General features: G+C 46.0%; 1 long non-coding RNA gene across 1 annotated transcript; it reads left to right on the top strand.

Moving 5' to 3' along the window:
• The first annotated feature begins 18,835 nt into the window (after positions 1 to 18,835).
• On the top strand, positions 18,836 to 52,348 carry LOC138569655 (uncharacterized). Its single transcript, XR_011303293.1, has 3 exons — positions 18,836 to 19,346; positions 27,060 to 27,146; positions 51,416 to 52,348. It is a non-coding gene; the product is annotated as an uncharacterized lncRNA (long non-coding RNA).
• Positions 52,349 to 72,089: the final 19,741 nt, after the last annotated feature.

Here is a 72,089-nt window from a genome sequence, read left to right as displayed (position 1 = left end):
GAAGTGTCGAGTACTATTTGTATTGCACTCTACCGGGCAAGCGAGGATGTTGCCAGGGAACGTTTTTACAGTAAACGAGTTGCTCTGTCAATGGCAGCCCCTAGATGGCAGCAGCGCGCCTCGCATTTCTTTTATTGATGTCAAGGGCAGATCCTTGCCCGACTATTAGTGAAGGCTGCAAAGTTTGGAGCAATCGAGCAACTCTGAAGCAAACGAAAGTGCTCCGTGCACTTATGATTGTCATGATCGCCAGAGCTGCCTGCCTGGAGTGCCTCCCTCGCAAGGAGGAAACTGACCATGGGAGGCAAATAGCAAGGGATGGTATAGTGACCTAGCCAGGCGAGACAGCGCGAGGAGCAATGGAGGTGAGGCAGCGTGAGCAGAAAGAGAGGCGAGCGTATTTATTGCCGCTGGAATCCGGCAGAGTTCAGCAATCACAGGTACAACTTCAACTTTCTTCATTTCTTTCAAAGGCTTATATAAGATTGTGGCGAATGTTGTAGGTTTTGGTAAAGAAACCTATCAATGAAGTTAAGCACACACATCAATGAGCATTCGCCATAAAGTGACATTTTTCAAAGTGAATAACGCCTGGAAGTTAAATTCTCAAGACGAGACGGGGCGGTGTGCGCCGCCAATATAAATCAGGTGGTCTCCCATCACGGCTGTTCCATATCTATTCCAGCACGATTCAGAACGAAGCTCCCAGCTGATTCAAAGGATCGGGGACACAACTGACAAGGATGCTACATCTTGCAGGGGAGCCTGCCAGAGAGGCCAGCAGGAGAGCTCTGTGGGCTTCTGTGCCTGCGGCAGGGATCTGTGCCCTACCAGAGTTTGCTGGTCGGAATCTAACACAAGACGTCTTGCTCCTGGGGGTGATAATACATGGAACCAGCCCTTCAGACAGAAGAAAAACACTTATTTGTAAGGTGCATGTTACTGAATTTGGGTTGGAAGATGGCCTTCTTTGCTTTGGACAGAGGGGAAGAACCTATTTTAAATGAACTGCAGCTTTCAGAGGGCAGGATCCAGTGCAATGCATACATACTTTGCCTGTCGCTAGGGATGGGAGTATTTATAGTACTCGTGCACAACACAGTGAACTTTTCATCAGCCCCACAGTTCGTCATGGTACTCGTGTATTGTATAGCTTGGACGGATGTGTGAGTTAATGTACCTTCTGCAGGATAAGCTGCACAACATAGATTTGAAATCCAGAATGCCTCAGCCTTTCACCTTCTGAGGTCAGTATTGAGTACGCTTGGGCAATACTGACACGCATTATTTGTAGAACTTTAAGCCTCAAAGGTGTATCCAAGAGTACTACATACACACCAAGTGCTATTATGCCATTATTTGTGTTCATGGCGGCAATTGCAGCCAGAGGGCAGTTTCAGAAATATTTTTAATTTGTAACTTTTTACACAATAAATAGATGGGGGGGGGTTGGTTAGGTTATAGAAAAGGCGGGGGACGATGGAGGGAAGGGGACGAGGGTCTCACCCACATTACAAAATAAAACAGTACAAAAACAAAATATTTTTTTCATTCAAACAAAAACAATTCGTAGTTTTGGTCCTCGTTTTTTTTCAGCATTTCAACGCAGAGCCCAGCGAGGTAAGTTGCTACAGCCTGCACTGACTCTCCCCCAGCCCTCCTGGATTGCAAGCAACTCTGACAAATAAACTCGGCCGCACTACCTCTGTGGGAGGCCATGCCTAATGCAGGAGATCTTCCTGCGAGGCGCTCGCTGTGGCGAAGGAGTGGCATCTACCGCCCCAGCCCTTCCAGACTCCATGCAGCTCGGGAACCACGCTGCAAGCCTGGTGGTGACCCCGCACCCAGCTCACTTCTCCAGCTCTTTGCTGCACCGCGGGGGCCAGCCACCATGAGCCAACTCTCTCAATAAGACACAGCAAGAATCTCTTTCAACGCCTGGGACATAGCAGTGGCCCCCAGAGAAGGGGATGGGCGCAAGCCCACCAAGCCCTATTCCTCACACCTCGCCCTGCTGAAAGGCGAGTGCACAAGCGTTTAGGTGTTCCAGAGGGGAATCCCAGGAGTAGTGCATCGGGCAAGGGGCGCACCAAGGAGGGCTTGCAGGACATGGAGTGCAAAATATAAGAGCGTTCTGGAGACTCCTACTAATGGCTTCCCACTAATGCGCCCTCCCCCCAGAACTGACCTCTTGCCTATATGTGCATTGTCCTCGGAGGGCGAGTGATTGATCTGTGTGTGTCGCATGATGGGAAGACAGCAGCAAGTGGCAGGAGTCGCAGTGGAGCCCAATCTATAGCGCCTGGTAAAGCGCAGGGAGCCGCAGTACCGGATTCCTCTGCCAAGCCTTCCTCTTCAGTGCACGCATTGGAGCCGCACCGCGATGGCAAACAATGGCTTTTCAAATACAATCCCACAGCAGTGAGCGGCCGAGGCTTCATGCGCCACCATTGAAGGCCTGCCAGTGACCAAAGGTCGTCATAAGAAAGGCAGGTCAATTAACCCGTACTTGCCTCGCAAAGGACCAGCTGGCCACAGGCGACTCTGTGCTCTACGCTGGCGAGGCCAATCCTGGCATTGGCCCTTGCCCATATGTTTGTGATTGTCAGCCCTGTATGTAAAATACCCACTGAGTAGTTTCATGCCCTGTAAAGTACTTCTTACATGTTTGCGGTCAGTCATCTGAACAGCAGCTCTTGGGAGGTCACTACATGTGACACCAGCTCTTCCTACCTCATTGTAGGGGGCACGCTATGCAGGCCCTTACCCCCCGCCCCCCAATTAGCTTTGAACATGACCCAACAGCTCTGGAAACGACTTGCCATGCAAGCTGCGATATACAATAGCCACGTCTGATAACCACCTGTGTATTTGTGCTACATATCTGCCCCATATCTGTTCTGAGCAGGGAAGGTTTCACATGTCACATGATGTCACACATCCCCAAGATATCACGACGGCTCCCAAGTTCAGTGGCCTCCTCCCACATGAGGCCAGAAAGAATTTCATCTTCAAATCTGCAGCCGGGCCAGCTCAGCTTTTCATCCTTCCGAGGTTGATAAACTGAGCTCTATTAAATGGGGTAATACTAGCAGCCATCGTTGCATTGCAAGCAGGACGAATCCTGTATGAAGTGCTGTGTAAGAAGGGCATTGCTATTAAGAGTAAATGACAGAGGTAAAACTATGAACTGTGTGTCGGCAGCTGGCGCAACATGTACTTTACAAATAAGTGCTGGTATCTTTTGCCTTTGTTCAATAGCTGTGGATTTTTACAAATATCAATTTCATGCTTCGCTATGTTTTTTAGTAAGAAAATAAAAGGTGCTTTCTGATATGTTCTGACTAGTTGTGATATGACAACATCTAAGGTGCATTCGTTCTTGCTGTTATAAAAATGCACATGGACAGTACTAGTAATGTTTCATCAGGTGGCAACATGTGTTTTAAGTACAAGTACAATTGCCATCCAGCTTGTGGGTCGAGTGCATTTCTCTATAGTCGAGTCAATAAAATGTGTTACCCGACCTGCAGGTCTAGCAGTTTTTCGAGGCCTGCCACCCATAGAACTACCAGTGTTCACCTTGAGCAATTCTCTGAAGTTAAAGCCAACGAAGGAGCAAAGATTCTGCAGCAGTGAGCAAGCCAATGCAGCCCAGCCTTTTAATGTTGAGGCAGGCCCACACAGGCCATCTGCAGGCTAATTATGACACACAGGTGGGAAGTGACAAACCCAACTATTCAGATAAGCAACCAAACTCTTCCCCAGATTCTACCGAAAGTCATCATTTGGAGCCAAAGTATAAAAGAATGTACCGAATGCAGTGTGGCACTTTTGCAAACATGAGCATGGGCGTGGCTTGCACTGAGAGCTGGAAGGGGGTTAAACACAGAAAATGGGGAAGAACATGTTAAAAAGTGTGCGTTACAAGCGACGGCCTGCAGGCATTCCCTCGCACGCCCACAATTGCACCAAATGACATGTATTCATGGAACCACCTACAGCCTCTTGGCATAGAAATGGTGATACAAATCCCTCCATCACTGCGCCAACTGAAGGCAGGCGTAAAGACACTTGCGCATAGGAATCGCAGGGCGGAGGTGGGTTTGCATGTCTGATTTAAGGGTGTGTGTACACAACTAGGTTTCCAATCTAACTTAGGGGTGCGCGTACGCAGTGTAGCAGGGTGCAGTAATGGTTTACGGGGTTCACACACAGCTTTTCCGAGTTTAATCCGAGTTACGAAGTATCATCTGAATGTTATCAGGGTGCCGGCAATAGTTACGGGGGACCTTGCGCAGGGTCCCCGAGATGAAGGCCTAATTTCGGGGGACCCGATGCACTGTTTGAAGGCTGCATGTATTCACGGCCAAGGGAGCACGCAAAGGTAGCTGTTCTGGCTGTTTATGTTTTGTGTGGTGGCGTTTTGGGGCATTCCAGGCACGACTTGCGAATACGGTTACTTTGCGCAGAAAGTTCCATGAATACATGGGGTATGCATTTTTTATTCTGCGTTTAGGCTTGCGCAGTGACGTTCTCGGCACGCTGCAACTGCCAGAGAAATGCGCATTTTTTCATGAATCAGGCCCTAAGTTCGTAATCATATATATATGGACAAAATAAAACCACATCTGACTCCACCCCTCTGTTTATGAGCAACACCCACCAAATATGTGATAGAAATGTTTCATTTCAGCTTCAACAATACCTGTACTAATTCCTCATGACAATGTATGGAGAAGCAAAGGCTGCAGACCTCTGCCTTATTGTATTTTCTATGTGAATCTGGGTTTTACTGGAGTTGCTCCTGGTCAAGTGTTCTCGCCAGCGGACGGATGTGCACACACATTGAATGATTGATTTGGTATTTATAATGTACCTATCTATCTATGTACGTTGAGCCAAGCAGGAGAATAAGGCAAGCTTTGGAGGATTTCTGAGCAGGCCTGGTGCAATTATAGTGGGTAGACAGAGACTTGCTACGGTTCAACTTCTCTGCAAGACGGCCACAGGTGCGATGAACATTAGGGCGCTTTGAATCGCAATGTTATTGATGTATAAGTGCCTTACAAATGCCCAATAAAATACAGAAATAAATACCAGCAAACCAGCTACCATTTTAATGGCAATACAGGATCCAAAAGAAAAAAAAACGTCAAATGCTCCACGGGGGGTTAATCTATAAATCTACAAAGAACAGATTACACATAATCAAGCCCAAATCATGCTTTAAATGGGCAGGGTTGGTGCCTGTTAGTAGGGCTGCTGGACTTTTAACTGTATGGGCACTTTTCAAAAGGGCTCAAATACTTTCAGTGGGACTTTACCCGCAGGCACGTTAGCATTTACATGAAAAAGTGCAAACTGGCACACACTCCACCTATAAAATCCATTTACAACACAACCACCTTGTTGCCCTACTTCCTTCTATTTGAACCACCCACATGGCACAGCACCCGCTGCCTTGCACCACAATATCACTGCAGCTCACAATGATAAACTCTTCTGTTCCGAGCAGCTCACATTATGTAACCCCTTTTTGACCCCCTCTTTTCAGCACCTTCAGTTTCCAACTTGTTAGTCTTTCAGCGCCCTGAAGTTACTTCTTTAGAATGTAGCACTTCAGAAATCACCAAACACCATGCCACATTTGTGACAGCGCTCCTTTACTTTTTAATGGGGCAGTTCTGGCCTTTGTAAGCAGGATCTCTATTGTTAAACGTTAGCCGGCAGTGGCCCATTGCAGTTTTTTTGAAGGATGAATTAAACCCCATGCACCCATTTCTTCCTATTTCAAGCAATGGGATGCAGGCAGACTCTGGTTGGACGAATGGGCAATAGGGCAATGTCCTGACTGAAAACCTAACAAGCTCGTGTGGTCCAGTTTCTTTGGCCAATGTGGGTTAGTTATTTGTCCAAAGTTTGCCAATTTGATCACTTAGTTCTGAACAAATATTTTTTAATGTGCAATTTGCTATATATGTTACCCCAAAAACTCCCCCTTGTGTGACTTTATAACTGTGACCCACTTTTTAATTGGTGCCAAGTCAATTTTATGCTCCATTGTATGTTATGTGATGTTAAAGGTTCTTATATCGTGCACTGTGGCCACATGTGTGATTTCTTGGCACTCTGGTGGATCTGTAAGGCAAGGGGGAAGGAGGTGGGAGAGGTTAGTAGGACCGAGCGGGAGAAAAGGGCAAGAGAGCTGTAATGTGCTGTTGGCAGCTTCAGTTCGGTTTACACCGTTCGCTGAGCGTATGTGCCTTTGTCGGTTGGTAGCCGCCATGTGCTGTTGGGTGAAGCTATGTGTGGTTTGTTTCATTATTGTGGTGTATGCTGAATTCTGACCCTGACAGCAGAAGTTTAAGAAATGGCACAGCCGTGGCAGGCGGTATAACGGGGCCATGGAATAACATGGTGGAGGAACAGGGTCTTATCAAGGTAGCCTGTACAGACTTGTTAGGGCCAGTCATGGTAAGAAAGTAGGGCTGGGGGAACCAAGGCACCAAAAGCCCTTAAAAGCCTCTGCACACATAGCCACCCTGATTGACCAGGATTCACAGAGGGGGGCGTGTTAGGGTCACAGTACATCTTATGGGCAAGAGGCTTTAAATAAGAAAGGTGCAGCAAGCCATTTCTGGATCCATTTTTATTCCTCCTGAATTTATGCTGCAGGCTCTGCGGGTGCGAACAGGGTCACCAAGGAATGCAAGCTGACCCACAGCAGGCCCAGCAATCAGGCCCGGCTCCAGGAATTTTCATTTGGGTGGGCCCTGTTTGTGATCAGGGGGGCCAATTTCCATTGGGTGTGGGTGTAGAAGCACCCTGAACACATTGAGACAGATTTCCCAGATCAGATCCATGAGCCAGCAAAAAAGTATTTCCTGGATCCGGAACAATCCATTTGCACCCTTCAATTGGTTTAGTCTATTCGACTGCTTTAAGCAGCCTGGAGTCAAACCAAGGTTGTTAGGAACAGATGCAAGAGGCTTACCGGTAAGAATACTTGAATGTCTGATCTGGATGCTTGTTAGGACTGCACGCAGTAGCAGCATTAAGGCAAGGGAAGTGATGGGCACGACTGACAGAAGGGCCTGGCTAGGTTGGATATGGGGGTAGAGCTTAGGGTGGGAGTAGTTAATGGCTGTCAATAGTGCGACAAATGCTCCATGCTTTCAACTACTTTTGCTGACAAAGTGATTTTCCCAGGATCACTCAATTTGTTGAAGTGGGAAGACTGCTCTCCCCCTCCATCTGTGCATACCTTCCAAAATCAAATGCTCTTTTGTACTCTTTCCAAAGTGTTTCGCTCCCCTCATCCATCCACTCCTTTGTTCCCTTCAATAAAGTCCCACAACACTGTGATTTTCCATTCGCCACTCGCGTCAGCTTCTCTCCATTCCCCCTTCTCCATAAGGAAAGCTATTGTCAAAGCATGAAAAATTAACATCTGTATATTGCAGACCCCTTAACAAGAGCCTGTGAGATGATTAACAATTAATCATGCCTTACGAACAAGTTATTTATCTTTTTTTTAAAAAATATTGTAAATGAGTTATAACAACAGTAGAGAGAAGGAGAAGCAAGCAAAATAGTGTGGCAACATCAAGTTGCCTATCCTTCCTTCCTTTTCCATCTGGTATTCAATTTCTATTGTATTCACTCCTCCTTCGCTATTTACCCTAAGTCACCTTCTATGAGCTCCCCCTGACCACCATTCCCAACTACCGCTACTACCATCTTCCCCAACCATGCCTTCTTGACTTGCCTCAGAGAATCGAGGATGATGCCTCTTCCTCCTCTGTGATGGCCGAGCAATGAAACCCCAGTACTTATTCAATCTCAGATGGTGTACACTCAACAATGCAACCCCGAACACTGTGGCTACTCCCAGCAGACCATGGAGGAGGTTCTTGTGGTTCTGCCATCTTTTTGTGAAACACAGAACCCCCTCTGGAATACTGAATCAAGGAATAGGACATTTAGCAGCACAAAATTACATTTTTTGTTGAATTTTTGCAGCACATTTTAATTGAGTTGAGGGTGTGAGGGAGTGCAAGCATGCAGGAGAGAAAGCCAGGGCAGAGGGTGCTGTATCAGTAGACAGATGGTGCAGGTTGAGGGGTGGCTGACCTCCTGGTATAGCTCCAGGGGTGGCGTGTCAGGGAGGAGGGAGTCAATATGTCATTGTCCGGTACATACTTTTTATAATACGCAATTGTCCATGATGACTTCTTGTTTGATGTGTTTTCTTTGATTTTCTGTTGAATGTCTCAATTTTGTTCAATAAATGCAGCCTTGTATTTTCCAAAGAATGATGTATGAGTGTGTCTTCTTGGCGGCCCCGACACATGCACTGCCGATTTATTAAACCATGAGTGAGGTTTTTAAGGAATAGATTTTACTGCAAACTGAATCACTTCTAGGTGCACATAATGTTGGCAGGTAAGGCACAGTGACATTGAATGATTTGTCCATGATCATATACTTTGGCTAAGCGGTAAAGCCAAACTTTGAGCATAACCTTTAATTTAGCTGCTTGACCAGCATCTTCCCAGCTCAAGTTGACACAAATATGTGTTGAAGTTTGGTTTTGAATACATAAAATAATACTCAATTTTATATTTATAACTTTAAAAATGTCCAAGTAACATGATAAATCAACCTGACAAGGTATACATCACTGTAGAAACGTGTTGATGAAAAAGATTAAGGGGGTAATTTTGTGGTTGGAAAAGGGCCCCTTCATGCAATTTTATTTGTTTACACCAATTAGTGGAAAGGTAAATAGTAAAACACAGGCAAATTCGCCTTTGCGCTTAATTTTTTCATTACATGTCTGGAAAAGTGCAAATTCCTCCCACAATTAATGATTGTGGAATCCATGTACAATGGATTTCTTTGGAAACTGCCTGCTTTTACCAGGTGTATAGGTTAGGTGGTTTTCATGGGAATCCTTTGGTTTTCCACCAGCATAAAAATACATGCTGGTGGAAAACTGATCAGATTTGGCAGAGGGAGCTGTAAGAGCAGGCAAACGTGTTAAGTCAGATCTCCTCTCCAAATTCGCCTGCCAAATCATACAAAATCCTGCACCACATGAAAAGTGTTGGTACTTCTTTTAGCATCACTTTTCCACTCTGCTTGAATTAGAAAATGACCCCTCATGGTTGTAGCTCTATTTTCACCATCCTGAATGGAAGCCTACACGTTCCAGCATGCAAGTTAATGTGAACCTACAAAAAATCTAATACAGACACAAACGTGAACTGAAATGCATGCCAAGGCCATTGTTTCACACAGCTTGTTCAGTACACCCATACTTTCTAATCACCCAACAATCACGCTTAAATTCTTGCATAATTTAAAGAAAAAAGTGCCACAACAATAGTAAATTACCTTTTCATATCTCAAATCACTTCTTGGTGTAAATGATCTGCTGCTAAAACACATTCAAGCGATAATACCTCACTGGGAGGGCCTGTGCAGATCTGGCTATTTATCTTTGAGGGTAGAGAGGCCCAGCAGTAGGGCCACAATGTGGCTTTGCCCCTTGCCCGACTGTTAAATCCACTTCTGACTGCACTCTGCAGGTAATATTTAAATGCTGATTTTTAGGTTCAAAAGATATGCCCATTTTATACTTTACCAGCAATATTATAGGAAACGCTCCTCTTCTGTGTTATTTGCCAGATATTCATGATTAATCTTCTGAAAGGCAAATGTTTATTGGGGGGTGGAAACAATCCTCCCATCTCGCTCCCTGCCCCTCTTATCAATGGTCGATCCCAGAGTAAATCATTGTCCTTTACAACACTGCCTAAAACCCCAGCTCCCTGCACATAATACATTCTAAACCCGATTGACAATGAATATGGTGTGATATGTTTGCATGCAAACTCTGTTATTAGTTACTTAAACAGTGTGAGGTTATCAAGTCAGTACTTATCAGTTTGAATCATGAAATGTTCTGTCAGGGCAGGCTAGGCTTCCAGACATAGATATGTTCTATTAGGTCTAGAACCCCATTTGAAAAGTATGCATGAGATGAAGTTCTGAAATTGGGCCATACTTGTCATCCTAGACTTTGCATGACGTATGACCTTGTTGGATTAGCACAGCGATGATCGATTCCCTAGGCAAAGCAAGCAAGGCACCCATATCTGAGCATATACACTTTCACTTGCTGAAACCAACATACATTGGCAAAGCCAACACTTGGGCTTTTCAGCAGGCATCGGATAGGCATTTACCAGGCACTGTCATAAGGGTAACACCTGGCTGTGAGATGGAACAGCTAGAAACTGGTGCAAGTACCTGGACATTTGATGTAAGTGCCTGGCGAATGTCTGTCTAATACCTATATACAAGCCAAGACGTTTGCCTTTGTGATTGCTTGTTTTAGACAGGACTCCAGTGCAAGGAACAGCTGCATGACAGAGCTATTGCTTATAAATGAACAGACTACAGAAACACATTTGTAGGAGATTCTTTATTACATCAGCAGCTCAATTACAGTGGCATTTAAGTCATTAAACACTCAAAAGAATGCATAGATATAACACTGGCAGGCACGATGCAGCACACATATTGGTGTTACGTTGTAATAGATCTTACTCAAAGAGCTCCCAGTAGGGTATGTTTCATCAGGGGGGGAGGAGCGAGTAGGTGGTGGGAATGCCATATGGATTAACATGGCAATGGTTATTCAGTGTGTTTGTAAATGACCAAACACACCCATAGAATGTGTGTCCACCCTCACATCCCACCTCCATCCTATCTCTGTTCCAGTGCAAGAGTTCTGGTTTACACTTAACAGCCAAAACTAAAAATATATGGATGTAAGTCTCTGAATCAATCATAACCACTGGCATTGCTTTGGCCAGCCTTCCAGACCATTGTTTGCAAATCAGCCATCGTCCTGCCACTAATGGGAACAGCCCTGCCTAAACTGCTAAACCACAAGGCCTAAACATGCCTGTGATGGCTTGTGTTCCAGTTCAGAGAGTACATGGCCTAACAGTTGAGGTTGAACTGCACATTTCATGTTGGTAGCAGAACCAGGCTCATTTGCTTATGGCGGGCCCCCTTTTGTAATGGCAAAGACATACTAAAGGCTTAGGGTATGGAAGGCTTCCCAGAGCAATGGCAGTGGTAAAGTTTAATTAAAAGCCTTGCTGGTGCAAACCTCAAGGCATTAAAGGCGCTAAACACCCTTGTCAACATATTTTAGGATGGGTGCAAATATATAAACAAGCTCCAGTGCTAGAATATTTGGGAAAAGTTTTGAATGGTGCCTTTAAAAATATCGAGTCACCCACAATTTTTTTCCAGCAATTATATATCACTGGATACCATGTGCAAGCAAATAACAAGGGGGGTCCTGGGAGACTCTCTGCCAGACATGAGTCCTGGTTACAAGAGCTTTAACCAGAGCCTTTAGCTCACTATCTTTCACAGAGGAGAAATATCCTAAACATATCAGTCTTTGTCTGCCCTGGGGCAGTCCAGCACCGAAATACTAGGCAATTCTCCTCTGAACAAGAGTACCAACAGCAACCGCAGACATGTGTTTCGGTCTGGTTGAACCTCATCAGTAGGGTGTAGCTGTGCCTCTCTAAGAATAGTGAGCAAGGGGTCCACGTCTGGATTCCCCTAGTAACTGAGGGTGAGACCCAAAGTTACTTGAAATATGCAAATAACAAGGGGATCCTGGGAGACTCTCTGCCAGACATGAGTCCTGGTTACAAGAGCCTTACCCAGAGTCTTTAGCTCACTATCTTTCACAGAGGAGAAATATCCTTAACATATCAGTCTTTGTCCTGTCTTGGAGCAGTCCAGCACCGAAATGCTAGGCAATTCTCCTCTGAACAAGAGTACCAACAGCAACCCCAGACACGTGTTTCGGTCTGGTTGAACCTTATCAGTAGGGTGTAGGTGTGCATCTCTAAGAATCGTGAGCAAGGGGTCCACATCTAGATTCCCCTAGTAACTGAGGGTGAGACCCAAAGTTACTTGAAATATGCAAATAACACAGCTCCTCCCTACTGATGAGGTCCAACCCGACTGAAACACGTGTCTGGGGATGCTGTTGGTGCTCTTGTTCAGACGAGAATTGCCTAGCATTTCGTTGCTGGACTGCCCCAGGGCAGGACAAAGACTGATATGTTTGGGATATTTCTTCTCTGTGAAAGATAGTGAGCTAAAGACTCTGGGTAAGTCTCTCGTAACCAGGACTAATGTCTGGCAGAGGGACTCCCAGGACCCCCCGTTGGTAATTATCATGTGCAAGCAACATCACCTGTCATTCATTGTTTGATACAGTTACCATTTTATTAAGCATGATGGGAATAACTGGTTTATTCCCACCAAAAATAAACAAAATGTATATTACAGAAACCAACTTGTGATTTTAGGTTTGAGAAAGTAGTTACCTTGTAACTGAGATGCTGGTCATTTGTGCTTTCATGGCTCTGGGGTATAAACTACTGCCCAGGCCAAGCAAACAAATCCTGGCCAGGCCTACTCTAGTGCAGACCTTCAGGATGCTAATCGTAATGAAGTTGCTGCTGCATGTCTAGAGTGAAATCCCCCTTGCCTTCCCCCCAAACCCACTTTACAGTGGGGTTTCACACCACTGCCAAGGGCTCCTTTCTAGAGCCGGGCTGCCAGCAATACAGGCGGAACAGCTGTTGAAGAAGGGAAGGGCATCGGATGGGCAGCAGAGGGTCAGATCACACACGGTGGACGAGCGTTGCCCTTTAAAGTAGAACGCGTCGTCTTAGCCGGAGGACCCTCTATCGGAGGATCAGTGATAAGAAACCGCTGTTTTCCCGAAGCTGAAGCGAAACTGGAGCAAGCGCAGGACATGTTGCGCTGAACTGAAAAAGGAACTGCATGCAGTTTTGCTTGAAGGGCATTGTGGTTTAAACAGGGGCCAGGCCACACAGCAAAAAAAAAACCCGCTATTTTCCCAAACAGGAAGGCGGCACTGAAGCACCAAGCGCAGGCCGTGTCGCGCTGCAAAGGGCTGTGTCCTTCTTTGTGAGCTTTGAATTCTACAAGAAAAGCAAAGTGATACAGACAAAGCAATGACAGTTACACCGTTTTGCAGCTTGTGGTGTCAACACAGCCAGGTGCCACAGCATGGGCACGGGTGAGAGGACCCCCAAGAGTTTTAAGGGTATGGCAAACGCAAGCAAACCCGATATTAAGATGATGCGTGCAGCCAGAGGGGAGAAGGGTTTGATTGGCTCATGGCGCTGGCCATGGCTTCCGACAAGGAGAAACAGCTGCAGGATGTGCCACCTGAGGAGTTGCAAAAGGAGGATTGCAAACTGGATGCGCAGTTCCCTCTGTGACCACTGTTGGTCTCCACAACAGAAGAAGGCTCGGAGGGCACAACTGCACTAGCGACAACGTGGTCGACGGCAAAGAATGGTGGGGGGAAAACGACAGAGGGGAGAGAAACGGTCTCCACGGCAGGTGGGTCGTCTGCAGCCGCAGCCGAGCAACTGCACAACATTGCAACCTGGGTGAGAAAATGTACGAAATGGCGATGAATTATGCGCAAAACTCATTAAGTAAGAGTCATTATATTATATATGCGGCTAATGTTAATACCTGCACCAATAATGTGGGCACCCAGAGTAGCAGTCAGAGGAGACAGTAGGGTAGCAATGTTTCGGGGGGGGGGGTGCAAATAATGAGGGGCAAGGGGGCATGGCAAGAGTGTTTGGACAGTCAGCAGTTAGCAATGGAGGACAGGAACAAGCCAGCAGGCCCTCAGATGCGCTTGCACAGCAGCGGCAAGGGGGGCAGTAGAGCCCCCAAGGAGTCAGGGGGAACCTGATTTCAGATAATAGAGGGGGCCCCTGTAGGGGCAACGACCAGCCTCCCAGACCCAGCAAGGGCAAGGCCTTGGGCAATGGGATAATCGGGCAGCGCATCCATTTCACAGCCATCAGTGGCGGGTGCACCCTGCTTTGACCCATTCGCCATAGGGGTGGCCATTAGGCCAAGCCCTGGTTTCACCCCTATGACCACTAGGGCGGCAGGCCTGGCGTGGCACATACCTCTTGCCACTAAGGAGCGCATCTGGAATAAGGAATGTGTTGATATATTTTCATTGCTGGAATAGGAGCAGCTTGGTTTAGACTTGATTAAGGATGCGAAGAGGGATGATAATGAGCAGGAGAGGAGGAGAGTGAGAAAAGCGAGGAATATGAATAACTGGCTATACAGTTGCAGGAGGTTTGCCGCTGTTATAGTTGTAAAGTACCCTGGAGATGCAGCGGCACCCATGGCTTATGAGCAGAATTTCACTAAGCGCATGAGCAATACGGGATGGAGGGCTGCATGTTGGCAATACGACAAAGGCTTTTGGCTTAAAATGCCGGTTTATCCCACAATGAGTTGGAAGAACGAGGATGTACCTGCTGCATACATAAGATGGAGGCTGTCAGGATTTTTCCAGGCCAGTGCCAGGGTGAGCAGCAGCATGCCTTTCGGTCCGAGGGGCCACAAGCTAGTTATGGCAGGGCTAAGTGGTCCTTTCGTGGCAAAGGGCCTAACTATCAGCCCAAAAGCAGTGCCACATGTTGGAAGTTTGAAAAGGTAATATGTACATGGGGCGCAGTTTGCAGGTACAGGCATGCCTGCAGCAAATATGGCGAGGACCATACGGCCCACCATTGCAAACAGAAGCCAAAGTCCCCATAAACCAAGCCAAGAGAGCAACTCAAACAAAAGAATTCATTTTATTAAGGCTTTCTCTCCAATATAATTGTAGGTGCTGTGGCCACTATTAAATATTGATCATGACAAAAAAGCAGCACATTTATTGGCAAAAGGGTTTTCAGAATGCTTCGCCATCCCATATCTTGGCCCCATGGTAGGGAGATCTGCTACTAATATAAAATCAGCGCTAGCAATGCCAGAGATAGTTCAGCAAATGATTGACAAAGAAAGGGCATTAGGGCGCATAGCGGACCCATTCACAGCACCGTCCATGCCAGATTTAATGATATCACCTTTAGGAGTTGCCCCCAAGAAAGAGCTGGGCTAATTTAGACTCATTCACCCCTTGTCTTTCCCAGATGGCAATTTGTTCAAGTAGTGGTTAGATGAGGAGCAGTGCTCAGTAGCTCACACTTCATTGGCTGATGCAGCAGAGCTTGCTAAAGCGGCAGGTCAGGGGGCACTGATGGCAAGACCGACACTGAGTCTACCTGTTGTCTACTCCCAGTTCACCCTTAGAGTTTCCACTTGCTGGGCTTCCAGTTTCACAGGGACATATCCTTTGATAAATGTATGCCAATGGGGTGCTCAGTTTCTTGTGCCTATTTTGAGGTTTGCCTGGAGTGGATGCCGAGGGAGACATGCAGCGTTTGTAGGACTGCACATTATTTGGATGACTTCTTATTTGTGGGGAGCCCCGGCACTGACAGTTGCAGCAACACATTGCAGCCTTTCTTTGGGATTAGCAAGTGAAATGGGGGTCCTACGAGCCAGCGGCAAGACCGTAGCCCCAATGACAGTGTTTCAATTCTTGGGCATTGAGATTGAGCCAGTAAGGGGTTTGTGCAGGCTACCATTGGGGAAAGTGTTGGAGTTTAGAAAGAATGTGGCAGACATAAGAAAGAAGGAGAACGCCACTCTAGCAGAGTTACAGAGGCTCAATTTTGCAGCGAAAGTGATACCGGCAGGGAAGGCATTTGTGAGACGCTTATTTGCGAAGACAGCAGGTTTGTCGCAGAAACAACATCATGTCAGACTAGGTATGAAGTGAGACCGCAAATTGTGGGTAAAAATCCTGCTTAGCTTTAATGATATGATATGATAGGTTTTTTATAACGCGCGTAATAAAGGTTTCTAAGCGTGGACCCGGGGATCGATCTGTGTGCTCTGTGTCGTCTTGCTTCGAAGGCGAGCAGGTTGCCCCTGAGCTATCTTTCCGAGATTACTCGCAGAGTCTGCCTCTGGAGGGAAGCCATGGCAGAGTAGCGAACAGTTAGAGCTTGTCACTGATGCGTCAGGTGGCAAGGGTTTCGGAATCGACGTGGGTGGCGAATGGTGCGTAATGCCTTGGCCAGCAGAATGGAGGGTAAGGGAACTTATCAACATAACATTTCTGGAGCTTTTCCCCATGTAGATAGCTTCCACATTTGGTCAAAGAAGTTGAGAAATAGGAAGATAATTCTATGGTCTGACAAGCAGGCAGTGGTATAGGTGGTCAACAGTGGCTCAGTCAACTCCTCGGAGGTGCTAGCTTTACTGAGATGTCTGACTCTGTCATTATTGAAAGCCTGCACGGAGATGAGGGCTAGACACATACCTGCGGAGCGTAATAACATTGTGGATGCGCTGTCTTGTTTACAGTGGTGCAGGTTCAGGGAGCTGGCCCCCGAACCAAGTGAGTAGATGACCATGTTCCTAGTATGGCTGTTGGAAGTACCCAGGCAATTCTAGAAGGGTTCGGTCAGGAAGGCTCTGGCTCCAGGTACTCTTAAAAATATGCGTCATTTGTCACTTCCTTTAACGCTATAACAAAAGAAATTGGCAGATCCATGAGCAGGATGTCAAACTCTTCATACAACAGGCCTTAACAGACAACAGGTCAAGAAGTTGGGCGGTAGCCCCTTTGGCAACTTTCTCATTTTCTGTGAAACTGGATGGGGGTCCAGATCCGACCAAGAGCCATTATATTAAAGCGGCCATGAAAGGTTGGGGAGGCTGGAAGGCTGTAGGAAGGATCAGAGGGCACCGATCCCATTTGAAGACCTGGGTGCCGTCCTGGGGGCCCTTATAGTGATACACACAGGAGAATACAACGCACTACTGTTTAGAGCTGCATTTTCACTGGCTTGCTTTGGAGCTTTCTGCATCAGCAATCTCATGCCAGCAAACTAACTTTCTGATGGGCTAGGGAGTATGCTGTTTGAGGATACAGACATGGGGAGAAGCAGTTGAGGCTAAAAATCAGGAGGTCAAAAACAGACCAGACCGGGAAGGGGTAATAGGTCCAGCTGAATTGCCTGGAAGAAGAGCACACCTGCCCAGTGTGTATCTTTAAGCCCTTCTTGACCATTAGGCCGGGAAGGACCTCAGTCGTTGCTGTCACACCACAATAGCCTCCTGTTCATAATTTTTCAGTTTTGGGCAGCTATGAAGTTGGCATTGGTCCAGATAGGTAGGAACCCAGCAGAATTTGGCAAACACTTGTTTAGGGTTGGGGCTTGCACGCAGCTGCATGGATGGGCCTGCCAGTTGCCGGGCTGAAGGAAATTAGGTGACGGAAATCAGACAGCTATAAGAAAAATGTGAGGAGGTGGAGCCAGTGGCTGTCTGCAGCACATACAAGCATCTCCTTTCCCTCCCTGTCCTTACTACCCCAAACAGGTGGTCCAGCAAGGAAGAAGAAAGTGGCGTGGGTGGCGGGCCATTCTTTTGTAAAGGTTGCATAGGAATGGGTGGTGTTTCCTGACGGAGGGGGGAAGCCCAGATTTCATAGCTCAGAGGTGGTTTGAGAAATCAGGCATAAGGTGGGAACAGTTGGAGGAACTGGTCACCACACAAATGAGCAAGCATGCAATGCCTGAAGCAATGATCCACTTAGTGGGCAACAACCTCACAGCTAAAGGTAAGGGGCAGTTGAAAAAGAAATCCCATCCTCTTTTTGGAAAGTGGGCGAATAAGTGAAGGAGTGCGAACTATTGTGGTCAGAAATAGTGCCACAATGCCGGTGGATGGGGGCAGGCTTGCATAAGGCAATTGAGTAATCCATGAAGGAACTCAACCTGGCGATGGCCAGGTTTTGCAGAATGGTAGGTTCTGCCACCATTCGGCATGGCCTGATAAACCTGAATATCTCAAGTTACTGCTGCAAGGATGGCGTACATCTGTCGGATGTGGGGGGCGACATAGTATTGATGAATATATTGCGGAGGCCCTCAGAGAGAGTGGTTTTGTTTGACGGGGTCGCGCGTTTTGGGCCTCCTGATCGCGCTGGTGCGGATCGTCGTTGTAAATGTGTAATACATTGCAGTCATGGGCGTAATTTTAGGGGTGATAGGGGTGTTTGTCCCCCCCCACCTTTTCTTCAGATGTCATGCGCCCCTCAACATTTTCAGCAAAGTTACTCCGCTGATTGCAGTGTAATATTTTCCACCAGAAAAAGCATAGTCGCCTTCATCCTTGTATCAGTTATTTCAAACAAGGCAGGAATGAGGGGGGCGCGTATTATGTGTTATCGCTGTTTATCTGCAAAGTTCACACCTGACGCGAGACCTCTCTCGCAGCAACTTCCGCCGCTTTGGAGCGAGGCACTGGCAGATGCTAATGGTCCGGCGGGCCCCCTCACCACCCACCCCCCTCCCCGGTGAACAGATAGCAGCTCCGGTTCCGAGGCTCCTTCGGCTGCTGACTGCAGCGTCTCCGCACTCGCCGTGACTTGCAACTCCTGCGCGATCAGCTGAGTGCCCGGAGGCGACGGCAGACTCCACCCGAGGGGAGGCCCCGGCCCCGGCCCTGGGAACAGCAAACAGCGCCTGAGACAGGATGCGCCGGGACGCACGCGGGAGGGCAGCTGCGGCGGTGCTCGCCGCGCGCACATGACACCACCACTCCCGGATCTTATCTGCCGGCCGCAGGCGCGCGCTCCTGGCGGCACCCCTTCCTCGCCGCCCTCCCCGCCCCGTGGGCGCCCTCTGCCGGCGGCAGGTGGCCCTGCAGCCGCGCTCCCGCCTGACGTCTCCAGAATTTCTAGGAATGCCCCTTCCCTGTTACTATATTTGGAGGTGGCTTCTAGGAAATCATTGTCATGTTTTTTTTTTCTTTCCAGCGGTCAGTCTGGGCTTCAAGACACCTCCATATACAGGAGCCCGCTGGTGCCAGGGACCCTCCAGAGCCGGGCTTCCAGGGGAAGCAAGCAGCCTCAGCCTCCCGTGCTACGCGCCGCAGCCGCCTCCTCCCCGGCACTGCCCTCATGGCAGGACTCCCAGCTGAGCTGCGTATCTTGCAAAACCAAGTGATATCTTTTCGGTGTTCTTTTTTGTCCCCCCAGCCCGCGTGGCTCTTCATTTTTCACTCGGCTTTCTCCTGGCTGGATTCCCCCCTCCTCCCCTGCTCGGCCTCTTATTTGCTGTTGTGAGCTGCGCTGTGGTGAAGAAATGCCTCGGGGCTAGCCCGGCGGCGTGTGATCTCTGTGTCATGAGTCAGGGTGGCTGCTGCGGTGTTGGACACACACACCCCTCCCAGGGAAAGCAGCGCCGCGATGCTGCGGTACTCGGCAGTCCACGGCAATTGCTGCTCGCCGCACCTCACACTCCACACTCTCTCTGACTGTAAGTTTGAAATCTTTTTTTTTCCAGTTTAACATTTTTGCCTTTCCATTCCTCAACCAGTAGAACCGCCAGGCAATTCCATCGGCTGTGTGAGAAGGGGAGAAGATGTATGTATGCGAAGACCGTTTTTAGGTGGGTGTCTGGGGGTACTGGGTCTACACTTTGCGTCCCAGGCCCGATGTCAGGCTCAGGGGAGATCGCCAGGGGGCTCAGGCCCGTTTCTTGTGTAGGGATTGAGGGCAGCAAGACAAAGGCCCCGCTACCTGGGCGTCCTCTGGGACTACGAGGCAGACTGTCTGAAACCGGCAGCAGCAGCGCAGCTGCATCCGCCCTCCTCACCCTTCAATTCCATTACCGCTCCTCAAATTCTCTTGATATCTTTTTTATTCCGCTCCTCCCGCTTCTGTTTTACACTTTTGTGTATTCCTCCCTTCTTTTACCTTGTTTTCTCCTCTCCTCCCCTCGCCTTTCCTCTCATTCCTCTCCTCTCCTCTCTTCTCCTCTCCTCTTCTCGCTTCTCCTCTCCTTTACTCTTCTCTCCTTTCAACTCTTCTCCTTTACTCTTCTCCTCCCTTTTCCCTTTTTTTTGTTTCCTATGTCACTGCTCAGACAAAGCACAATTGGCGCTTCGACTTCTACTCTTCCAGCAGGAGGCGCTATGCATACTGGACCTGAGATCAGTGCCCCAGTTGCAGCGGCCGGCGTGGCCCCGCGGAAACTGTGCCCAGGGGACAAGACGTTGGTCATGATTCTGTTTCTTAGGCATGCCGCCCCATTTCAAATTAACTGCTAATCTTTGCAAGGGCGGGCTAATTCTGCGTGTGCATGCCAGCGCATAGAAGCCTGAGCCTCACGCGCTACAATACACTAGTATTGCCTTTGTTAGCAGCATTAGAAGTAGTTACTCGGATTTGAAATACAATTATATCTCAGTTATTCGCACGTGCTTCACTAAATCCCGAAATGTAGCTTTTTCAAGACACTTTTAAGTGGATTTTTCGGACAAAAAAAGTGCTATCGAGTACGTGCTAAAATGTCTTATTATTTCAAAAGATGTTTACCTCTTTGCCAGCTTCATCATACGCGAATGATAAGCACCTTCGTATCACGTCCTTCAAAGGCGGGTTGGTCCCAAGTCTAATTCCCAGCCCCTCAAGAGTTAACTCATTTCGCGGACTGCTTTGATGCACCCACCCTTACACTACTCGCCAGACACGCTTTTCCGGAAGGGCCGCCGCTCAGAATCCCACGTCGCAATTACAGCCGTCCACGAAACTTGCTCTTGTACGATTGTAAGCTCCACTTTCTTTTTTTGTTTTTTGCTGCACACTCATGCTGTTTGGAGAGGCGCCCTGGCTTAGAGCCCCCCCCCCCGAGCAAGCAACTATTGATTTGTGCCGTTCTGGTGGCTACTGCAGTGGGCCAGCGCGCCAACCAACATGTTTCAGAAGTGTTTGAGGAATCGTGGGAGGAGGGGATGGGGGCATTGCACGCACCCGATTTCCTAGGTTTTACTTCACAATGTGATAGTGAGATTTGATTTCGTGTTCAGAAAAGCGAGGATGTCAGCATGCAGAAGAAAAGCATTTTTTTTATTTGCCCCCAAAAATGTGGTAAATGAGTTCAATCGACCACCATATTAGTGTTGGGTAGCCACGTTGAGATTGCATTATCTGAACATTTTTCAGTCGGGCGTTACTTTTGTGGAGCAAGCATGGCTGAGTTCTGGGGGCACAGAGTTGAAATGTCTGACTGTAACGCCTTGCACAGTTCTCACGTGTTTTGGGCTGTTTCGGGTTCAATGACAACCTTGTACACGGCCAATTCAGGGATCGAAGTGAGCGGGAACGGTTGGGAGCGGTGTTCCACTACTTTAATTTGTTTCTCTCTACCATTCCTTTACTTTTTGCGACCACATTCACCATTCTATATAGAGGATTTGTCCAGTCATGTCCCTGTGCAAGTGTACAGTTGTAATTGGAGCCCTAACTAGTCACTTACACTATTGTAATGCCCCGCTGCAGCACCTTGTCACATGTTGCACTATTGTAATGCCCCGCTGCAGCACCTTGTCACATGTTGCACTATTGTAATGCCCCGCTGCAGCACCTTGTCACATGTTGCACTGTTGTAATGCCCCGCTGCAGCACATTGTCACATGTTGCACTATGCTTCCGCCTACCCTCTCCCCTGCCGAGACCACAGTTCCACTACTTTTTTCAGTACACTTCTACCACTGGCCAGGATTCAATGTTTAGGGGTGTAATCAAAGTACTGCATTCTAAAAAATATTGTTTTCACTCAAAACGACGTTCTCGCTGCACCAGAAGCTGCCATTCGTAAGAAGTACCCACGATTAATATAATTTAGTGTTGCTGAGTCATACACGGTGTAGCTGCTCGCATTTTCCTAGGCCTTGATGTCCCCTGGTTTTACGGCCCTTGTACAACTGAAATAATGGCATTATAAGAGAAATGTGTGCACTGGCAACGATGGGAACCTTTCACTCACAGCGAAGAAAAGGCGGCGCTCGTTTGGCAGATTGTGGAAAGACGTGCTAGTCGCGCAGCCTCCAAAACCTGTGATTCCTGAGTCGGGATTTTGGGGGCGAGATGAGCTGATGTCTAATCCAACTGGCCCGCAAAGTCCCGCTTCTGGTGGTCACCTTATGCCGCACTGGACCTTTCCTTCGCGCCTGTACTTCATGGCTGCCGGCATCTAGCACCAAACTGCAGCGGTGTGTGGAGGAGTGCAGCCGCGACTAAGCAACTGCCTTAGCGGGCACGGCTATCAATCACGCGTGCCCGTGGCACTGCTGAGAGGCAACATTGATGTATTTATGTTTGCATTTGTTAAACGCTCTAAAACCAGAGGCATCAAGGCGTTGATGGATCGCAACACTGTGCCAATTGGTCAGGGAACTGAGATCATATGAGTTGGATCCGTAAGTTTTAGGTAAAATCCCAAGTTAGGATGTACTGTGCAACTCTCACCATTGCATTCAAGTTAAACACATCTGAGTCTTGATTACAAAAACCTTGCACCAGTGGAAGTGCAAAGTTGCACAGTGTAAACACTAGCGCAACATTTGCCCTAGTTCTAAAAGCATTGGGGGCCATGTGCACTGTGCTAATACGATGGAACCTTGCCCTAGTTCTAATAGGGTGCAGCATTGCACTTGCGCCGGTGCGCCGTTTCTGTAATCTGGTCCCTGATGGCCACAAATGCCAGAATCCCAAATGCAATCCTCTGGCCTATGCAACCCAATTCAGTGCTTCCTAAAGGGTTAACTGTTCCCGAAAAAAGAACTCCTTGCACAACGGCGTCAACTGCATAGATACGTGAGGGGGCCACGCACAGGGCACTTCACTGCCAACGAATGCTGATGCCCAAAACACAAGTGAAACCACTAGGCCGCAATGGAACGGCGCCCTTCTAATGGCGCATGCATGTGCTGTGTTCAGCTCCTTGATGTCAACCAACTGTACGTAGGCCTGTGTGCGTCCGCGTTAACATAAATATATCACAAACGCACACGCACGCACACTATGGGCCTGATTTATGGAATTTTTGCAAAGTCACTTTGCACTGCCAACAAACACCCTCATTTACAGAACAATGTAAAGTGTATTTTTAGTGCAAAAAAACACTGCACCGTTCTGTAATTCAGGCTATATATATATATTTCTGACACTTAGAGCCTGATTCATGGAATTATTTGCGTGAAAACCGCAGATTTGCCCGCCTTTCTGGCCGAAAATCCCTGTTTGAAATATGGGGATTTTCAGGCAGAAAGGCGCGCAAATCTGCGTTTTTCGCGCAAATTATCCCATGAATCAGGCTGTTAGTCAGCTGGATTGATACTCCTTTAATGTAGCATGTTTCTATGCTTGATGGTTTGTTTCGAAATGATTATGAAATTGAAGACAATGTACAGCTTCCTCATGGCTTAACGCTGGAAATGAGTGTAGATAACGGGCCTACCACTCCGTTTAAGGCCCTGCTACAAACGTTAAAAAAAAAGAAAAATAACTCTATGCATTAGTTAAAAAGTTTGGAAGGGGTGCAAACCCGAAGTGTTTGAACGTGGATGATGTGCACGCGGATATGCAAGTCGAATGCGTGGAACACATATAATCGTGATGCATTTGGGCTGACAGCTCTGCGTTCTTTTGGCGCAAGTCTTTTCCCCTATGCAGATGTGAGATTTCTTTTCACCGGGCTGGGCTTTTGATCCTATACAGAAACTTGGCCAGCGCGCAACATTCCACATAAAATATGGCCTAAAGAAGGAAATATTATACGCCTCTGCATATTGGGTAGGAATATAAGCATCACTCGGTTTAAATGTGTCTTCGATTATAGTTCTGGAGGACGCATTCATTAATAGATCGGCTGGTTGAGCAGAATGGCTCTGTGCCTGGTGCAATGCGCGAATGCGTGCAGTAGGCCTGATGCAAATACATGGTAGATGCGTGCAGTGGGCCTGGTGCAATACGTAGATGCGTGCAGTGGGCCTGGTGAGAATACGTAGATGTGCGCAATGGGCCTAGTGCAAATACATAGATGTGCTTAATGGGTCTGGTGCAAATACGTAGATGCGTGCAGTGGGCCTGGTGAGAATACGTAGATATGCGCAATGGGATTAGTGCAAGTACGTAGATGTGCTTACTGGGTCTGGTGCAATATGTAGATGCGTGCAGTGGGCCTGGTGAGAATACGTAGATATGCGCAATGGGATTAGTGCAAGTACGTAGATGTGCTTACTGGGTCTGGTGCAATATGTAGATGCGTGCAGTGGGCCTGGTGAGAATACGTAGATGTGCGCAATGGGCCTAGTGCAAATACATAGATGTGCTTAATGGGTCTGGTGCAAATACGTAGATGCGTGCAGTGGGCCTGGTGAGAATACGTAGATATGCGCAATGGGATTAGTGCAAGTACGTAGATGTGCTTAGTGGGTCTGGTGCAAATACATAGATGTGCTTAGTGGGTCTGGTGCAATTACGTAGATGTGCTCAGCGGGCGTGGTGCAGTATATAGATGCATGCAGTGGGCCTGGTGCAAATATGTAGATGCGCGCAGTGGGCCTGGTACAGTACGTAGATATGCACAGTGGGGCTGGTTTAAAACCATAGATGCGCGCAGTGGGCCTGGTGCAATATGTAGATGTACACAGTGGGCCTGGTGCAATCCATAGATGCGTGTAGTGGGCCTGGTACAATACCTAGATGTGTAGAGTTGTCCTGGTCCAAAACCATAGATGCGCTCAGTGGGCTTGGTGCAATACGTAGATGTGTGCAGTGGACGTGGTGCAATACGTAGATGCGTGTAGTGAGTCTTGTGCAAATATGTAGATGCGCGCAGTGGGCCTGCTGAAATACATAGATGCGCGCAGTGGGCTTTGTGCAAATATGTATATGCGCCCAGTGGGCCTGGTGCATTACGCAGATGCGCGCATTGGGCCTGGTGCAATATGTAGATGTGCACAGTGGGCCTGGTGTAATACGTAGATGCATGAGTAGGCCTGGTGCAATACGTAGGTGTGCGCTATGGGCCTTGTGCAATAGGTAGATGCACACAGTGGGCCTGGTGCAAGTGTTGATGAGCGTACATTGAAGTTTTAAGGTTGTACATGATGCACCTATGGATTCCCTGTTCAAGACCCTTTATTTCTTTCATTGGGCCTGTCTATGTGAACTATGCCCGACAGGCTTACTCACTGTGGTGCTATTTTGCAATGAGTGGTAATAGGAATCATTTCCTGGGTGTCATTATTTAGCGCCTTACCTGTTTTTTGTTTGGCTTGATAAAAACACAGATGGAAGCTGCATGCATGCCCCCTGAGTAGCCCTTTGAGTAGCTTAAATTAGTGACATCTATCTTCCCACCAAAATAGCACTGTTGCCAAGTCAAGATGGCGCCACCTCATGTTTGTCCAAGCTGTCCAGTTTCCCTGGCCTCAGGAAATATATGGCCAGCTTTTGGACTTGAAGTCATATTTCCCTGTAGCAGTGGGGAACTCTGTGTACGATGGCAACAGTGCCGCTTACGTACTTGGAAGTGTGTACCATTTTTGTTCCAAAAGAGTTCATATGTCATTACCAGTATTTCATTCACCAATACATTAATCAGAGACCTTTTACAAAATATTCGAGGCCTTAGTGGGAAGAAATGCACAGGACTAACCTGAATTGCGCTCTCACTTGATTTAAAATGTTCTTTGTTTCATTGCATTTCTTTATTAAGAAATTGAAGAAGTGGGCCTGGTAAGCTGATAAATCACTGTCAATTACTTTATGTGCGCCCTGTGAATCACTGATTTCAGCCAATTCGAAGCCTAAATATTGTTTACATTTTTTTTTATAGCAGATGTATCATTGATTACATGTGCATGGTAGTATTCGGCTTTGATAAGACCTAGATAAAGCAGTTTATGCTGGATTAAACGATGTAACAAAAGTTGTCATTATTGCCCAGATGAATGGTACTCTTTCAATCTCAGAACGATGAAGGGCTGAGTCGGGCCTGCCAGGATTCGAAGCAGTGACTGCAGGTTGGGCACTGATATCAAAAGGGATCGCTCAACTCCGATGAGCCATCTCAACGGTTCCACAGGGTTTTTGTGACATTTACCAGGAATTCTGTGGTTTAATATATCTACAGTAGAACCCTTTGATGGTCTCATAGGACTGTAGTGCAGTTACCCCTTATGTACCCCTTCTAAATTACTTATGTGGCTGCTGTTATTGTGCACACATCAGAAGTTCCGAATGTTCTACACATTAATTTTATTTTATTTATTGGTCACTAGTTAGTTAGGCGTTTATACAATTAGCAAAACTCTTTCAAAGCGCCCACAGGGTAACAGGGTGGGGACAGGGAGAAAACGAATTCCAACAAAGATAAATCATTGAATTGACAGTACAACAAATTAGAAGAATAATCTGCCTTGTGAGCGTTCAGAGCGTGCAAGTGCAGAGGGGGCAGGGCTGAGGGATAGGTGCTGTGGCGCTCATGGAGCAGTGCTCAGGGTGAAGTGCTAAGAGGAGAAAAAATGTAAGTGCAACCTCCAGTGGGGAGGGGAGCCTAAGCAAGTGCAGTAAATAGACATCGGCTGGGATAAGAGATGTGGGGGCTCAGGGTCCAGAGGATACATAAGGGCCTTGCACATGAGTCATGCTACTGTATGATTAGCAAGGAAGAGGGGAGGAGAAGGAAGAGGTCAGGAAAAAGGTCTTGAGGCTTTTTCCAAACGTAAGGAGGTCCTGCTCAAGACGCAGGGGGAGAGGGATGACCGTTCTCGCCCCAAAATATGTAATTCCTTTACGTTATATACTTTTTTACATGTACTATAAAACATACATGACGAGTACCTATTTATTATGGTTGTGGACAAGAATTGCCACCTTGGGGCCCCGGGTGATATTTACAAACCATTCAGTCATTGGCCTCTTGTCTTTGCTGTTATATCCCCAGGGCCTCTCAATGGCATTACAGCAGGGCTCAACATTTGCGTTAGCCATTGAATAGAGATAATTGGCTCTTGGCGCGCAATAAATGGTTTGCTATTTGTATGCATAGAATTTAGGTGTCCAGTGTCTTTTTATGATGGGCTAGTTGCTTGCAACTTGAAATGTTTACCACTGATTATAGCACACTCACACCAATTAGGCCTCAGATATTTATTTATTTGTATTTATTTATGTACAGGCGGAACAATGCTCTTTTGATCACAAAAGAACGCACAAGAGATAAGAAATCAGATTTGACGGGAAGCAGTGAGCTTCTTACAATGGGGTGAGTTTGGGGGACATTCTGACCAGGTTCTGGATGGGCGTAACTGGAACAGTCAACGGGGACAATACATAAGTGGACATACATAGAACATGGGTGCTGTACCATAGGGCAAAAAAAGGTGCATTTGACAGTAGCCACCTGCTAGTGATAACTAACTCTTGGCGCGTGAGAAATAGTGTGCTGTGTGTATGTTTAGCATTGAGGTGGCGGGGATGGGGCGGGTGGGTGTTTTATTGCTGGCTCGTAGCGCGGAACATCCCACGTGTGGCATCACATTTAGTTCCCAGATTGCCGAGTAAGGAGGGACTACAGGACAAGGATGGTCCATTTGTTGAAACAGTCATTTACATTGCATGGGCATTGCATTGAACTGGTTACTAATTAATAACAGTGTAGCTGTACATGGAGGCACACGCCTGACTCCAGTTGATGATTAATGACCGAACACTTGAGACCTGGAGGCACAAGCTCTGCATAATCAATGCTTCTTTTCAAGGCTCCCCTGCGCTCTAATATAAGGGGTTGTTCATTAGGCAAACATTTGGTTTAGGGGTACACCCTAAAGCCAATTATATGTTCATGCACTGACTGTATGCAAGTGCTCAAAGGCTGTCAATGAGTTAACAATGACAACAATCTGCACCAATAGCACGAGAGAGAGATGATTTAAAATTGAAATTGACTTTGTTTTGTGAATACTTTAAATGTTGAAAACCAGTGCCATGGATTAAAATTATCCATTCAACTTTTTTCATGAAACTTTAGGAGGAATGGAGTGACTGGGTAACTTGTGAAATGATTTTGATAAGCTGATTTCTGTGATTATTCTTGTCCCTGTAGCTCGGGACAAAACCTGGGCACCTGAAATATATTTGAATATTAAGTTTTGATTTAGAAAAGTATATTAAAACTCAGTGTCAATAGTAGTGCACCCCCGTGGATTTATAAAAAAAATAATTAATAATGATCACAATGTAAAAAGCAGCTCCTGGGCCTGAGGCGTTGACCAATAGGCAGCTACTACCTCTGGGGAACCAGGAGTTAGTACATAGCACACCGAAAATCTAACTGGGCCTGATTCACAGAAGCGTTTTACAATGGAGCAATCCTAGAGGATTAGGTTCTTTGAAACAGGCCCTTTTTGTGTCCATTATATATGTTCCTTTATGCTTTAAAGGCCCCTGGGTATGTCCTTTATTCTCCTTGATGCAAGTTTTCGAAGCTTTGTTTGTATGGTACCAGTTGGCCTAGCGTCTAGGAGCTAACGGCGCACAAGCAGGAGCTAAACAGCTCCCAGCAATTTCAAACCCTGGATGAGTGTTTAGCGTTCTATTACTTTCTGCACGCATTGAAAGTGACGTTGCGCTGCTGAAAAGTGACTTTGCACTGCAGACACAAACCCTGATTCATGCAACTGTGCAAAGTGTATTTTTGCAGTGCAAAGTCATTACATAGTCATGGTTGCAGTACAAAATGACTTTGCATGGACTTTGCACTGCAAAAATACACTTTGCACAGTTGCATGAATCAGGGTTTGTGTCGTCAGTGCAGTCACTTTTCAGCAGTGTAAGATCATTTTGAACCGTGCAAATGTTCCATGAAGCGAGCCCTAAGTCTATAGAATGTAGACGGTGAGGCTGGTGCGAGGCAGGGTGCCTAATTTAGCTTTTAGTCCCCTCCTATGTCCATTGTTTAATATCACACAATAAGATTAATATTCCCCATAGATAGTCATTCAATACGAACCAGGCTTTTTTCATAAACTCTGGTAACTTTTTAATGACATTATCTAAGCGAGGAACCATCTCTTTCGTAACTTGAAGGAAGTCACTACTAACCCTGCAAGAAGAAGAGGAGAACTCTCATGTGACTTTGGACAAAGACAGTCATTGCCTTAGAATGACAACTGCTGCGGACTGGCAAAGGCATGCAATGACAAAAAACAGAACTCTCTGGGCTCATGTGCAAGTACGCACCCACAATACCGACACTATCATTTTGTTAATTCAACCCAAACAAATATCTTTTTGTCTTCTGACTCTGCATCATCTCAAAAAATTGAAAGCAATGAAAAATTGTGAGAAAGAGTAAAACTGACTTCATGGGTCAAAAGGCGTGTCTTTTCCGTCCAATGGATCACTATACATACATGTATCTAGAACTACACACATTTCTATCTATCTATCTATCTATCTATCTATCTATCTATCTATCTATCTATCTATCTATCTATCTATCTATCTATCTATCTATCTCTCCATTAATATTGCTATCGGTTTATGTTGTATGTTGAGGCAGTGAATCGGCTTCAAGCTTGAATTGCAGTCAACCACGTTCGTGACTCCCGACATCCATCCGCCAGGTTTACGTTCCAAGCTCGGTATGACAGGGACAGCCATTTTAGACATAAGGGCATGCCTCCCGAAAGAACTTGGCAAAGGTCAAATGGCCATCCTCATTCTTCTGGATTGTCTGCGGCATGGTCGACCACGATGTACTTCTGGTCACATGATCAACTAATTCTGTATGTCTGGCACCGCTCTCACTTGGCTCAAATCAATCGGCACCAACAACTCTTAACGTGAAAATATCATCCCTTTCCTCTGATTTAAAGTGCACTCTAGGAAGGAAAGCGATTTATCGCATAAAAGCCTACCATTTCCACCTTAACTCAGACAGATCTCTAAACACGTTCCTCTCTTCTAGGCCAAATGCTTTGGTGCTTTGCTGGGTGGACTTCTCGAATGCCTAATGCACTGGCCTTCTTCCCAGGCTTCAACACTCAAAAGTAGGGCAGCCAGCTTGCCTTAAATCTCTGGCCTACTGACCATACCCAGCCTCTCTTAAAATCATTCTTTGAGCTTCACAGTGAGACTTTTATAAATTCAAGGCCGTATGCACCACTCAAGCCGACATTCGTCATTCTAAATGGATCCGGTAATGGGTTGAAACAACAAACCGAATATCATAAATTCAAAAAAAAATTACGTTTGACACTTTTAAAATGGTATATTATGGCAGAGAAAAAGAAGTAGGCCAATCATCACTCATAACACAAGGCACTGTAAAAGGCCACGCCTCTGTGTGAGAAGTATGTGTCTGCCGAAGGCCCGTCCAAGAGTTTCCTTGATGCACAATATTTTACAGCCGATCCACTGCTGTATGGCAGAGGGATGAGCCGTGCGGGAGAGGAGGAGGAGGAGGAAATGGCGGGCTGCTATTTCAGCATTCTTCCTAGTGGCACAGATGTGGGAGCCTTAGGATGTGGTCATGGGCTGCTATCCAAAGTGAACCATAGTAGAGGGTGAATCTCATACGGTTAAGCGATTTTAATTTTTAAAACCTTTTTAAATTAAGTGGATTTAAACATGTTTGATGGTTCGATACTTCCAAGGGAAACATTTGACACTTCAGTGCCAAAGAAGGCATTACAACATTGTTAAAGTCACCAAGATTCCTCCACGATTATTTAAATTCAAAATGATCCGCTCAGTATTTGGAAGGAGAACTGTCGCGCCAAACTAATCTGATTGCCCTACGTTTTCGGGAGAGGCATAAGATCAACAAACCCAAAGCTTTTCTTAGTGCGTTACACACTTCAAGTGTGATCTTGCAGTGCAGAAACTGCACCTGCAGCCCCTTGTTCATTGTAACTCTCACACGCCTAATTTCATACACACGCAAAACCGCAGATAGTTGTGCTGGAAATGGATCTAATCTCCTGCAGTCTGACATACAAAGCACCTGCAACCATGGTAGCGATTGAACGCAGCATTTTGGTTTTCCTTCATTCGTCCCTTTTCCTCCATCTCGTGCCCTCCTTCCATGGAGAGCTCTGATATCATGATCAATGTGTCCCCAAATAAGTACATAATGACCCGGTCACCAACATCTTGAGACAATGCCCTAAACATTAGCACATAAGAAGAGTCTTCTTAAATGGCTTTCCACAAATGCAGCATCAGTCCTGGGAATGTTACAGATTATGGCTACTCATATTGTGGCTTTCCGGATGTTTTGGACTCCAACCCCCAACATCCTTAGCCAACACAGTGATGGGGGATCATGGGAGTTGTAGTTCAAAACATCTGCAGAGGCACAAAATGATTAACCATTATCCTGATGACAGGCAGTGGCGGTGGATGTCCTCACCACTACTATTTAATGCATCATTTTCTCAGTGAGGAAGCCTCTAACTTTGAGAAATGGTGGTCCTGGAGACGCTAGTCTACCCTCACAAATATGGTGGTTATGGTTAGACACAAAACAGGCCCTTTCTCTTTCTATTTGCTGACTGCATGTAGTTATCATATTAGACTTGTTCTCCCAGTTCCAAGCCCTATAAGAAAGAGGGTTCTTTTTTTTTAACTTTATTTTTCCATATACAGAATCAACTGACAGGGATAAAACACAATACATTGTAGGGATAATAATTAAGTCATTTTGCCAGTTATCAAATCTTTCCTAAATCATATCCAAAGCAAATTCTTATGACATCAAATATCAAACCGTATTGAAAAGCAAACACCCCATAATAAAGCAACTAGTAGTTACCAGGAAACAAAAACAAAACATATAACAAACACACACCCAACACCCCCATAACACAACACAATCCCACCCCTAATCCTCCATTCATAATGCATCCTTGCACAGAAAACTCAGCTGTATAAATTATTAAATCGCACCATTAACTCAAGGTAGAGACCCTCCCGATCCTTAATTAACATCAACACCTTTTCATAACTGGATAGAACCTGCAACTCCACCAACCAATCCTCTACTTGTGTTTTTTTTCCTAGTTAGAAAGAGGGTTCTAAGTATTACCTGGAATGGTAGTGAAAAGATTAAAATAAGGATTTTTTGAGCGGGCGCTAAAAGCAGTTCCTGGGCATTGGGCATCACCCAGTAAGCAGGCACCAACTATGATCTAGTACATAGCAAGTTGCAAATCTAATGTCCACATGACATTCAAACTATAACCCTCTGTCCGATATTTTCTAGGTGTGTCCTAATGTCCCTTTGGACGCATTCCCCAACACTGTGAGTTAATGCCACATAGGTGTCCAGGGACCAGTAGGTCTGGAGAGCCAAAAACAGCCCCAGGTACTATGGCTGTCAAGTTAACCAGGCTCCAAGCCGGAGGTAAGTAGCCCAGCTTCCTGGCAGATTCAACCCCCGGGAGTCAATATATGATCCTCAGGGGGATTAAGGGCAGATTAAACCCTGCAGGGATTTAAAGCTGCGGTTGCAGGGTGCACGCAGAACTCTGGGCTATCGGACCCACTGTGCACAGCTGCTGGCTTTATCTGGAACGGCGCTTAACTCGCTGAGCTATCTCACTGGTGCTTTGAATTTTGAGATCCTCGCATAAGTCGAACATTAAAAAGCACCTTCTTTGCTCTTATAACAGAATGAAAAGGACTGCACGTATTCATTTACTTTCCAGAAATGGCACCCCCCAGGCTCCCCAGAACGAAACCGGGGGCCTGTGAAGTCTGGCGAGGGTTTGGTGCAAGCAGTTGTTCTCTTTTCGAAATCTTGAGCTAGGATCTGCGGTAGGAGCAAAGACTGCGAACCCTTTCCTTGCCATGGGAACCATTCCCCTCCAAACGTGGCACGAGAAGCACACACGCCCAGCTAATAGTGCTTCGCGATGTGAATTTTTACCAAAGTTGCACTGATAATGAGAAGTGAATTTAACATCGGTGCACTTTGCTCACTTCATGGCACCGCCAAGGAACAGCTACATGTCACGGCCGACTCTCAAATTAGTTTCAAAACTGTCACCAGTGCAGTTTCTGTTGCTATTATTGGGAGTGAACATTCTGTTGTAATTGAAATCCTTCATTAGTCCCCTATGGTAGTGATGAAGGCAGTATGACAACTATTAACATATAAATATAAATATATATATATATATCTATATATATATATATAGATATATATATACACGCACGCACACACAGTAAATTCAGTACCATTACATCGGATGAGAATATTATTTTTTAATAATACTAGTTGCAAATACCATATATATATATATATATATATATATATATATATATATACACACACACACACACACTCATTTGACAATTGTATCAATCCACACAAAACTCTGACTTTCTCTGCGCAATTTTTCGACACCGCTTTTAGTTGTGGTCAAAGGGCAGACGATAGTAGGGCATAGACTAGGGCATTGCATTATTCGCACAAGAGAGTCGTCCGAATATCCGGCTCCCATCTTTCGATCTTCCCATATTAGCCGCCAATGAGTTCGACTTGCACACAGCTCGCTTTTAACAACTTGCTGTGGATCGGTTGCGCTTTGCAGGTAGGTTAATTTGTGTACTAATTAGTAGTTCGTCTCAAATTCAGTCGTGTGGGTTTGTGTGTGCTTGAGTTTGCCCAAGTTTTAGTATATATTGATATGAATAATAATATCTTTATATAGTGCTTCGTGCAGCTACTTTCACTCTAAGCACTGATATAACAATGCATATTATTGTAGTTACTATAATCATTACCCAATTTAATGCTACTCAACTTATCAACTTTGGAAGGATGATGGGTGGCTGAGTTGACCTTTGCAGTACTTCACGAGCTACCGCACCTGGGCATATAGACCTGAACCTTCACATTAAGGCCAACGGCAAAATATGTTTTCCCACCGAAAGAAAATAACCAAAACCTAAAGTCGTAGCGCTAAAACAAAGCCCCATCGTTTTCTGTCTCCTCACATATGTCACATTTAAATGCTTCTATTTTCGCTTCAAGGAAATGAATCAATACGCCTGGTGGCACGAGGTGCCCGTGTGTCCCCTCCCGAGATGACGCACAATGTACATTACAATTCACAAGTGGTTTGCCCGATTCCAGAAGGAAGGCACGGAGCACGGGCTGTTCCGTCGTTGCACGCTCAGACTCCTAAGTTACCTGAGGAGGGCCATCTGTTCATGGCATGAATAAATGCAGTGACAGCGACTGCTACAGATGTTACGCATGTACTTTCATTGGCTTCCTGGCAGCGTCGCCACCGGCGCCCCGGATTGCGCGGACGCAGAGACATTGCTTTCAGAACACGTAGAGGCCCGCTAAGAAATTCACGACACGCCACGCCGCGGAAAGAGCCGGCTCTTTCTTAGCAAGCGCTAAATTAGGAATTTGCTTTGCCGACAGTGCCATGTACAGTATTTTAAGTGTGATCCCCAAAGTGGTTGCGGCTGCATTCCCACAGCTACAGCATTGGCTGCACTTCGGTTCGCTCCCGGCCTCCGCTTGGGAGCAAGGCGGCCTGAAACAATTCACAGAATTTCATCCGAACTGTGCCGTGCTCTTTTATTAGTTCCGAATTTTCATTTTCCGGCTGCTGGCCTGAAAAAGATGGTAGCTGGCAATAATGGCATTAAAAAATGCCCTCACAGGGTGGCAGTGCCAAGATGCCTCTATCTCCCTAGTTGCGCACATTGACGCAACAAGGTATCCCTGTCGTTGAAAGGTGATTTTGTAAACTCATGCTGTTTGCTGGCGCTTCATTTCCTCGCTTTCCATGTGCAAGCTCACAAATGTGCAATACAGATGCATAACGGAGCACTTTTCAGAGGTAACAACAGAACAGATATAGAGGGGGGGGCTGGGTGGATACAGTGGGACACAGAGGAGGGGTACAGCTGAACAGGTTGCCAGGGAGCAGAGGGGCTGATGGCGTCTAGCAAGTCAGGTGGCGCGATGGGCTACGTGATGGCCTAGGTGTTGAGGAGGAGAGACTCCTTGAAGAGGTGGGTCTTGAGTTCTTTTCTGAACTGTACGAGCGTGGGGACGTGTTTGATGCTGACGGGGAGGAGGTTCCATAGTCTTGGGGCGTAGGGCGAGAAGGCTTGTTTTCGGATCCTTTTCTTTCTGCAGCGATGGATTTCAAGTCGGCACGCGTCCTGGCTTCTGGTGGTGCACTGTCCGCCAGAGATGCTGAGTTTCTCCGTGAGGTAGCTGGGTGACTATCTAATGATACGTTATGTGACATTAGGATGGTGCCTAACTGCCACTGTTCCTCAGAATGCTGCTGGTTGTCGAAGAATTCGGTAGACTGAGCATTACATGGTAAAACTTTACATTAGATCACAAGAAAATCATGGCTTTGGCAGACATGACTAGTACTGCAACATTATCTTCCACAGTTGTAATGCTCATATTAGTTTCCTCCCACTTCGCTCAATGCTTGCGTTGTGCATTTAGTACGATTCTTCACCCGCCCAAGCCAGATGGGCACTTTATTCTTGGCCCCATGACAACCTTTACTAAGGACTGTGGCGGACAGATATAGCCCCTGGTCCGTTTACCCGTAAAAGAACGGATGCAAATTGTTTGCTCCCACCCTTATTTTCTCAATTTTTGCAGCAGGTAAAAACGGTACAAATTTCCCCAGCGCCATTTTGATGAGCTGTGTAAAAGTCTGCCAAATTATCATCGATCTAGAAACAACCACATTAGCCTGTTTTTCTGAATTCGGAAAAGACATCTTGAGAATAGTCCTCCACCACCAGGTTTATTTGTAGCGCTGCAAGTTTGCAGCCTTGGGGTGTCAAATTTCTTCTCAAAGCTTTTTTGGCGATGGCAATTTGACTTAATTTCGCCTTCAACTAGATCCAGTGGAAAATAGAATGCACCCCTCCTTCACAACGCACCCCTCGGCCCCACCGGTATCTGGCAACATCCAATAACTTCCCCAATATATGGGTACAAAACCTATATTTATTCTTTGGTTCTTTAAGATTCCCACAGAGCTCAAGGCACCCTCCAAGATGGCGCCTGACTGCTGCAATGAATATATTACACTGCCGGTGTTACAGTGTATTGCTGAAGGTATTGAATTATGCGGTAATCAGTACACCAGCCAATCTGTGCTTCATGCTGGTACTAATTTACCATGTTTTATGTTTTAAATATAAATGCAATTTATAATATGAGATGTTAAGCATCTCCATCCACCTACATACAATCGGTAAAATGTGGCGTTCATGATATTGGAGAGCAGGTTTGTCTCGGGAGGAAAGATCAGGGGCCACACACTCATCTTGGAAACAAGACAACGCAGAGCAACACAGGTTCGATCCCTGGGTCCGCGCTTAGAAACCTCTGGGTATTAAGCGTGTTATAAATAAGCCATTTCAATTACAATTACAAGCACAGTGAAGGCCCAGAATCCGTAGGCCAACGTTTGCACCTTCAATTTCCTTTATTGCAGAAGCTCTGTAAATGTATAATCCGTCAATGCTATGCCGTCAGTCTGTCCACCCTGTGCGTCTCTGGCTGCTACCCCACATATACTCCTTAACTTCCACTGCCTGCCTTTCTCTACTCTTACACACACATAGTCTCAGATCTGGGCTCCGTGTACCTTATGTCAGGTTATTGGGGTTTCCACCACGTACCTCTGCCTTTCACCTGGTCTCCAGGGGCCCTGGTGTAAGAAGGTCCTTTATAATGACTGGTCCTTTTTTTTTACATTGTTCTGCATAATAATGTTATTTAAGGAAACGAGATTTTAATACAGATGTTCCAATAATCTAATCAATCAGGCAACCCATAGTAAAGTAATGCAAAAGTACCAAAGACAATCCTACTTCGTATGGTTGCTTTTAAACATATCAGTCCTAAAATCAAAGTTTGAAAATGATCAGACACGTTCAGAAAGTCAGACAATTTCCCCATTAGTGAGAACGAGAGAGAGAGAGAGAGAGATGGAGCGAGCGAGGGAGGGAGCGAGAGAGAACATAGGGAGGTGAGGAGGGAGTGAGAGAGAGAGAGAGAGAGAGGAGTGAGAATGTGTGAGAGGGTGAAAGGAGCTGAGGTTGATAGAGAAATATTGAGCACTAGAGCTATGAAGAAAACCAGGAAAGATATTGGTTATGCAGCATCAATAGCCAAAAAGGCACACACATTCCTGACATACATATCACACAGTCTACAGGAGCCCTGACGCTTGTGAAGTTCAGTCCAGAAGTGGAAAGTTACAGTGAGGCCAGGGTGGTTCCCAAACGTTTCATTTCCCAGGTGAATGTCCATAGGGAATTTTTCCTTTCACCAACAGAAATAAGCACTGGAAAGATGTGTGCCAAACTTGGATAAAAGTTTGGCTTCTGGTCTGTTGTCCAACTCCTCTGCTCTTTAACCTCTAACTGAGCCGCTCCCCGCTCTCATGCACTCACACAGCCTGCCTTGCTACAACCAGTGGTCGAAGTGTACGAAAAGAATTAGTGGAACTATGTTCCCTGCTGGCCTTCTCCTCACAAACTCCATCGCCACGCCCCCTCCCACGCGCAATCCAAGCCCCCAAACATACGCACCAGTTGTTTACTGAAATGTTCAGTGCAGTGCACTGAAGTGCATGTTTCAACGTCTTCCTACACTTTTATTTTAAAACAAAACCATTCCGTAATTGTTTCTTTGTAAAATAAAAGGAGTACCACTCCCACCCACTCCTTCCTACTTCAACCACTGTCTACAAATATGCAAATGACACCCAAATAATTTTTAAGATCCCAAAAGGCCCCTCCCCCACCTCTCCCGACCTTGCAGCATGCCTCACAGAAATCGACTACTAGATGACCATCAACCATCTCCTTCACTACCTCCAAAAAATGGATGTCTTGAACTGTGCGAAGACTTCCCTCTTGCCCCAAATGACCCCTTGGATGCTCTTACTAGAACCACCCCCTCCACATCAAAGAAAGTAAAAAACCTTGGATGCACTATGGACTCAGACATGACACTATCACATCACATCAACTCAGTGACAAAAATCTGCTACATACAATTACACATTCCCCGATGCATCTTCCCCTACCTGACCTTCCCACACAGAGTCGCCACAATCATGGCTAACGTCCTTTTCACCCTTAGACTATCCTAACGCCCTATGCCGGTGAACCCCCACATCACAATTTAGAAAACTCGAACGGGTACAAAGCACTGCAGCAAGACTCCTTCTTGCCCTAGGCCCAGGGAACACATCAGACAACACAGTCGGCTGCTCGGGCCACGATCCACCTTAAAGGCAATGTGCATCACCCACAAGCACTGCACAACACAGGAACAGAATATCTGCAACACAAACACACACCCTACAGGCCCGTTGGAAACCTGCAATTTGCCACAGTTCTAGTCTTCACCATCCCAGTCGCAAAATCAACCAGAATATGGGGATCTTCTTTCTCAGTCTAAGCACCCACTATCTGGAACTCGATTCCATTCAGCATCCGCCACGTAGAGGATCATCTCGTTTTCCAGAAGGCTCTCAAGAACTGGCTCTTCCCTTCTGCATCCTGACTGACCTAGTCCACCTCCTGGGTGAACTATCACCCCAGACACGAATGTGGGGGCACCCGATGAGTCACCTGAGGAGACATCAAGATGGTACCTAGCCTGCAGGGAAAGGATTCCATTCAAGCCTTAAGATACGATATGCATAACCTCATGGTAACTAGATGTCAACCTTGATTCAGTGGTACATATAGGACTGCATCTCAATGTGACAAAGCTGTATCCCTCCGGGGGGCACAGCCACCCATCCGCATACATCTGCAATAATCACTACTCGACTTCACAACACATATCATCACTGCCAATAAAATGCAGCTGAGTCCCACAAAAGCATTTGGCCCGGCTGTGCACATAATCAATCTCCTTTGACTCGCCTTCTCTCCTGACAGTCTATCACAGCACCCATCCACTATGCAGATCTTCACGGTCGTTAGCAGGGATTTAGCCACTGCTACCCACTTTTGTGCTGGCTACAAATGCACACACGCACTCTAGAATGAAAATCTGCTCAGTGGCTTCCGTAAAATATCCCAGAAAGTGGCCAAAATGCCTAAAATCAAGCTAGCAGCCCCTGATTGGTCCATTTGCGTTTGCTGACCTGGACTGGTCTGCAGACTTTTATAAAAAAAACAATCAGAATGACTACTTGAAAGGAAGCCATTCTGATTAGTTTGGAATAGACAGAACATTATGTTGGACACACCACCTTTTTCTGTAGACTTTGCTGCAGCTCAGAGGAGCCTGTGCTGCAAAGATAATTAAAAGGACCATATAGTAATCATTTGAAGCATGTCCCAACCCTACGCAGGGTCTTCGGTATCCGGGGTGTCCTAGAGCGGTGGAAAATGTCTCAAAAAATGAAACAAAAGGAAAAATGTAGCAGTGGTCGAAGCATAGGAAAAAAAGAAGTAGATGAACTATGTTCCCTGCTGGCTTCTCCCACTCCCCTACAAACCCCGTCGCCACGCCCCCTCCCATGCACAATCCAAACCCCCAAACACACCTACTGTTTAAGGGAATGTTCAGTGCACTTTGCACTGAAGTGCACGTTTCATCTTCTTCCTACACTTTCATTTTAAAACTAAACCATTTCTTTTAAAAATAAAAGTATAGGAACATAAAAACTTTTTTAAAAAAAAGTAGGGGAGCACCTTTCCCAACCGCTCCCGGCCACTGAAAATGTTCTGAAAATGCCAACAGACCCGAGGGTGGGTCTGCAGGGTGGGTCTGCAGGGTGGGTCTGCAGGGTGGGTCTGTAGGCTGGGTCTGCAGGGTGTGTCTGCAGGGTGGGTCTGCAGGCTGGGTCTGCAGGCTGGGTCTGCAGGCTGGGTCTGCAGGCTGAGTCTGCAGGGTGGGTCTGCAGGCTGGGTCTGCAGGCTGGGTCTGCAGGGTTGGTCTGCAGGCTGGGTCTGCAGGGTGGGTCTGCACGCTGGGTCTGCAGGGTGAGTCTGCAGGCTGGGTCTGCAGGCTGGGTCTGCAGGGTGGTCTACAGGCTGGGTCTGCAGGCTGGGTCTGCAGGCTGGGTCTGCAGGGTGGGTCTGCAGGGTGGGTCTGCAGGCTGGGTCTGCAGGCTGGGTCTGCAGGGTGGGTCTGCAGGGTGGGTCTGCAGGGTGGTCTACAGGCTGGGTCTGCAGGGTGGGTCTGCAGGCTGGGTCTGCAGGGTGGGTCTGCAGGGTTGGTCTGCAGGCATGGCATGCGGCTCCCCTGGAATCAACTGAGCTAAGAAGTACAATGTGCTTAACACTGTGGCTGTTCTATCTGTTTAAGTGACAAAGGTGTGGCCAAAGCCATGACCTGCAATGCACAATATCCACTGAGCCAGGCTGCAGACCCTTCTCGTGAGTACATTGTGTGTCGTTGAGATGCCGGACATGGCCAAGGGCCGAACCCCAGTCAAAGGGTCAACTGTGGCTATGCCCTAGGGGGCACACCGTATTGCCCATGTCTGGGCAATGCCATGCCCAGAGGAAAGGTCCACTGGCCATGTCCATAAACCATGCTCACTGGTCACTTTGGGTGTCTTTGAGGGGCCCGTGGTATGGCCTTTAGGACGTGATTCTCATGTTTCCTTTGGCCATTGATAAAATGTGTACAATTGTGTTGGATAATAAACACCAGTTTTGTGTACAGCAGTTCAGTTTGTGGTGTGAGCTGTATACATTTTTATAATAATTACAAGAAAATCAAGTTTGGATGACAGGGCTCGCTCACCTCAGAAACATTTGGTTGTGTGAAACAATTTGTTTTTATGCTAAATGTCAAAGCACACAAACACATGATAGTCTGGCTTGCTACCTGAACAGATGTTCCCGGTATAAGCATACTGATAGATTTAATATTTATTTATTTATTTATTTATTTATTTAGTATCTATAAAGGGCCTATACAGCAAATGGCGTTTCAATGTGACCCAGCATGCCTTCTTTAATGTCCCACTCTCCTCCACCCGTACCTTTGCAAATGTCTACATACACGTCTTCAAATGTTCTCTCTTCCCTAAGACCATCGTGCCATATAATGCCAGCAAGTGAAATCATCCTGTCTATAGGATAAATAAACTCTGCACTTCCAGAACCTCCACATTTACAAGTCACCCTGTCTTAAAACTTCAATCCCCTGGTTCCTGCGGAAATCAGCCACCTCCTTATTTAATTTTGCTTACACCCTGTGAATGTCTGCCGGGAGCCTTGGCCCTATTTAAGCCCACTCTACTTCAGCACAACTTCCATCCACACCATCTCTGTGTCGGGTGAGTGTCCATGAGGTTCCTATTCATTGCTCTTATAAGTGCCCCCTGGCATTCGCCGGTAAATTGATCTCCCTGAAAAAGGGATAGTAGCAAACCTGGCACGAGGTGCCTCGTTTTCAACTCTAACGGCAAGAGTATTACCTGCTCCAAGGCATGCCCCACACCTGACCAACTAACCACTGCATCCTGGAAGCATAACCTCAGCTGCCTACCACGTGATCTTCATTCTGGCTGCTTCCGCGCCTAGAGAGGCTAAGGAGGGGCTGCATGTCCACATCGTTCTAAATGTGCACCTCACCCTTCGGGATGTGTGTGAGATTGCATGAGTGGGCACCTCTACACGTATGCACCTCTCTGGTTTCCACATGCCCAGTCCTTTTGGACATATCCTCAACCAAACCCATGTGCAGCCCTACAGTTGCTGCTCCGACCCAAAATTGAGCACGTAGAACACCTGTGCAACTGTAAGTCTTTTCAGGTCAGATGATACCCTGCTTCTATTGCACTTGGGATTAAACTCACAAAGGGTCTTCCGCCTTCGAATTTCGAATTGGTAATTTATAACGCGCTTAATACCCAGAGGTTTCTAAGCTCAGACCCGGGGATCGAACCTGTGTTGCTCCGTGTCGTTTTGCTTCCAAGGTGAGCGTGTTGCCCCTGAGCTATCCGCCCGAGACGGCACACACCTTTGTGATAGTCCCAGCAAATGAAGGAATGTGTGTACCTATTTCTTGTCATCTCCTCATCTTGGGTGGGAGCTCTCTCGAAAGGGCTTTAATACAGAGAGAGGCCATTCGCTGTGTTTGCTGTTAGTTCGGGCATTGCCAGAACCTCACTGCACACGCAGACCAATGTGCATCCCCCCGCCACCCCTCCGCAACACACTAATCCAGGACCTGAATTCGTTATCATATCATGACGCAGTCACCCCACTATTATAAGCCTATGCCTTCCTAATTAGGCCTATGTGTTTAAACAGTGCCACTCTCCTCTCTAAATACAGCTAAATGTAGCAAGAGTCAGATGTCTAGCTCTCCTTTGTTACTGTCACTTTTGGCATTTTTGAGCTGCGCCATCTTCACTGGAGCGACTGCATTCTGATTGCCCTTTCGCTTTTTTCCTGTGCCGAGGTTTGACTTCCTCTTTGTTACCATCCATTGATGTCCTTGTGTCATCCTCTTGCCCCTTATGCACCTCATCATCGCTGCACCCATGCCACGCTCCATCCCATCTTTATGCCAACCCATTGTTCAACCTTTCCTGCTATTATACCCGCACTTACACTCTGCCAACACTCTTCTGCGTCCTTTTTCACAGTGCCTTGAGTGGCACGGGACTCGAGCCGGGATTTTTAGGGGGCGTGACCTGGCAGGGGGTCGACCGGAGTTAAGAGGAAAGAGATTTTGCATGTCAGGCCACGCCCCGGTAAGAGCCCCAGCTCGATTTTGCAAGGCCCTGGCGTAACAGGCAGCATTCAGGTCAAGTAAATGATGCCTGTCTGTCAATTGCTGTGCTGAACCCCTGCTAGGCACCCATTTCACTCGAGATGTGGGGATCATCAGCCTCTCACCTGGAGTGCGAGGGTGATGATCCCTGCATCTCCAATGAAAGGGGTGTCTGGCAGGATATGCCGCCTGGCTGAGTGAGGCATAAAGGGAGCTGCAGCCTGCAGCTCCTCCAGCATCAGCACCTGCATATGTTGGGTGTCCGTGCAGTACGATCGACAGGGGGGTGGGGGGGGACTGGCCTATAGGGAACTCTGGAGATTTCCTGGTAGACCTCTGTGCCCTGGGCCTCTTTTGTGTGGTGATATACTTCATTTTCACATTTTCTCATAGCAAAAGGGATGGGATAAAAAGTAAAGTCTTTTTTTTGTAAAGCCTGAAGGTTTCACTTACACGCGAATGCTTCAGGCTTTAAAAAAAAAAGCCTCGCCTTTTCATTGTGTCACAGACCCTTGCCAGGCACCCCTTTCATTAGAGATGCTGGGATCATGCCTGCATCTCTAATGAATGGGGCGCCTGGTAAAGGGTAGGCGAGGCAATGAAAATGCGAGGCTTTTTTTTCTAAAACCTGAAGCTCTTGAATACACACAAGAGCTTCAGGCTTTTGAAAATAGCCTTGCCTTCTAGCAGCCTGGTGGGCTGGGGTTAGCAGGGGACTTTAGGGAGCCCCAGTAGAGCCTCGTCTCAGAAACAATTGTCAGAGCCTGCTGGCAGAGGCGCCACAAAGGGGTGGTGAAAGGGGGCCACGGCCACCCTTATAAAAAACGCTGCTCCCCCCCCCCCATCGGCCTGACTGCCTCTGTGTTTGATTTTTGGTGTTCCCACCTGAAGATTTCCAGTGACTGCATCAGGCCACCCCTATGAAAAATGTCTGGGGCGCCACTGTCTGCCAGGGCTCTGTCCCGGCTAACACTGGCTCACTAAAAGCCCTGCTTTTTCAGAATTTCCCTTCCCATGTCCATATGAGCCACTCTCCTTATTTACCCGTTTTCCTCCAAACGGAGAGGCACCTACGGCTCTCCTCATCAATAGGCATCCGCCATGATTTCCCTCCAAAACATCTGTCTTCTCTGTCATTTGCTGCATGCGACCAGGAAACTTGTTCTCTCGCTCCATGGAACCCTGCTCTGTGGGACATTAAAGCCCATGACACTTTATTCAACATCTTTCAGCTTTCTGCTAGCCCCTCGCCCCATGCACTAACAGATCTTTGACTATTTGTTGTCCTCAACTCCCCTTTTTTACCAAAGCCGCAGCTCTGCCCATTTTACCCCTGATCGTTACTGACCTTCCTTCCCTTCCCATGCCCCAACTGCCTCCTGATCTATCTCGTTTTCATCCTCCTCTTCCTGTTATCCTCTTGCTTTGACCACTCTGACCCTCGGACCATAGCCACCCTACATCACTGTTTTTCATTTCCACACACTGCTCTGGGACTCCGCACCCTAATTTCTTTGTCCTTTTTGGTCCTCGCTAAGCTCAGACCTGGAATTTAATCTTTACAGCTCGAGGTCTTCCCTGGACCCTTCTCCGCGTGTTGGGCAGCAACACCATTCATGGCTCCTTACACCCTTCCCTGCTGCACTGCACGAGGGGCCTATTCTGGCACTAAAATCAGGGCAATCACTCTGAGGCCCGTGCTTGTGTATTCTGCCTTTCGGGATCCGCCCTTACCTCCACTCTCACTCCTCCTCCTCGGCACCACACCTGTTCATCTGTGCCATGGGTGTAGCCTGCAAACAGGTGTCCTTGCCCTCGATCCTTGCCAGATGCACCCCTCGTGCTCCGCAGACTCACCTGATCCCCATGACTTTGGTCCGCTTGTCCAGGGCTTATTGCTACTGCACTCACATCCTCCCAGCCACCACTTACTCCACTGCCCTTTTCCCCTTCCCTCCTCCTTGTCTGCCCTGAGACCTGAATTCTCCTAACACCACAACCGATGCTCATTGAATTTGTCCTCACTCAGCACCTCTCTGTAACTGACCAAATGATCTCCTTCCATACACCCCTCTTGCCCAGTGCCCTCACTCATTCGGACCCCTTCTTTTCCTTCAGTCCTCCTTCCCCGTTCTTCTCGGTTTCTCGGTTTCTGCCCTGCGCTCCCACTCTCCCCTTCTGCTGCTCGCTTGTCCCGAGCTTGATCACAACCTTTTCACAAACCATCCCTTCTGCTCCCTTTAGCTCATCTGATTCAGCATCTTGCCTGGCCTCCAGCTGTGTCTGCCTTTCACAGCCCTTCACGCTGCCTTTCTGCCTCTCCCCCTTTTCTCACCACACACCTCTACCTTCTGTTCCAACACATACACACTCTCCCTTTTCCTTTAAGTTCCCCACCACGGTGGGCCCTGCTTTGTCATCTGCTCAGACCAGCCCTCTGCGGCCGCCAACTCCCCCCACACCACACTCCTCCTCCATATATTGCTGCACCATCACTCCCATGGCCTTGGCTGCCATCTGCTTGCCTACCTCCACTCTGTACCGTGGACTTCAATGCTAGGTCCAGAACTTTCCCTTGTCGAAAAGAAAAACACGTGCCCAGGTCACTCAACTACTCATCATTGTGTCTTGAGAAATTGCCCACATGTCCCAGGAGGAGACACAGCTGCCACTCTCTATGTGGCTCCCACATGGGATCTTGCCAAAGACCTGGCAAGTGAAAAAGTAAATATTACTGGTTCCCAACATGTTTATAAGGAGGGCTTTAAGTGGGCCAGGGTGGTCCTGGACAGAGCCCTGGCAGTCTCGAAAAAAAAGTGTTCTTGAGCCAGTTCTTCCTCAGACGCCCATGAGTAAGCACCCTGCGTATCTACCGCACTGTAAAATCAATATGTGCAGGGAAGCTGCTTGCCTGCTAGAAAATTTGTTTGTTCTTCTATTGCCAAAATGCTCTTTGCTTCTATTAGATGCACAGAACCAAGCAGCTTACGTTGGTGCTGGGGGTTCTCACGGATCCTCTCATGGTTGATTTCAGGGCCAGCTGTAGATGCATGGGGGCACCCCGTGTCCCTCCTGCTCCCGGGGCATAGATCATAATGTAGATGCTTCATAATGCAAACTCCCATGGGTGATTTCTCTGGGTTGATCGAGCCCCACCTTGAACTTCATTATTCCTCAAGCATATTCCTTGCCCCCAAAGAGCTGAAATCAGCGTAGAGCATGAGAGTAATGTGCTAACACCTTGAGGTCTGTCCTTGGCCAGCAAACATCAACAGGTAAGCGTACCTCTGGGGAATTACATTTAATATATTCACAACATAAACTTAAGAGACAGGTTATAGGTTAAAGCTGTCCTTATTTTAAGATGGGTCTTCAAGTCCATAGATCCAATCAGTTCCACCCACCTGCACTGGGGGTATTAATTTGGCCAGCAAACGCCTGTTTGAAGTGACAAAGCCTTTAGTTTGAGGCGACTGCTGTTCCCCCAGTGAATATGTGCACACTGATAGCCCATCCTTGCAGGGGTTTAATAGCTATGGATTATCAAGGGACAGGCCAAAAACAGGTGAGCAGAACCCCTAAATGAGCACTTCAGAAAGACTATTAAGCACGCAGGCCCTGATTCACAGCGTGTTTTCCTATGGGATTGCGCCATTATAAAATGCCTTTGTGAATCAGGCCCCATCTCGATGTCATTCAATTACAGAATTAAGGTGATTTAGTCGCTGATTGAATTGCTTATATCCCACGTGAGAGAGGGATGTGTTTATTTACAGACAGCAGTTCATTTAGAACCTGACCTAGATGGAGTGATTGAATTGCTTATATCCCACGTGAGAGAGGGGTGTGTTTATTTACAGACAGCAGTTCATTTAGAACCTGACCTAGATGGAGTGATTGAATTGCTTATATCCCACGTGAGAGAGGGATGTGTTTATTTACAGACAGCAGTTCATTTAGAACCTGACCTAGATGGAGTGATTGAATTGCTTATATCCCACGTGAGAGAGGGGTGTGTTTATTTACAGACAGCAGTTCATTTAGAACCTGACCTAGATGGAGTGATTGAATTGCTTATATCCCACGTGAGAGAGGGGTGTGTTTATTTACAGACAGCAGTTCATTTAGAACCTGACCTAGATGGAGTGATTGAATTGCTTATATCCCACGTGAGAGAGGGGTGTGTTTATTTACAGACAGCAGTTCATTTAGAACCTGACCTAGATGGAGTGATTGAATTGCTTATATCCCACGTGAGAGAGGGGTGTGTTTATTTACAGACAGCAGTTCATTTAGAACCTGACCTAGATGGAGTGATTGAACTGCTTATATCCCACGTGAGAGAGGGGTGTGTTTATTTACAGACAGCAGTTCATTTAGAACCTGACCTAGATGGAGTGATTTAATTGCTTATATCCCACGTGAGAGAGGGGTGTGTTTATTTACAGACAGCAGTTCATTTAGAACATGATGGAGTGATTGAATTGCTTATATCCCACGTGAGAGAGGGGTGTGTTTATTTACAGACAGCAGTTCATTTAGAACCTGACCTAGATGGAGTGATTTAATTGCTTATATCCCACGTGAGAGAGGGGTGTGTTTATTTACAGACAGCAGTTCATTTAGAACCTGATGGAGTGATTGAATTGCTTATATCCCACGTGAGAGAGGGGTGTGTTTATTTACAGACAGCAGTTCATTTAGAACCTGACCTAGATGGAGTGATTGAATTGCTTATATCCCACGTGAGAGAGGGGTGTGTTTATTTACAGACAGCAGTTCATTTAGAACCTGATGGAGTGATTGAATTGCTTATATCCCACGTGAGAGAGGGGTGTGTTTATTTACAGACAGCAGTTCCTTTAGAACCTGACCTAGATGGAGTGATTGAATTGCTTATATCCCACGTGAGAGAGGGATGTGTTTATTTACAGACTGCAGTTCATTTAGAACCTGACCTAGATGGAGTGTTATTTACAGAATGCAGGCTAGACCACCCGAGCCAGTGCCGAGTGACCCAATAATGCGTGTCTGCAGGGCCTCATGATGTGTTGTATGTTTTGGGGTAGAGGGCCTTTACCGGAGCCACCTGGCCTTCCTTTAGGTCATGCCCAGAACTATTTGACCAGACCCCCTTTCCAGAACCCCACTCACTTGTGTGCCCCACCAAAGTACTGTTTATTAGAGAATCCAGGTTGAAAAGATCCCCCTATTTGTGTAGCAGTTGTATGGTATGCCTACCTGTATTACCAATCTCCTGCACACACCTGAAGTTAGGTGGGCCGAAGAGGCTTCCTTTTCCCATGACATTTAGCACGAAACACATTTTTGTGTTTTACACAAATGGGGCTCTGGAACAGAGGTGCACGGCGAACAAAATGGAGCCCTGGACTATTGGGGAAAATGGTCTCGCATGACACCATGCCAGCATGCCAATCCCCACTAAGCAAAGTCTGGAGGTTCTATGTGCAAGAACGGATTGAAAAATGTACTTGTGTCCCAGTATACGCATGAAAACTTTGTTAAAACATACCCCCACAAAAGATATAAAATATTTGCTAATAATGAGGACAAACACACTGCAGGATTTATATTTAATAATTTGCTTCCAAGCTACGCGGGGGATGAGGAGAGATGGACGGAAAGCGGTTTGGTGACTGGGAGAGAAGGTAAGGGGAGCAGAAAGCCAGGGTACCCAGACAAAAAGAGACCCACAGGGGAGATGCCCCTCAGGAAATCTGGAGTTCCCTGGCTCCTACCCCAAACTAAACCCGAAATACCCTTTGTAAAGTGGCATTTGGATGAGGCCATTTTTCAGGAAGCTTGGGCAGTAAACAAGAACAAGAAATATAATAAAAATAATGTAATTCTCCACACATCAAATAACGCCTGTGTAGTCTGTTTAAAATGCTATTTTAACACCCCACGCACCCCTATTTTCGAATGCAATGGTCTTGGACCTACTGACAAGCCGGGTTTTGTACACCCGTGACCTACACAACCAAAAGGTGTTTCTAAATAATCCTGTTATGAGTATCCCTCCCAAGTGTATTGCCCTTTTTAGATGGGCCATGGCTGTGTCCCAACAAAAAGGAATCGCTGCATGCGCGTGCCTCAGAACGGCTGCAGACACCAACAACGGGAGTCCTGTGTCCCTCTCGCACATCAGAGCCTGCAGGCCCACACCGTGTGATGACGGTTCCACCGTTCCCTGCTAGTCTGGGCCCCCAGATCAGCCTGGTGCCCTGGATCCACCCTAGGCATCCCCCAGGCATCCATGGTTCCCCCAGGCATCCATGGTTCCCCCAGGCTGTGTCCCCATTGCCTATCAGGTTCCAGCCCTGCAACGCGCGTAAAGTCCGGTTGAACCCGGCAACCCACCAGTGTGCTGAGCCACCCCCCCCCAGCACCTGGGAGGCCGGCCCGCAGCTGGTCCCACAATAAACGCCATTATTTAGAAGCTGAAGCAAGCAGGCCTGTCATAGAACAGAGCATTGCTATTTACTCATGAAGTGGCCGAGCGAGGGGCGGATTCTGCTTCACTGTATCTTTTGTGTCGATGTGAGTGGGATATACTCAAGTCAAGGCTGTTATCCCATATCTACTCGTCAGTTACATTTGTGCGAAAGGCCCCTGATTAGATACCAGGAAAAGCAATAAAGAGCGTTTTGCGGGGAGCAACTTCAGTTGCCCCTGGTATCATGGTATCATACTGCAGCAGTGGCGTCGCTAGGGCGGTTCTGGGGGGGGTGGGGGCGGGCACCCCCTGTGAAACCCTGTACCCCCCTTTGTGCCCCCCTACCTAAGACGAGCAGTAATCATGTTCTCCCCCTACTTTTGTCTGTGCCCCCCTACTTTTGTCTTTGGCCCCCTCTGTGCCCCTCCTAAATGTGATTCCTGGAGACGCCACTGTTCCCAAACGCTTTTTATTGGTGGTGGTTCCGTGGTGGTGGAGCGTGACAGCTTTGACAGGCACTTCTGGTGCGAAGCATCTCCCAAGATGCACTGGGCACTGAGAAATGCTGGCTGGGCCTCCACGGACTTGCGCGGAGGCTGATTTACAACCGGCCCTAAATAGGCTGAGACAGTAATTGCAAAATTCCTTTTTGGGGGCGGGGGCGGGGGGTGGGTGGATTCTGCTTCTGAAACATGTTAATCTCCCAGAGCCATTTTGCAGCCTAGGGACTTGGTCGCTCAGTACATAGTAGGCTCAGTTTAAGTGCGAAACCAGATGCTGGTTAAGAAGTGAACCGGGTTGAATCCATTTTAAATGACATTGCACATTTAAGACGAGGCCCCAAAACGTGTCTGATATATTTGTTTTAAAAAAAAGAAAAATATGTAATCCAATTGTTTAGTGTGGAGTTCCTTGCGTTTTGACACGGTATTGTCCATTTGATGCTTGCAAGGCCTAGCAGACGCCTGCCACGTTGAATGCCGTATTTACTCAATAGGATAAGGATTGCGCCATTACAACACGCGTTTGTATCAGGCTTTTCACTGAGTCCTGGGCCTCTCCATAAAATGGGAGAGGTGCTCCGAGGCAGAGAGCTGGAACAGTGTGCTGCCCCCCAGGGGGAAATCACGAATCCCATTCGTGTAACTTGACATTGTGCTACTAACTCGCGAACTGATTGCTGGACCTGCTTCTTATGTTGATATTTGCTAGTTTCTGTGCATGCACCTACGCCAAATGTGTTGGGGTTTCCCGAGCGTGATTTCCAGTCGATCATGTCACAGTGGGCCTATTCATGAGTCTTGTGGTGTGCTGTGTAAAATTCAGTAACTAGATAGCCACGTTACACCTCATGGGCCTAATTCACAGAACGTTTAGCGTGAAGCAAAGCGGAGCAAAGTGACATTGTGCACTGTGATAAGTGGGCCTAAGGCACAAAAAAGCACTAAGGCCTGACTCACAGAGCGTTTACCAATGGGAGTGCACCATTATAAAACACTTATGTGGATTAGGCCCGAAGTCCGTGCTGACCTGATTCATGGAATTATTTGCACAGTGCAAAGTGACTTTTCTTTGGAGAAATTCATCACCGGTGAAAAGTCACTTTGTACTACCAACAAACGCACTGATTCATGGAACAGTGCAAAGTGCCTTTATGCCATTCAAAATCAGACTGCACTGCAAAAACTCACTTTGCGCTGCTCCACCTTGATTCATGGATCAGTACAACGTGTTTTTTTCAGTTCGAAATCACTCTGCACGGCAAAAAGACACATTGGGCCGGATTCATGGTATATTTTGCACGGTTCAAAGTGACTTTGCACGGCAGTGCTTTTTTGTGAATTAGGCCCATTTAGCGTGGTGCAAAGAGTACTTTTGCAGTGAAAAGTCACTTTGCTCCGCTATGAGAATTAGGCCCGGTGCAAAAAAAAAAGTCACTTTGCTCCGTGCTAAATGTTCTGTGAATTAGGCCCATATCTCAATAAGTGTAGGCGGTAAAACCTGCGGTAATTCATAAAGCACATTTTGTTTACGGCACACTGCAGTACTCGTGAGGAGGCAAACCATGTGGTTCTAGCGGCGCAGGGGCCAGAGGGCTGAGAATTCCAAGAAGCATTGACGAGCTGGGTTCCAGGAACCACCCAACATTCTGAAACTTGAAACATGTTCCGCCAAGTCAATTGGCTACAATTGGCTACAAGCATGAATTACTTGACAAGAAGTGATCAAAAAAAGAACTGAAATGATGTTTGTAGTTTCTTTTGCACTAATGCGTGTCCTTGTCACTCCACTTTAGGTGCTCCGGCGATTCCCTTGTTCTGCCTGACCGTAAACCGCAGGGAAAATGAGGGACTTTTGGGGGCAGATGTGCTTCATTTACACTACCATAATGCCCCTAAAAATCCTTATTGCTCTTGCAGTATTCTTCTCCTCGCATTCTGGGCGCAGCAGCTTGAAGACCTCGCCGTGCAATGGCACCGCTTGGCGAACACCCCATCTACGTGCCACGGCTTTCCACAGTGTGTATGCGTGAACATGTGCAAACACATATGACATGCAGCATCGCACTGGCTGATGGGTGACGCTGGGACCAACTTGCACATTTGAATGTTGACTATTATTTTCTGGGAGCTTTACTTCTCCTATCGTGTGTAGAGTAGTCATGTTTGGACCCAGCAGCCTTCAGGTAAAACACGTCCAGATATGAATTTGATGTCAGGGTATTTTACTCCCTATTTGGGGAAGCTGGGAGTAGAAGCAAGGAAAATATATTTTATTTAAAAAAAAATGTAATGCAAAAGTTCCTAGATATACCTGTAATTGCAACGAAGCATTTGTATAATATATGTAGTCTTCAGAATAGACAGCTATACTGTAGCGGGGGTCCGCTCTGTGGTAGGTGCTGCTCATGCCACTGGCATGAAGACATCACGTGAGCAGTGCAAGTGGCATAACGGGTCGGACATGTGGATACTTGTAAAAAAGCCTATTTTCCCGGTTTAGGAATATTGGCCTGTTTGTAGGGATTAAAAGAAGCAGGTACACCACTTATTCAGAGCCTTGAACACCTGCGTTCACCTTCACTGAGTCAGAGACAAGGCCCCCTTGGGTTAGGTATTTTTTTTAACCCTACTATATGATCATTGCCTCTCAACATTATGCCCCGGGTGACATTCAAAAAGCATTTACCCAAAAGAAATACAGTTTTGTGCAGCTCAACTCTGTGCTGAGGGGGGGGGGGGCTCTCGAATTGGCTGGGGGAGGGGAAGAGGGGCGCGGAAGAGCTCAGACTAATATCTGTGTTCTCTCTTGGATGTATTTGACTTCTGAAATCTGGGTGGATAGTGCCCACCCTAGCTGGGATGGTGTGCAACAAGCCGGCGTAATCAGGCAAACATTAGTCTGTCTGGCTCTTGTCTCTGAATCAAAGGGCAGCCAGTACAGCCCCGGTGGGGGGCAGCTCACCCCAATGGGGATGCCCTTGTGCAGTTTTGTTCTCATCTTCATGCGTTCGCCCATTTTCATGAGTTGTTGGGTAAGCCTCCCCAGGTGTCTGTACCAATAAACTCTACACTGGGGCACTTTGAGGAGGTATGAGATGAATTGGGCTGCATATATGGACATGTACCAACGTATCTTCTATCACCAAGATCATTTATGCTTCATATTTAACTCATTTGCCATTGTGTTGTTTTTTACACTGTGATTTGGTTTGTTTTCTGGCGCTCTCACCTTGGTCTGTTCTTTTTGCTGTTTTCACGTGCAAACTCTGCGACATCAAGTGTTACTTTTCATGTCAGTGACCCCGCTGTGATGTGATCTTGTTTTTCTGTGCATGGATTTGTGAAGCAAATGGAAACCCGCTGTACAGGATGGTGGGCTGTGGGGTCATACTCTATAGCCACGCTTTTCAGGCAAGTCAGGGGAGTTCATCGCTTCACACTTGAAATTAATTCCTGTGACATCAGTCATTCCTTCGGTAATAAAGCACAGAGTGGATACTAATAATAAAAGAATAGCTTTTTATATAGGGCGTCATGCGGTTATATGTCATTTTACTGCCGGAAAATTCAGAGTGGTAAATTTCATCGCAACCAAAATACTGAAAAACACTGATTTTTTATTTTATCTGTGGGGGGGTCACCCCCGAGCCTCCAAATTTTTATCCTTATAACGCCACCCCGAAACAATCCCGACCCATTTTAACCCCTTGCTCCACTACCCTATATATATATTTATTTAATATTTTCAGTGTTTTTTGGTATCATGGTTTCTGGGGAGAAGTAACACTCGGAAATGTTTACAGTAAATTGACTGGGTACCCTTCATGCCAGAACCCTCCCACATCTAAGTGCTGTAATAATTACTGTTATCATTACTCAATTTAATGATGCTCAATTTATTGACCATGGAAAGATGAAGGCCCGGGTAGGCCCAGTACTGCAAAATGGTATAAGGATATGACCTCTGATTTAGAGCTCGGTCTTAATAGGAGCCTTTGGGGTGGTGGTCAGGCAATCAAGGCGTGGGTAGAGATGGCTAGACAGTCTAGCCACCAGTGGTGGCGCAATATTTGGATGAAATCAGGTGAACCTGCACAGGTTTTAGTGCAGGCACATTTTATTCCAATTATGAAAGGGGTTTTCCAATGTTTTTTTAGATAGTAATAGTCTACACGTGTCTCGTGCTGAAGAGATGATACTTCTTCAGGACTGCAGCATTGATAGCATTGCTGTAAAAAGAGAAGGAAGTAAAATGAATACAGTTTGTAAGTATAAGGTAGCAAAGGATCTGTTCAAAATCAAATTAAAAGTCTACGCCCTCTCCTCCGAGTTACCCTCTTAACCTGCCTCTCATCTGCCTCCTAGCTAACATGTTTCCCTCGCCTCTAACCCTCTAACCTGCCTCTGTTCCTCACTTCCTCTGCCTCCACTAAAGCACTTCACACATCATGGTCACATCCCTCACACAGCTGGCCGTACCTCCTACCTACACTCCAAAATGTCCAAAGTTTGTTGTCCTTAATCTATGTATGTCCACTTATGTATCGTCCCCGGTGACTGTTCCATTTACTCCCTTTGACAACCTGGTCAGAATGTCCCTCAAACTCACCACAATGCAAGAAGCTGACTGCTTCCCGTCAAATCTGACTTCCTATCTAATGTACATTCTTTTGTGATAAAAAAGCACTGTTCTTCCTGTATATAAATTCATAGAATTAAAAAAGAAATGATAAATTATAAAGAATACGTGGTGTCTCCAAGACCCATGATTCAAAGGGGTTGGGAATTCTGTGAGAAGACCAACTAGAGGGGGAGAAAGGGGTGGCACAAGGTCAGTGGGGGTTACTATGATAGGGTGAAGAGGTAGAAAGACAAATACCCAGTTCCAGGAGTAAGAAGCCATGTTTCTCTGCAGCTCCTGGGGTCGCTATTTTGGATGGTGCATCGTTTGACCTTGTGTAATAGTGGAAAATAGCGATAAGAATACTAAATGGCCATTCCAGGGTAGGTGTTGTGGGAGGGAAAACAGTAGATGACAAAAGAGAGGTAGACAACACGAAAATAACATGTTTTGATGTATCAAAAAAGATGTGACATTTCACAAAGCACATCAGTGCTACAAAAACATGGGGCCAATTTGCAATAAGGTCATACTGCAATTGAAGCATTTACTATTTCCACTTCGCTGTATTTAATTATCAGTCATAGTCTTATCAGGGACTCTTCCTGCTTTTTCAAATGATTAGGATCCATTGGGCCTCATTACAAGTTTGCTGATCCAGTAACAACGGTGCCGGTAAGCCACCGGCACTGTTGTTACTGGACCGGCAAACTACGAGGTCTGACCTGGCGGGCGGAACGGCACGGATGCACCGGCACCATTCATAAATGGTGGTGCCGGTGCATCCGTCCGCCCCATTCCCATTGAGTCCAATAGGACTCAAATGGAAATGGGGAGCAATATTTTCCGGCGCCCGGCAATGGGCAATTACCGGGACTGGCTGTAATGCCCCGGTAAGTCCCTATTGCCGGGCGGAGGAAAAAAAATGACTCCGGCGGCATCCGTACCCTTTTTACTGGCACGGCTCCCACCGGACTCATAATGAGGCCCATTGTTTGCTTATCTTCCACAGCCGAATATTTTGACATAATCTGCAATCACTATTTCTGTGTCATCATCATTGGAAAAATCTATAGAGGCCAACTCTAGTCCTTTATTTATTTTTTATCTTGAACCAGACCACATATGTTTCAGAAGCAAATACCTTATGGAGCTGTTGTCCCTCTTCCATCTCTGCCTATCTCCTGTATCATGGAGTGCATTCCAAATTGTCCAGCGTGCTACTTCTTATGCACAGTAGTCGCTTTGTTTTTTTATTTTTATCCCTGGCTCCCCCACTACAGTGTCTTCACAGCAGCGTAGCATCCATCTTTTAAATAGATGCAAGTAGATTACTTAGACAGTCATTTCTCGAATATTATACTGACAAGCGCATTTTCTTACGCACTAGTAAACATGGATGTCTACCTTTTTTTTCAAATGCAGTGGCGTGAATTTATTTTATTTTTTAGAGGAAAATGGCGCCACCAGGAGCTGAATAGAAACATGGCTTCCTCTCGCTCGCTCGATACACCAGGTACTTCTCTTGCTCTAGTCTCACCTTATTCTTGGAACCCGCTCTAACTGCCCTTTCGCCGTCGCTACTATGCAGCTACACACCACGCCGTACTTGTGCCACAGCCCCACCCTTATTGACTTCTCACATAACCCACGTCCACTGAGTCAGAGGGCCTGATCTCACCAGCTATCATTGACCACCTGACACTTACAGACCTGATCCATGACTAATTCTCACTTACAAATCCTTTCTCGTCTTTTAATCCACACCTTGGTTTCTTTTCTTTTTCCAGCCCCTTTATAAATCCGGAAGAAGTGGTACTCTTAGACTCTACCACCTGGAGATTATTACTAGCTAAAGACAACAACCTCTGCAAACACCTTTCGTAACTGGAATAAAAAGGTTTCTGCATTAAAACAAATGTGTCAAATCGCCTGATCTCAGACATCTGTTGTTCCTACACCACTGCCGGCTCCCCCGCCATGTTATGGTATGTTATTGGGCATTTGTATAGTACCTTTCACCATTGGCAAGATCTCAACGCGTCCTCAGGGTTGGTTGTCCAGGTAATTGGAGAAAGTAGGGTAGTTAGTAGTGCGTGTGTGCGCTCTGTATGTGTGCAGCTATGTGAGCAACACGGTCTATCCACTTCTAACCCCTTTGGAGGAGGGATCCCTTATTTGGTCAGTGCACACGGCTCAAACTGATAAAGCCGTATGCTGTAACCTCCTCGCGCAGATGCTTCTTTTGCTCTGCCTTCTTCGCCACCTACAAATACTGTCAACGTATAACCATTTCCAGTCGAGTAGCTTGAAGATGCATTTCCAACACTACTAGTGCAATGCAGCCACCTCCCGGCGACAGTACCCGAGTCAAGAGCACTGTGGTTACTGTCGCAGGATGTGTGTCAGGGGTGTGCGAAGGTCTGTCCCTTCCCACCGCTACTGAGCAATCCATCGAAAGTAGTCACTGGACTAATATTAGAGTAGCATAAACACCCACACTCAGGATTGGACCATACATTATCTGGTGCTGGATTTATTGGAGTATGCCCTGTGCTATTTTGTGTGTATGACGGACCTTTTCCCTGTCAAATCTTGAACCTGCCGTGTGAGATTACCGCACGCTGGCCTCCCAAACATTGTAGTGAAGGGTTGTAGTGAAAAAGAACATTTTAGACAAATGGTAAAAAAAATCAAATAAAAAAACGAGAACATTCTCCATTCTCTGCCTAGCTTTCCCTTCCGATCTATCTTCTAATTATTCTCTGTCTTTTGTTCGCGTTCACTTTCATGCCTGTCTCCATTTTCAAAAGCCACTGATCCTACTTGCGAGCAAGCGTGAGCAGGGTTGCCAGCTACATGTGCGCTCAGGTGCCTGATTGCAGTAGAGCACCAACATTGCTGTTCAGAGCTCCACGCCAGTGTGTGCTGATTCTGCAAGAGTTCTGTCCTTGCCATGACTACTCACAGCCTTTTAAAAATCTTGCCTCTCCCAAAAGAACCGGTGCACCTGGTTGTCTGTGGACAGGTGAGTTTTTGTTATTTCTGCTGTAACTTCACTGTATCTTTTGTGTCGATGTGAGTGGGATATACTCAAGTCAAGGCTGTTATCCCATATCTACTCGTCAGTTACATTTGTGCGAAAGGCCCCTGATTAGATACCAGAAAAAGCTATTGTTAAAGGAAGCCATCTTTGGAATGCTCGGTTCCATGTGATAATATCCCTGCAAAAATGTCGCCATCAAAGAATTGTCTAATTTGCAGAAGTTTAACCATAGTCTGGAGCAATATCTGTCTGACACTAACATCACCTGATCTGCAGTAGGTTTATTCAGACTGATTTCCGGCTCCACTGCTTGCTATCTCTGATGTTTCTGATTAGGTTTATTTTGTTTTGTATTTTTCATACATGTCTGATGTGTTTGTTTGTATTTTGCTAAGCAGACAGAGCCTTGAAACCAGTTTGTTGCTGGTGATTGTTTGTGCTCAATAAATATTTGATCTATCCCTATCTTTAAACCTTAGAAATGCCCTCAGTTTACTGAATATTGGCTTCCGCAAGATGGCATACTATCTCTTGAAGAAAAACACTGCAGGAGAAGGGTTTTGTGTAGTTTAACGTATCATTTGTCAATAGGAACTCGTCACAGTCTCTTCGTCTTGACTTCAACTCCCAATGACTACTGCATGCTGTACAATTCTTGTCAATACTACGAGGATCGGCAAGGACCTATTTGTAGGTTTAGAGATAACACGCACGTTTGCAAATCTAAGTGCCAGGCCTTTTGCTAGGAATTTAATGTGTCACCTTTAGAGGTAAAAGTGTAACAAGAAAAAAAGTGGATCTGTGAATGGGGGAGTGGTCAAAAGTATGGAGCAACATGCGGCATCAGGGATGTGGAACAGGACAGCTGAATGACCAAAATAATCGGATGATAAAAAGAAAGAGGTTCTCCTTCATTTAAAAAAAATAAGGGTTCTCATGGATCCAGCAACATTTAGAGTAGATGAAACTTGCATGTCTGATTTGTGGGGGTTTCTGGAAATCCTACGAAGTACTGGTGAGCTGGCCATTCAGATTTTCCTTTCATTAAGGGCCCAATTCATGGAATTATTTGCACGGTTCAAAGTGACTTTGCACTGACACAAACCCTGATTCATGGAACAGTTCAAAGTGTATTTTCTTTCATTGCAAAATCATAGAGTAACTTTGTACAGCAAAATTGACTTTGTACTGACTTTGCACTGCAAAAATACACTTTGCTCAGTCCCATAAAACAGGGTTTGTGTCGGCAGTGCAAAGTCACTTTTCAGTAGTGCAAAGTCACTTTGAACCGTGCAAAACATTCCATGAATCAGGCCCTTAATACTGTTGTGCAACAGTCCACTCTCCACTGAACCTATAATAGTTTATATGAAAAGAGAACTACTGGCAGAGTGAGTGGCCTATTTCTTTAGAATTAACTAAATTCAGTGGGGGGGGGTCCTAACATTTAACAGAGCAAAATACACGTGCCAAATCTGCCCCCCTGCACCCGTAGAGGCTCTAGGGGGATGCTGTTGGAGATGCTGATTATGACCTCATAGTGATTCAGGTGTAGTTATGTTCATGTACACAAAATGGAAAGTGGGCAAACCTTATTGCCACATGATATATACAGTCAACAAATAAGCTATTTGTTTTGGCCAAAAAATGATCATTTTAGAACAAATAGATGCATAATATGATGAATATATGCTTCTCCACTTGGACTGCATACTTCCGAAAATCAGTGCAGACTCTTCCTGTCACTAGACTGTCAGAATAAATCCCACTGCACTGGCTGATGCGCTGATTTGGTCAAGCTCGTTTTTGGGCCTGCTCCTGATCTGTATAAGGCTTTCTGTCAGTTGCCAATTTAACTGATTATTGCTCTAGACAAAATCTCTCCACTAAAACACATCTGCATTAAACCTAATAAAAAGAATTACTGACAATTGGTTTACCCCACAATTGAGCAATATAAGGACAACACTTTGCAAGCCAAACAGAAGTGGAGTTTAGAGTATTGCTCTATTTGATGTTGTGAGCAAACAGCAACACAAAAACATAAAGTGCTCGGTTATGCATCTGTACTGTTATGTACTCCTGTAAAGCGCTCCATTGCTTCCTGAAGCTATGTCACTGCTCAATAACTACCATAATAATAATAATAATAATAACAATAATAATAACAAATGTCTCTTGACACAAATGTTTTTTTTTTTTAAAGAGTGTGATCCAATTACAAACTGTAGAATCCATAACCCACTCCTTGGTTCGAGTAAGAAATGGTATCGACTCACACACGCCTGGCCTTGATTCTGATGCTTATGAAAGTCATTCAGTAGCCGCCATCCAGGAATCTACCACCACGCAGTTATAATTACTAAAAGTACTTGGTCCACTTGCGGTTCATATCATTAATAATTCTCTGCAAAGCTAATGTAGCATGCAGTAGTTCTGCCATTGTTAAAAAAGCAAAGCTCGATTCAAAGGACCCAAGAAACCTTTGCCCAATCTCTTTGTTCCCTTTTTCTGGTAAGCTGATTGAGGGAGCGATGAATAAACAATTAGAGCTTGTGAGGGAGCATTTGGAATGACATGACCCAAATCAAGGTGGCTTTGGACCAGGGAGTGGACTGACTCTGTTATACTGGCTGTTTTAGATGACCTCGCAAGCAGGGTGAATGATGGAGGTGATGGTGGCATTCGAAATGGATCTATATGATCACTGTGCGGCCCAAAATTTCAACGATGAAAATGTCAAATCTGAAAATGGCGCAGTGCAGTGATCACATAGATCACATTTTCCCGTATCCCCCTTACCCGCTACACCTTTCCCCATACTTACTTGTCTGTGGCACACTTGCCTTCTTTCCCATGTCTCGACTCCCCCATCACCTGTGATCCCATTTTGCCAAACATGGGGGATGGGAGACAGTCCTGCATCCTCTGCTGCCCTGGTTCGGTAAAGTGGGATTCAGTAGTTTTGTTACTGACGAATGCGCAGTACACGCGCATTCAGCATTTTCTTTCTCGATATTTTCACGGAATACCTTTGAAATGGTAGACCATGCCACCCTCCCGGGCTCTCTTAATTCCTATGGAGTTTCTTCCCCCGATGGGTAATGGATTTTTTGTTCATTCTTGAGGGCTAGGATGCAATGAGTGACTTTATCATTCTATGAGTGAGACCCTCAAAGACTTGCAATGTGGAGTTCCCCAGGATTCGGTTCTGTCACTCCTTTTCAATTTGTATGTTCGTTCCTTGGCTGCTCGCCTTCATTCTTTAGACTTTTTGTTACATGCATGCTGATGAAACGCAGATCCTCCTCAGTCATGTGGCGCATCTGGGCAACACCATACCTAATTTCAAGCTACTGCTCAGACAAAACAATGATTCCCTTAGACAAATCCGTTGGCTTCCACGGGCCTATCATCTAAGGAGTCCACCATTTCTTCAAAGCAGATTCCGTTCATATGTTCCATCTCGGAATCTCTGAACTTCACATCTCAAACTTGTATCTGTACCTTGTGAAAAGAGGACATGACTTGCAAACGGTCCTTTACCCATTAGGCATCTAGATTATAGAGCTCTTTGCCCCCCCCCCCCCCTCCCAACCCCCATAAGAGGCCTGCATGATCCTTTGGCCTTTTGTCAATGTTTCAAAACATGACGTTTCCTTAAATTATCTTTCTTCTTCTCAATAGAGGCTCACATGATATAATTTTGACTTTGCACTTTATAACTAAAATCGAGTAAAGAAAAGCAGTCCTCAACTATTTCTCAGACTTTTTTTTTTTTTTTTACTGTTTACCAAATCAAAATGAGCCAAGTGAAGTAATAGGCGTCATAGGACCTAATAAGTAGAATGAAGAGGTATGCTTTAACATTAATAGGAACAGTTTTTGATCTGCAAAAATGGCTGTTAAAAGTATCAAAACTATAATCAGTCAAAAATGAAAGTAGCAGAACTCAGTTGCCGCCAGCTGCTGCTCACTTCAACCACTGCTGCCAAATCTTTCATACAAAATATATTAATGTTGTCATTGTTATCAATGCAATATGTTGCAAGAAAGTGCATGACAGTAATCTTTCTCTAAACTCTTGAGTGTCCACTCAACTGTGGATCCAGATTTCTGGCACAAAAGATGTTAATTACTGGTCCATGGAACTTGTGGGGGTGGGAGGTGGTCACAGATCTTCTTGTCCCATCCCACACATTTGCTAAGATCACAGTTTTTTGTGTATATACACATACATCCTATGGGCACTCCACGGGTTAATTGATGGTTCTATCCCGATTCATGGAATATTTTGCACGGTGTAAAGTACTTTTCACTGGTGCAAAGTGACTTTGCACTACCAACAAACACGCTGATTCTTGGAACAGAGCAAAGTGTCTTTTTCCCGTGCAAAGTAACTTTGTTACTAGTGTTTGTTGGCCGTGCAAAGTCACTTTGCATCAGTAAAAAGTACTTTGCACCCTGCAAAATATTCCATGAATCAGGCCCATATGACTATAGGCCTAGAAGGCCTCCGCCCGTCGAATTCTCTACTTTTGTGGTGCAACATGTTATGATGTCTGAAACGTTTTACTTTTTCGAAGGTAGAAAACTTTATGCTACAAGAAAGCGTCGCGTGACGTTGAAGGCATCTAGAAAACAGATGTTCAGGATCTTTTTTTATTTCCATAGTGCAAGTAGGGGTGTGCACGCAAATGAACATCATTCACAAATTAATTTGAAATTCTGTGCATAGCACTCAGGGAAGAGAAGGTTTGCCAACTATGCCGCTTGCCAAAACCGGACGCAGTCAGTCAGATTTAGCAGAATGTAATCGAAAACCAAACATATGTTGGGACAGATTGAACAGAATTCATTTGCCAACTGGACACTGAATGCACAGAGCCGTTGAAACAGGGAAATGGGAATGGCCATGAAGGATTATGGGGGCTTTTAATCTGGTACAAGTCAAGTTTGGTAAAACTAACTTTAAACGAGCTTCATGAATAATCTTGAAAAATGAGTCGGTCACTCCCTAGCGCCAATCTGATGCATTTGTTTATTAATTTTTGATTTGTGTTGTTTTCCAGGAAGCAGATTTGGTTCCGGGGAGCAGCGGAGGCCTTTCAAATAACTACTTTTTCAGTCAAGCCTGAAACACAACCTGGCATATGGGACGGTCTTGCCCCTGACTTCATTAGTGTATAGAAGGAGGGTGTAGGGGTGGAGGGGCACAAGATAGACCCATTCAGGTGTTAGGACCTCATTCTTTTCTATCTGTGTTGGGGCGTGGAAGAGGGGAACATTCGGGGAAAGCTTGGCAACCTGTTTCCACGAAGATAGATGGAGAGTACATTGCAGACCCCTGGGAGGAAACTTAAACAGAAACCAGCTTTCAACATAACTGAAATGTTTCTTTATTTTTTTAGGCATGGATAAGGAATGACTTGGCACTGGTCAAAAAGTAAATACTTCAATTAAAACACAAATATTTGGGCTAGTTCCAAGATACAGCAATGTGAATCTGCTTGATGCTTAATTATTTGCTTGTGAGGTTGAGCCCTGGAGAGCAGGCCGGCAATCACCGGATTTTGTGGTCCCAGTAGCCCAATTGAATTCTTTATTTTTTTTTTGATTCACTGCATCAGTTGTACAGACACATCTGGAAATACACAAATCAGGAAACCCTTGAGTTAAAGGATGGCTGGCCCAACCGTCACTAGTGCCCAGATGGAATTAGCACGGAGTTGTCGCATTCCCTACTTTTGAACAAAGCAAGAACTACTGTGCTTTGTTTTGCGGAACACAATTGATGACGTTTCTACAGGTGTTTCGTGCCTTTCTCGTGGTTCAGATACTCAGGATTATGAAACACATGCCCTGAATGGCATGTCTCTTATTTGAGCCGCCATCTTTATGTAAATACTCGCAGAAGTTCAAAGAAATTGTGTCATTCAAAATGGTGTCAGGAATCATACTAAAGTGGCCTCGAGTGTTAGGAATGTGAGCGCAACTTTAACACAACGCATCTTCAACGGCATGGGCGTGTTTATGAGAACCCTCTCTCCTTGCACAGTGCTTGGAAGCTGAACAGTTGAAAAAGCAATCACATGATTGGGTGTTTAATTGAAATCAAGCTCGTCCACTATCGCCCCTTGTACCCGGCTGTTTCAGGGCTTTCCTTACTATGAGCCGGAGAGAGCAAGAATCACGTGAAAGTAACACTGCACACTTAAGAGACCTTACAACTCCATGCAATGCCCTTGAAATCGCACAAAAATAAATAAGAAAGGGGAAAAATTATAAAAGTAATCCAGCCATAGACAATGTTCCATACGTTATACACAAATTAGCAGTCAAACAGCCAGAAGCAGTGGTGCTGCTATTCTACACAATTCTTGAAGGATGGGTCTCCTAGTTAGGGATCATGGACGGCAGGAGATCTGCCCCAGCAAAGGTCTTGGGAGAATTTACCGATACTGACCTTGTTGTTTCTGGCCTATGGCAGTACTTCTCTACATGGGTAAGTCATTCACAAGTAGGGGAAATCCCCCAAACAGCTTTCTGTACCAAATGGACTTAGAAGATATAGGGGGGTTTATTAGGCATGTTCTTTCTGTTACTGGCAAAGGGGATGTTTCCACCCAGCTCTGCACTCAGATGTTTTGGATGCGCTGCTGAGGCAGAGCGTCGCACTAACATGCCACATGGGATAGGAGTGGATAAGTATGCGTTAATCCCTATGTGGATGGACAGGGTTTACCGTTAACCACCTGCCAGCTTCCAAAGGAAAGTAGTCCCAAAGAGGGCCTCGGCGAGTGCTGTGGGTTATTAACGGCAATGACCACCCTCCTAGAAGAGGATCAACTCTATTAGTGCCCGGCACGCGTCCTGGTATCAATCACGTGTATTTGAGTGCAGCAAAGGAAAAAAAAAAAGAAAGGCAACCAGGTGCTCCAAGCACAGAGCCCCTCTTCCATTTCAGTGACGGGAGGGGGTGACACAATGAGGATATGGCGTGAATGGTGTTTGGAGAGATCAGGAAGCTAGTGGCGTGGTACGTGAGGGAGCAGCGGGAGAAACCGGGTGTACATAGAAGGGAGAAAGAGGGTGAGGAAAGGGAGCATAGGAACGCAATAGAGGTGGCAGGGGAATGAGGCAGGAGGAACATTGAATGCACAGAGGGGACGGCGCTAGTCAACAGGAAAGAATACAGGCTTTCACCAGCTTCTCACGCCTGAATTCTGAGGCACCTGATTGGCTGGTGCCTTCCACAAAGGTGTGCAAGAGGCATAGACATTGGCTCAAAGACACTGTCAGGATCAAATGACTGGACTAAGACCGGCCCTAGGAAGCAATTAGAATGGCTCATCTTGAGGGAAAAGTGGCCTACTTTGACTTTTTGAAGTCTCTAATGAAAACTACTCCCATCGTTGTATGAATGTAATCTAGAACTATCACAAATTCTAGTCCAAACTGGAAGGCCATTTTAGTTTCCCAGCAGCAAACACAGCACAGCTGAAGTTCAGCAGACAGAAGGACCCATCCCTCTTCTAGCGTCACTTCTTGCATTTACTTGCTGCTTATACTTCACCTGCAGTTTCACATCGTCAAGCTGACTATGGATATGGATAAGGTTAGCTGTTAGGTGGGGTATGGGGAAGAATATGGGTTAGAAAAGAGTGGTGTTGCAGAGGGTTTCCCCCTGTAATTCCAATGTCTTAGAAAAAGAGAAAGGCAGAAGAAGTAAAGGCATGCATCCATTTTACAGACACATTGCAACACGCAATGTGATTGTCCCCAAAAAATAGCTCCACTGTCAAAATGCATTGCAGTAGAACATATCACCATCGGTGCCAGGCCTGATGATCATCAGGGCAGTCTAAAGGCGACAGCAGGCCATCAGCCAGTAAGCAGGTCTAAGCAGTTATTATCAGCTCATGGGAGAGAATGGGGCATACGTTGTGAGTGCAAGTAATGGCTTTGCATGCCTATGCACAGGTGTGCTAGCGTTCTCCACTTCCCTGGGGAATGTTGGTATTTACCTTAATGCTTTTATGCAGGGGTCTGTAGATAGCAGTACAATCTGCCTGGCCAATTGTGGGGAATTGGCTGTGGGTAAATATGCACAGGCCTTTTGCTGGTATAGAAATTCACCTGGCACTAGCAGGGAGTTGGCTGCAGGTGTGCTCGGCAGTAGGTAGACTTGGAATGTCGTTTCGGAGCACTTCGGAGGCTATACAGGGTTGCAGAGCCCATTGATTGTCCAATGAGATGGTTTTACCAATATTCCAAGGGTTGCAATTAAAGATTTCTGTTTCCCATTTGTACTGATTTTCGCACATACAGATGGAAATCAGTATGTTTCTTTTCAATATTTATTTGTAAAAATGAAAAAAAGCAGAAATGCAGGTCTCGTGCTCTGCTGTCTAAGTTGCCATTCGTGCCTTGAAGGCTAATGTCTGTGCAATGAAACACAACCGATTGGATACAAAAAGGGAATTTATTTTCCTTTGGAGAAGTTTAAATGGCTGCAGCATTGTTGCACACAGAGCACCAATGGTAAGAGCAGACATTTATTGAATGTAACAATGCATCATGGTCAGATGTGCAGGACCCCACCTCTGTGAGCATCAAGTTGGAAGCACTACATTTTTCATTCAATAAATGTGGAAAAATACAACTTGCAGCTTAATTTCTGTGCAAAATAAAAACACGTATGTGGATAAATGCAGATGAAATGACACAAAATAAATGCGGATAAAGGCAGATGGAAATGTTGAAAAAATGAACACCATGAAACTGGGAGCCTTAGTTCTAATTTAGCCTTATAGGTGTAACCTCAAGGTCGTATCAGGAGCTATGGGCCTGGAAGCAGAGTTTGCCAAAGAAAACATGATGAAAAACGAATCGAGCATTGTGCGTCCCTCCCCCACCCCCACCCCTACATTCTGACAGCACTGGCCAGGGGCTGCCGGATGCGTACTGAGTCCATCATCCTGTACAGGCTGTGGGTGGCGGCGAGCTCTGCTTTATTTATTTTCCTCACTCTATGAGCAGGCCCCTTCCTCTCTGCAAATTGCAGCCCATCAGGCAGTACACATGCAAATACTGGTGGCGTTCGGCTGAACCAATCCTACCACAAATGCAGAACAGCGGGGGGCTCAGTTCTGTTGTTCGGATAAACAGAGCCCCTTGCTGTACTTGTAAAGTGTGCTTAAAGGCCGTGCCCAGCGCAGCGTGATTCTTTAATAGGCGTGGGCTCAAACTGATACTTAAGTAACCTCCAGCTCAGTGTCACGTAAACTTAAGTTAAGTTTACATGACACTGAGCTGGAGGCAAGGCACCCTTTATTTGCTGCTCCGGGGGGGGGGGGGTTGGGGGCGCCCCTGTGCAGCCAGACTCCCTGAGCACACATTGAGCTAGCGCGACATTACGCTGTTCCGGTTTAGTTTATTCGGTTGGTATCATCCGGCTTATAAGTCAGTAGGCCCCACCGGCAGTCGGAAGCCGGCCCTTACGCCCAAGACCGATAGTTTAAGGCCCCGTCCTGATCCTTGTGTGGCTCACTTCATCATCAGGGCAGGAGCCACTCCACCCCTGCACCTTCCACTGCCACTCGACGAAAAGGAAAGGATCATCATGCACTTCGTCTGATCTGCAGTGTCTGCACTACATGCTGAGTGAGTTCTGCAACTACAAAGTAGAATTCTGCATCATTCAACGTAACCAAGTGTCTACCTGCCCGTCCACCCATTCTGCCACCACCCTGTGAGGAGAACTGAGTTGCCTCCGCCATCGCCACGTGGAGCGCAGGCTTCGGCGTTCCACAGCTGACTGCAAAATGACTGACATTAGGCAGTTCCATTTTTGTTTATTGCGTTGCTATGCAACATGTGGTGTCATCCGGCTTATAAGCCAGTAGGCCCCGCCGGCATGCAAAAGCTGGCCCTTATGCCCAAGGCCTGTACCTTAAGGCACTGTCCCGTGCCTGTCGGAGCCGGAAGGACCGGAGAAGCGGCCAAAGACTACCGTTGGTGTAACACTTCTGTTCGAACATTCCCATCATCAAAGTCAGATATGCAACACTCGCCTTGAACCCTCTAACACTACTTGCTCGTTTCTCTATGCGCTGTTGTAACCTCTGGTAAGATTACATGTTTAAGAGGGAGACAGTTATCATCTCCTTGCCTGTGATTCTGTCCCCACCTTCACTAACCATATACTAGCCGTTATCACGACTCCAGCCTAAATCAACACCGTGAGGATTTCTATACCTTTACTGTGCTATCTCGACTGCGTATAAACGTTACCTCTGACCGTCTCCCAATCCACACTAAGAGACTTTTGACTCACGTGGTACAACTAACTCATTTTTCTTTAATACGCACAGTAGTGGTCAGCTTCACATGCACAATATTTGCCCACATAACGCCTCGTAGTAGTACCCTGTACAACTTCAAACGCTATGTCTACACCCAGAGCGTTTGATGTGGAGATGCCTTAGAGCTGATTGATGCCCCTGCTATTCCGTCTATTTTGCCCATTTTGCATTGGCTGTAGGTTGCCCTTTGGCCTGAACTTGCCTTTGTAACTTGAGTTTAGCCTACCCAAGCGTGCCTTGGTGGTACACTACCTACTTCTCTCCCCCTCCAGGTCATAGTTCCTACCTACTACGTGTGTCCATCCACCTCCTTCCCATATTGGTAGGTGACACTAACTGCCTTGATGATATAGTCATACCTTGAGAGGCTATCCTTGCAATTCACTGTCAAAAACTTACGATACATATTTGCTAGATCTTTATTGCTATGTATTTATGCCTGTTTTCATACTGTGTATTACTCATATTAATAATGTAGAGTACTTGCCAGTTGTGTTTGCTTAGTATCATCAGCTTGCCTAAAACATGCACCCTCATACAGTTGACTAGCGTGTATGTTTACTAGTACTCTATTCGTGACTGCAGCCTGTGGGACTTCAACTACGTCTTTATCTGATGACTGTCTCACTACCGTCTCTCTCCAACTGGCCCCATATATTAGAACCATGTATGCCATCACAGTTTTTCTTGCTAGACTTTTGCTAGCCTTTCGGGATGGTTGCATATTTCTCATAGCTGTAGATTACCTTCACCGAGAGATTGTTATTCCACCTTTCCAGCCAGGGGCTTTTATTAATACCCTGAATCCTATCACGAACACCCCTACTACTCTACCCCACTGGATAAAGCCAAATGAATTTCCACCACCCCATAAGATGATTACTCAGCCAACTATAAGACCAACTACATTCCTGTCCCGGCTAATTCTAGGAATGAACTATCCCAATTCAGATGCCTTCCCCTCACTTGGAGCTCATTGTACCTTGACGCCTAATCAATGTACTCCGCGTTTCGTCATCAGCCCTCAACTAAACTCACCATGTTCTACTTTGGTAAGAAACAGTGGGCTTGGCTCTAGATTTATCAACACATAACCAAACTCAGCCACCTATATTCATGAACCTATTAAAAAAATTCTCTCAGAGAAGAGTACCAAACGAAAAATCAACAAAGTGAAAAAAACAGGGTCTTTCAGAACAATGTACTCCCCGACTCCATTATCCCTAGCAACAGACCCCAGCAGATCAAATGTGCTTTGATCAATGCGAGATCCATGGTTGTCCATGCTGTAGATATAGCCAAACTGATCAATTCTAAACAATTAGACTTCCTGGGTATAACAGAAACATGGCTGCGTGCAGCTTCTGGTCCCTCCCTCCTACTTGCTATACCGGATAATTACATTATCCTGAGATTAGACAGAGCATCTTCTAGAGGCAGGGGCATTGCCTTTATCGCAAAATCTAGTCTGGGACTCAAAGTATCCACACATCCTCCTGTCACATCATGTGAATTGAACACTTGGTTCACCCCTAAACTCAAAGTCCTTCGGGCAGAAAAAAGGAAGGTGGAAACCCTTTGGAGAAATTACCCAACAGTGGCGAATAAAGACAACCTACTGAAAATTACAGCTGATTACAAACTGGAAATCCTACAAACAAAACGGACACCTATAATTATAGGATCAATAAAGCTAGTTCTAGCACTAAAGGACCTTTTTTTATCCCAAGAGAAATGGAATCCCCTATCCTCCCAACTGACACTTAGGATAGAAGATGGTGCACCAATATTCAAAACGCATTGGCTAATAAAATGTTGTTCCTCCAAAATAAAATAGATGCCAAAAAAATGATCTTGCCAAACTTAGATTCTTCTCAGAGTACCCTACCCTACAACACTAAACCTCTTCAGCGATTTAAATTTACCCAAGTCTCTACTCAAGAAGTGGAAAATATTATAGCTTCACTTAAACCTTCTAGATGCCAGGTAGATACCTGTCCGGCTTCTATAATCAAAGAAGCTGCCAGCGACCTAGCCTCTTTCATCACCACCTTAATGAATTTGTCTTTTCAAACCTGCACTGTCCCAGCTAACCTCAAGGACACTTGGGTCCTACCACTTTTGAAGAAACCTTCCTTGGACCCAAACATCCCGACTAACTATAGACCTATCACAAGGGTCCCTTTTCTATTAAATATAATTGACAAAGCAGTCAGTCGTACCTGGAGACTAAGAACCTTCTAGGGCTCCGGCAGTCTGGCTTTAGACTTAAACATGGCACAGAAACAGCCTTGATAGACCTGAAGAATCAAATTTATGAACTGAAGGACAATGGGAAACTTGCTCTCCTACTCCTTCTAGACTTGTCAGTCGCATTTGATTTGGTGGATCATAATGTGCTCTGCAAACATTTATCCACAGCGGCCCACTTCTCCCCGAAAGCAACAGCCTGGATTCAATCCTTTCTGAATAATAGATCCATGAGAGTCTAATGTCGGCTTCAGCAGACCCCACACCTATCACTTGTGGAGTTCCGCAAGGATTCTGTGTATCGCCTACCATGTACAACATCTTCACCAAGCCACTGTTTGATGACCTAGACCATCTGGGTGTCACCTACACCAATTATGCAGATGACACCCAGATCCTCATACTGCTGACTGGTGATTATGACTCAGACTTAGCCCTGGTTAATCATATCTTTCTTGTCATCCAGGCCTGGATGGCCATACATGGCCTATGTCTGAACGATGATAAGACCTAGCTCCTGCTCCTAGGGCCACCTCCTAGCCTCAACAAACTTAGTAATCAATATCTCTCATTTAACATTGACGGTATCGACATCAAAGTGGCGAAGGAGGTAAAAACTCTTGGTTTTTGCATAGACTCAGCCTACAAACCCTACGTATTCAGAAACAGTTGCCTTGCCCTAGCGAGAGCTATAATTCTCTGAAAACTGGACTATTGCAATGCACTCTATCTAGTTGCAAGTAAAAATACCATAAACAAACTTCAAATACTACAGAACAATGCACTTAGAACTGCACAAAGTATCCCAAGAAGACAACACATCTCTGAGGCTAGACAGAAGAACAACTGGCTCTCAGTTAAGGACAGGATACAGTTCAAAACTGTATCCCTCACTCATACATTCCTAACTAACTCAGCTCCCAAATACTTAATGGAGAAAATTGTCAGAAATACCTCAACACGCCCAATGCGGACACTCAACTCTTTCTGTCTAATGTTCCCCAGATTTAATCTGAAAAATGCAGGGGCTAGCAGCTTTCCTGTTATGGCTGCCCAGGTATGGAACTCCTTACCTACCACCTTAAGAGCCGACCAGTCCTTCTATAGTTTCAGGAAACATGCTAAAAGTTGGCTTATTCCTAAGGATTCATAACTATCTGTAGGATGCCACGATTTGGTATTGTAAAATGTATCTACTGCTTGTATCTATGTAATTTGCCTGTGTATTAACGTTATGTAGAACATTGTGTATTTCCTTGTGTAAATTACTGTAACAGTCGTCTGTAATTTCTCCTATGATGTACCTGATCCTATATGTAACTTGTGATCTGAAAATTACCTGCATAATGCGCCCACATACCTCCGAGCTTGGAGTGCTATATAAATAAATAAACAAACAAACCAGCAATGCTACGTATTTTGTTTTGAAAGAGGCTGCGGGGTCCTCTCATTGCACGCCCCCACCCCAATGTCAGCCCTCTCTTCATTGCCCCTTATTTTATTGTCCGCATCATCCCCCCTCGACTCCCGCTGAGGCCCTTTTAGGCCTCACTCACCATCTTAAAACCTCTCTCTGTCATGCCCAAACAGTGACCCTCTTCAAATGCCGATTCAGCTTTACTATCCTGTGCACTCGTTCCAGGCCTTTTCTCCGTTGCCCTCCCCTTAGCCCCATGTGAAGAGGGTATTACCCAAATTGACCTTTTACAATTGACCTTTTGTCCTAGCTGACCTAATTATAGTGGTCCTAATTGACCTTCTACACAATTGACCTTTATAATATTTTAGTTATTTTATATATGTATTGGGTTGGTTTTGGATTCTAAATAATATAAGGGGATTGAGTGGGGGGATTTGGACTGGGTGGGAGGTTGCGGGGGGTATACCACCCGCATAAATGTCCTAATTGACCTTTTGAATTAGGTAAATTCTCCCGAGGTCAGTTGTGAAAAGGTCAATTAGTATATGTCCGTGCAGGGCCCGGTCGCCCCCTAATCTGATAAACACATGTACAACCACAAAGGAACAGCAAATATCCAACATTTGGGGACAAATATTTTAACACTGGGGACGAGATTCTCTTAGTGAAGTGTTATTTAATATCTCTTGTGTATGTGACGGAAATATATGTCTTTGGTGCACAACTAGCAGGTCAGCGATCAAGTATTAGAGGAGGGTCTTTT

Source organism: Ambystoma mexicanum, chromosome 2q (assembly GCF_040938575.1).
Source record: "Ambystoma mexicanum isolate Mex_15411 chromosome 2q, UKY_AmexF1_1, whole genome shotgun sequence".
Classification (NCBI taxonomy): domain Eukaryota; kingdom Metazoa; phylum Chordata; class Amphibia; order Caudata; family Ambystomatidae; genus Ambystoma; species Ambystoma mexicanum.
Note: the sequence above shows the minus strand (reverse complement) of the source record. Positions and strands in the feature narration are given on the sequence as shown.